General features: G+C 41.3%; 2 pseudogenes; both read right to left on the reverse strand.

The window, feature by feature from the left end:
- Nucleotides 1-7,340: 7,340 nt before the first annotated feature.
- Nucleotides 7,341-44,541, reverse strand: LOC133752554 (serine/threonine-protein phosphatase PP1-gamma catalytic subunit B-like; annotated as a pseudogene).
- A 2,027-nt stretch (nucleotides 44,542-46,568) lies between these two features.
- LOC133753343 (small ribosomal subunit protein eS12-like) lies at nucleotides 46,569-47,395 on the reverse strand (annotated as a pseudogene).
- Between the last annotated feature and the right edge of the window lie 24,694 nt (nucleotides 47,396-72,089).

Raw genomic sequence — 72,089 nt, forward strand, 5'->3', positions numbered from 1 at the left:
AAAGTTCTATGTATCTCAGGGAAGTTTCATGTGTTTTCTGTTGCCTTTTAATTGCTTTAAAAATTTAAATCTTAAAGGAGTTAGATTTATCTGATTAGATCTGGTCCACAGCTTTGGTTAAGATGCTGATGTTTAACGTACTTTGACCAAATGGTTTAAACCCCTGACAATTCTTTTACATCTAAAGCTCTAAAACTAAGTATTGTACCTTGATGCTTCCAGAAACTCTCAACAGATGAGGCTCTAAATTGGGAGATATAATAACTGCCTTATGCTTCGTGATATCCAGAACTAAACAACAAGAAGCCATCAAACTCCAGGTGTTACACCCCTGAGGAAATCTTCATTTTGCCAAGGACCCTTAGATCAACCCTCAGAGGAATGTTCTGCTGCTGTCCCTCAATGACTCCCCATTCCAGCATGAAGCAGCCAGAGTGGTGATTGCCCCATATCCCTAACATCAGTTAGAATCCATTCTTTTTTTTTTTCTTTTTTTTTTTTTTTTTTTGGACAGGCAGAATTAGACAGTGAGAGAGAGATTGAGACAGATAGAAAGGTCTTCCTTTTTCCGTTGGTTCACACCCCCCCCAAGTGGCCGCCACGGCCGGCGCGCTGTGCCGATCCAAAGCCAGGAGCCAGGTGCTTCCTCCTGGTCTCCCATGCGGGTGGCAGGGCCCAAGCACTTGGGCCATCCTCCACTGCACTCCTGGGCCACAGCAGAGAGCTGGACTGGAAGAGGAGCAACCGGGACAGAGTCTGGCGCCTAGAATCTATTCTTTAGGGTGGTGGAGAGGGAAGGATGTGAGGAGACAGATAAACTAATGGGCAGTTGGGTCAGGTCCCTGTGGGAATGAAAAAAAGGGAGAGTCCCTTTAAGAGTGCACAAGATGTGGGGTCAGTACCATGGCTCATTTGGTTAATCCTCCGCCTGTGGTGCTGGTACCTGGGTTCTAGTCCCGGTTGGGGCACCAGATTCTGTCCCGGTTGCTCCTCTTCCAGTCCAGCTCTCTGCTGTGGCCCAGGAGCGCAGTGTAGGATGGTTGCTATGGTAGCTATAGAATGTGTGAGCTTGATTTTTACCAACTACGCTAGAGCCCCAGTCAACAACAACCTCTAGCCACTTCCTAACTGGTCTCCAGTCTGATAGTTTCACCAGCTGTACCACTGCTACTGTCGTTTGCTCATTGCCAGTGAGTCCAAGCAGGCCTGCAGAGCTCTGTCTTTGCACATTCAGTATGCATTGGCTCTGTACCAGCAATGGTCCGACAGGATGGCTGTTATGTTGTGAATGAAACTTTTTAAATGACATTTCAGGTTTATAACATTGTCTTTTTTTAAAAAAAAAAATTGTTTATTTGAAAGGCAGAGGTGTAGAGAGAGAGAGAGGTCTTCCATCTGCTAGCTCACTCCTCATTTGGAAACAATGGGCAGAGCTGGGCCGATCCAAAGCCAGGAGCTTCTTCTGGGTCTCCTACGCAGGTGCGGGGGCCCAAGCACTTGGGTTGTCTTCCACTGCTTTCCCAGGCTATAGCAGAGACCTGGAGCAGCCTGGACTTGAGCCAGCACCCGTAGGGGATTGCCAGCACTGCAGGCGGCGGGCTTTACCTGCTGCACCACAGCACCAGCCCCTATAACGTTGTCTTAATATAAAATGTTGTACTAAAAAAAAAGATTTACATATTTATTTGAAAATCAAAGTGAAAGAGAGAGGGGAGAAAGGCAGAGAGAGAGGGGAAAAAGGGAAAGAGGGAGAGAGAGAGGGAGAGAGGGAGAGAGGGAGAGAGAAATATCTTCTGTCCTTTGGTTCACTCTCAGATGTAGCAACAGCCAGGGCTGGGCCAGACTGAAGCCAAGAGATTCATCCAGGTCTCCCACATGGGTGGCAGCGACATAAACACTTAGGCCATGTTCTGTTGCTTTTCCCAGGCCATTAGCAGGGAGCTGAAGTGGAAGTATAGTGGCCAGGACATGAACCAGCACACATATAGGATATAAGTGTTGCAAGCAACAGCCTTACCCACTACACCACAATGCTAGCTACCCCCCCATATAAATTTTAAAAATCAGAAAATAGCAGGCATTGTTGAGGAAATGGAGAAATTCGAGTACTCATACATTGTTGGTAAGAACATAAAATGGTGCGAACACTGTGGAAAACAGTTTGGCAGTTTCTCAAAAAGTTAAACATAGGGGCTGGCATTGTAGTGTGGTGGGATAAAGCCACCATCTGTGACACCAGTATCCCACATGGGCACCGGTTCATGTCCCAGCTAATCCACTTCCAATCCAGCTCCCTGGTAGTTGCCTGAGAAAAGCAGCAGAAGATGGGAGACACAAATGAAGCTCCTTGCTCTTAGTTTCAGCCTGGCTCAGCCCTGGCTAAGTCCTGGCTATTGTGGCCATCTGGGGAGTGAACCAGTAGATAGAAGATATCTCTCTTTCTGAAACTCTTTCAAATAAATAAGTAAATCTTTTTTTAAAAAGTTAAACAGATTTGCTATATGATCCAGCAATTCCACTTTTAGATATGTAATGAAAAGAATTGAAATCAAGGTTTAAATAGCTACTGATATACCTATGTTCACAGCAACATTATTTACAATAGCCAAAAGGTAAAAACAACTTCAGTGTCCATAGACAGTTGTATGGAAACAAAATGTTATACATACACACACATACACACAATGGAGTATCATGCAGTCATAAAAATGGATTAAAAACTGGTACGTATTACAACATGAACTTTGAAAAGATTATGCTTAATGAAATAAGCCAGACACAAGAGAATAAATATATGACTCCACTTACACAACAAATTTTGAACAAATGCATGGAGACAATGTATATAAGAGGTTACCAGGGGCTGAGAGTGAAAGGGAGGGAAGAATGGGGGTTACTGCTTAGCAGGTTTAGAATTTCTGTTTGAGGAAATTAAAAAATGGTAGGGTTGTACAATGTTGTGAATATAATTAATTCCACTGAGTTGTCCACTTAAAATGGTTAAAATAGAAGTTTATATCATATATGTTTTACCATAATTTTAAAAAAGCAGTTACTATATCTAAGTTAATGGTTGTATTTGAAGTGAGAAGCCATAACAGAAGCAGAAGCAACTTGTGGGCACCTAGACAGGGGACCTGAGAGGACAGTGCCAGCAAGTCCAATCTCTCTTTTGCATAGGAACAGTGGTGGAGCAGTGTGCTGTTTTGACTGTTGTCAGAACCTCATCAGATGCTGCTTTACTGAACTTCAGGGGAAAAATGATGATCCATGGGGCTGGTGCTGTGACATAGTGGGTACAGCCACTGCCTGCAGTGCCAGCGTCCCATTTGGGTGCCAGTGTGAGTCCAGATGCTCTACTTCTGATCCAGCTCTCTGCTATGGCCCTGGAAAGCAGCAGAGGATGGCCCAAGTGCTTAGACCCCTGTACCCACGTGGGGGACCTGAATGAAGCCACTGGCTCCTGGCTTCAAATTGACCCAGCTCTGGCCACTGTGGCCATTTGGGGAGTGAGCCAGCAGATGGGAGACATCTCTCTCTTTGCTTATGCCTCTCTGTTACTCTTTCAAATAAATAAAAAAATCTTTAAAAAAAAAAAAAAGAATGATGATCCATGATTATATGCAGAAGATCCCTGGACTCCCTGGAAAGTAAACAAGCTCAGTGGTTGTGTTAGGTGGACCAGCCAATGTGTTTGTGGGTGGAGCCAATGTTTTAGTTGCCAGGAGTCAGGATACATGGAGTCAAGGGACAGATTCCAAACGTGGAGTCCAGAAGATACCAAGATGCAAGTTGGTATAGATCCTAAAACATATACCACCAAGTCTGAAGGGCTAGAAAAAGTGTCAAAGCAAGATATAAAAGTACAAACTGGGGAAACATAGGAAAGCCAATACATGAAGTGAGTTAGGGTGGCCCTCAATCCCAGCCTGTCTGCCTCTGATTTTTATAGGATTCTCATGCCTGACATTATGTTTAAGTGCCTGAAAAGGACAGAAACTTTAAGATATTTTAACATTAAAAACCACCATTATTAGATTCTTTTAAGAATACTCCCATTTAAGGAGAGAAGTTGTCTGGGAAACTGACATGAGCTGTTAGCCTGAGAAAAGAAGAATAGGGGCATGTCAATCTTTTCTTCTCTGCAATTCATCTATATAAATAGAAGCATCCCTCATACATAATAAAAGAACTTAAATGATACTTCATTGTAGGCACAGAGACTTTAGAAATGGAAGGAAGAGCAATTGTCCATTATGTGACAATTGGATACTGGACATTGGAAATTGGGTATAACATGAAACAGAAGTGCTCCTAGGGTGTTGGTACCTGCTGTGGAAGGCCCTACCTCCAGATTAACCATGCTCATGTGCTCAGCATTGGTATTAGGCTAGGGAAGAGGATGCTCCAAAGGCTATGTTCCAGGTCAGCTTGGTGCTAAGAGTGATAGCAGGTAGTGAAATGAAGACTACTGGGTGGACCTGAGGCAAAAAATGAGACAAGCCTCTGGTAAAGGAAAATTATCCCACAACCAAGATGGCCACCCCTCTCCACCTGGGCAGTGCTCCTGCAATGCAGGCTTATAAATTCAGCTCAAGGCCATTAGATTGTGAGCCACAACAGATTTATCTACTGCTACCTCAGAGATTTGGGCCTAGAATGAATGAAACTCTTTTGAGTGTGAATGACAGGGAAAGTGGAGAAAGTATAAAAAACAAGGGAGTGAGGGACATTGATAAAATAAAGGGGGAAGATAAAAAAAATTAAACCTGCATCTTCTTTTCTAATGCCAAGGGCAGGTCTGGACTTGCTAAAATCCCAAGAGTCAGAGTTAAATATTTACCCAACAGTCAGGAGATACAATGATTATAATATGAAACCAACTGAATTATGAGAATTACTTGAGCAGTAGAAAACTAAAATACTTGTATATTAAAGTCATCCATCAGGCCCTCCTGTTGCTAGTAAATGATAATTGGCTGAATCAATTTTCTGGGGTTTATTAGCAAAGATTACCAGGCTCCTCTTCTGGCAGAGGAAAAGGAACAGACCCTGGGAAGTTATCTCTGCAGACAGGATTTGGAAGACAGGAGCTTCTTTCCTGTGTATTTCACAGAAAACCAGCAATAAATAATAATGCGGTGTGAGGGGACAGTAACAAATTAAAGTCACAATGGAAAATTCAAATGTGTTGTTGACCAAAATGTATAGGCATAGGGTTCTTAACATTTTCTGAGACATAGACCCCTTTGATAATTTGGGGAAACCTATGGGTTTCTTTTAATAATAGTATTTTTAAATTCTAAAAATCAAACAATGAACTACAAATGAAAGCAAATTTATTTCCATATAATTGCAAAATATTTATATGTGATAGAGTAATGTGTGTTTCCTTAACATAATTTTTTTAACTTTTATTTAATGAATATAAATTTCCAAAGTACAGCTTATGGATTACAATGGCTTCCCGCCCCCATAACTTCCCTCCCGCCCGCAACCCTCCCCTTTCCCGCTCCCTTTCCCCTTCCATTCACATCAAGATTCATTTTCAATTCTCTTTATATATATAAGATCAGTTTAGTATATATTAGGTAAAGATTTCAACAGTTTGCCCCCACATAGCAACACAAAGTGAAAAAAAATACTGTTGGAGTACTAGTTATAGCATTAAATAACAGTGTACAGCACATTAAAGACAGAGATCCTACATGATATTTTTTAAAAATTAATTAATTTTCTATGCAATTTTCAATTTAACACCAGGTTTTTTTTTCATTTCCAATTATCTTTATATACAGAAGATTGATTCAGTATATACTAAGTAAAGATTTCATCAGTTTGCACCCACACAGAAACACAAAGTGTAAAAATATTGTTTTAGTACTAGTTATAGCATTACTTCACATTGGACAACACATTAAGGACAGATCCCACATGAGACATAAGTACACAGTGACTCCTGTTGTTGATTTAACAATTTGACACTCTTGTTTATGGCATCAGTAATCTCTCTAGGCTCTAGTCATGAGTTGCCAAGGCTATGGAAGCCTTTAGGGTTCGCTGCCGACTTTGTTCTTATTCCAATAGGGTCATAGTCAAAGTGGAAGTTCTCTCCTCCCCTCGGAGAAAGGTACCTCCTTCTTTGATGGCCCCATTCTTTCCACTGGGATCTCACTAACAGAGATCTTTCATTTAGGTCTTCTTTTTTTTTTCTTTTCCATGGTATCTTGGCTTTCCATGCCTACAATACTCTCATGGGCTCTTCCACCAGATCCAAATGCCTTAAAGGCTGATTCTGAGGCCAGAGTGCTATTTAGGACATCTTTCATTCTATGAGTCTGCTGTGTATCCCGCTTCCCATTTTTTCCCTTTTTGATTCTATCAGTTAGTATTAGCAGACACTAGTCTTGTTTGTGTGATCCCTTTGACTCTTAGACCTATCAGTGTGATCAATTGTGAACTGAAATTGATATACTGTTTAATCATCAGAATTGCTCAAATTCATTCACCCATTTATTTATTCATCCAACAAATATTTATTGTTACCGTTGACACAATATAGGTTACATGAACAGTGAAACCATAGTCATGCAGAGGTTAGACCAGTAGTAGCCATAAAGAAGAGTCAATTCCAGTTCAGAATGAAAGAAAGGGAAGGGTAGTAAGAAGCCAGGAGGCAGAATAGAAGGCCCTGAGGGAGGACATTTTGATGGGGGTGAAGTTCTTCAAAGAGAGAGGGAGGAGAGGGTACAAGCTGACTGTGAGCAGTGATAAAGCAGAGAAGAAAAATGATTGAAGTGGAGAACCACCAATGGCAGCTTTTGCAGTCTCCTTCACAACTATGTCTATCCCAGCATGGAGGGATCTACTTGGCAGCTATTTTCCACACAAAAACATGTATTGAAGAATACACTATTTGGATAAACAAAACTAACCAACCAAATAAAAAGGTCACATCAAAGCTCTGCTTTTGAAATATGAGTTTTAAATTTCATTATCAATTTGTATATGTGTGTGTTAACTCTGTGTAATAGCTTCAAAAGGATCACAGCATAACTTACAACTAACACAAATCAAACATCAGAGAGAAGAAATTAATCTCTGTTTATATTTCATTTCCTCTAACATTTGCCTAACTGGGAAAACAGCAACTACATTTGAATAGCAATGGAGGAACAAAAATTCCCAGGATATAACCCTTTAAACAAATTTTCCTCCAAAGCCATTTTAATGCTGGCATGATGATCACTGCACTCACAGGACAGCTGTGGTGGGCACCTTCCAGTAGAAAGCTGCAGGACCCTGCTGGCAGCCAGATGTCCACATTTTAAACTCCTGACTCATTGAACTGAAGAAACAAAATGCAGACAAGTTTCATCAGGAAAACCTTTACCAAGAAGACTGACAAGTAAGCGGAATCCTGCTTCAAAGTGTAATTCTCCTCCATTAGCTACTAGTTGTTTTTTAGAACTTCTCGTGAATCTATTGACCAAAACACAGTAACTTGAACTTGTCATTCAACTGACAAGTATTCGATCCCTTTCTGTGGTCCTAGTTAGATCCACAATGTCTGAACACTGGGCACTGCAGGCCCTGTCCACAAAGGCACACAATTCAGAGAGCAAAATAATATCTCTAAAAATGTTAATTTCTTAGAAATGATTTTTATACCTATGGTCAACAGCAAGAAGTCATATTTGTGGGGCCAGTGCTGTGGCGTAGCAGATAAAGCCGTCACCTGCAGTGCCAACATTCCATATGGGCGCTGGTTCAAGTCTCAGCTACTCCATTTCCAATCCAGCTCTCTACTATGGCCTGGGAAAGCAATAGCAGATGGCTCAAGTCCTTGGGCCCCTGCACCCTCATGAGAGACCTGGAAGAAGCTCCTTGCTCCTGGCTTTGGATCAGCACAGTGCAGGCTGTTGAGGTTATCTGGGGAGTAAACCAGCAAATTGAAGACCGACCTCTCTCTCTCTCTCTCTCTCTCTCTCTCTCTCTCTGCCTCTGTGTAACTCTGCCTTTCAAATAAATAAACAATTTTTTTAAAAAAAGAGTCATATTTCTAGCACCAGCATTCAAATAGTTTACTAGTTTTGACACAATATAGATTGCGATCAAATTAGCCTAACCAAATTAAGAACTAGTTAAGAATACAGGCACTAGAAACAAACGTGCATCTTAATTTAAGATATCCACCCCCCACTAACTAGCTGTGGATCCTTGGATGAGTTACTTAGTTCCTGTGGTATTTAGCTAGTTACCTTCTATTTTCTGATCATGAAACTATCTCCTTTTTTTTCTTGGTAAGTCCACTCAAAATGGAAACAACCTAAATCTATGACCTGATACTGGCCGGCGCCGTGGCTTAACAGGCTAATCCTCTGCCTTGCAGTGCCGGCATACCGGGTTCTAGTCCCGGTCGGGGCACCGGATTCTATCCCGGTTGCCCCTCTTCCAGGCCAGCTCTCTGCTATGGCCCGGGAAGGCAGTGGAGGATGGCCCAAGTGCTTGGGCCCTGCACCCGCATGGGAGACCAGGAAAAAGCACCTGGCTCCTGGCTTCAGATCAGCGCAATGCGCCGGCTGCAGCGGCCATTGGAGGGTGAACCAGCGGCAAAAAGGAAGACCTTTCTCTCTGTCTCTCTCTCTCACTATCCACTCTGCCTGTCAAAAAAATTTAAAAATTAAAAAAAAAAATCTATGACCTGATACCATCAAATTATTAGAGAACATGGAGGAAACCCTACAAGACATTGGCATAAGCAAACAGTTCTTAGAAAAGACTCCAGAAGCACAGGCAATCAAAGCCAAAATTGACAAATGGGATTACACCAAGCTGAGAAGCTTCTGCACAGCAAAAAAAAAAAAAAAAAAAAAAAAAAAAAAAAAAAAAAAAAGAAAAAAGGAAAACACTCAGCAAAATGAACAGGCAACTGACAGAATGGGAGAGAATATTTGCAAATTGCACAACTGATAAAGGGTTAATATCCAGTATATATAAAGAGCTCAAGAAATTCAACAACAAAACAATCCAGTAAAGAAATAGGCAAAGGACTTAAACAGGAATTTTTCAAGAGGAGAAATTGAAATTGCCAACAGACACTTGAGAAAAAGCTCAGGATCACTTGCCATCAGGGAAATGCATATCAAAGCAACAACGAGGTTTCACCTCACTCCAGTTAGAATGGCTTGCATACAGAAATCAGCAAACAACAAATGCTGGCAAGGATGTGGGGAAAAGGTACCCTGATCCATTGCTGGTGGGAATGTAAACAGGTGCAACCACTGTGGAAGACAGTATGGAGATATCTCAGAAATCTGAATATAGACCTGCCATATGATCCATCCTTCCCACTCCTGGGAATTTACCCAAACCAAAGTAAATCAGTATGTGAAAGAGTTATCTGTATCCACATATTCATTGCAGCACAATTCACAATAGCTAAGATATGAATCAACCCAGATGTCTATCAACTATTGACTGGATAAAGAAATTATGGTGTATATATACACTATGGAGTACTACTTAACTGTAAAAAAAAATGAAATCCTTTCTTTTGCCACAAGACATTCACAACTGGAAACCATTATACTTAGTGAAATAAGCCAACCCCCAAAAGACAACTACTATGTTTTCCCTGATTTGATGCAACTAATAGAATACCTTAAATGTAATGTATTGGAGTGAAATAGACATTATTTTGAGAATGGATGACTGTCTATAGCCCTTGTCTCTTCCATTGAGGAACAATCTTTTGTTTAGTTTTGTTTTATTTTGTTCTGTTTTGTTTATCTTAATATTAATTGCTGAACTCCTTTACTTAGAGTAGGGTTAACTATATGATCACTAAGTATACTGATCAATGTAAAAGTTAAGAATGGGAATCTGAGGTGGGGTGAGAGTAGGAATGTGAGTGTGAGGGAGGGGAAGTACCACTATGTCTTAAATCTGTATAATATGAAATATATGAAACTTGTATACCTTAAATAAAAATTTTAAAAAATAATCCATATTTTTAAAAGATTTTATTTGATGGCCAATGTTGTTGCATAGTACCTGTGTTGCCAGCAACCTATATGGGCACCAGTTGTAGTCCCAGCTGCTCCACTTCCAATACAGTTCCCTGCTAATGCACCTAGGAAATAGTGGAGGATGGCCCAAGAACTTGGGCCCCTGCATCCAGATGGGAGACCCAGAAGAATCTCCTGGATCTTGGCTTCAGACCAGCCCAGCTCCAGCCATTGTGGCCACTTGGGAGTGAACCAACAGATGAAAGGCCTCCCTCTCCCTCTGCCTCTGCCTCTGCCTCTGCCTCTGCCTCTCCCTCTCCCTCTCCCTGCAGCCTCAGACTTCCCAGCCTTCTGAATTGTGAGGCAATGGATTATAAATCAGTGTGGTAAAATTTTAAAATCAGTGTGATTTTTAAAAAATCTTTTAAAAAATATTTGAAAGGCAGAGAGAGGAGGGAGAGAGAGTGAAGAAGGAAAGTATCTTCCATCTGTTGGTCCACTCCCCCAAATAGCTGCAACAGCCAAATCTGAGCCAGCCCAGATCCCAAAGCCAGGAACCAGGAACTCCATTTGGGGCTCACACATGAGTGCCATGGGCTCAAATACTTGAGCCATCTCCCTTCCAGGGAGCTAGATAGGAAGAATATCCAGGACTTGAAATCACACTCCAATATGCGATACCAGAGTTACAACTTAACACTGTACCACAATGCCAGCCCCCAAAATTTATACTTTTGTATGAACCTCACTATTTTTGAAATATTTTAAGGTAACATGTATTAGTCAAATAAAGCACACATATGGTTTAAAGATGCCCCATAAGCCACCATTATTCATCCTCAGAATTGTAAATACCTATAATACAAATCAGAATGAAATCAGTGGTATGATGTGAATAAAAGCAACATGCCATAGGAACACATAGAAAGGAACAATCCCAAAATACATATTGGCATATTAATAGATACTTTAAAAAAATCAAGTGACACATCTGTATAAGAACATTGTCAAGGCATATTTCCTGTATCCCAACCTTGTTTGGTCTCCTGAGTCACACAGCTTCTCCAGCTATGGACCATGACATGCTCTCTTGCCTATTTTTTGCTTCCTGTATCTAAGCAATAAAGATAGGAAATAAGGGAGGAATTATGATGAAAACAAAGAAAAATAAGCTAGAGAGAAGCATGATGTTCTTTCAGAAAAGCACTACAGGAAATGAGTTCAAGAAAATTTATTCTTATTTTATTCATTAATAGTTATTTTCTAGGTGCACCTGTTGAGTTTAGCCATTTCGATCATAATTTCCAATATTGTACTTTAAGGCCTTCATGGAGGTCCCTTGCTTCATCTCTTCAGTTTCCTAATTTACCAGATTTCAAACATGTGTTTGCCACTTATTCCTACCTAACCTCAATATGCTATTTTTCCTCTAGTGAAAACATTTCTATTAACTATTTAAATCTAAGCATTTCCTCAAAGTGTATCTGAACTATTCCTATGACTCAACTTGTCTCAACTTACTCCCACACTTTATCCAGTTCATTTCCCCAATCTGTAAGTCTTTTGTGAATACCTCTGTGTAGCTCCATAATTCATGGGCTCTTTTATGATTTATCTTAGCTTATTAGTTTCCTGGAATATAGCCATAGTCCACAAAACTAATATTCATAGCACTCTTGGGACTACCTAGAATCCTAGATAAGCATTTCTGATGACAAGTGTCTGAGTCTAATTTGTGCTGTTATAACAGAATACCACAGACTGGCTGATTTATAATCCATTGCCTCACAATTCAGAAGGCTGGGAAGTCTGAGGCTGCAAGGCCATCATCTGGCAAAGGGATTCTTGCTGTGTCATCTATGGTGGAAGGGCAGAGAGGAAGAGTGAGAGAAAGAGAGAGAGAGAGAGAGAGAGAGAGAGAATAATAAACCCACTCTCAGGATAACAGTAGTGATCAGTTCTTGAGTGAAGAGTCCTCATGGCCTAATGAACAGTCATTAGGCCCCACTTCACCACAACTTTGCATCAGTGATTAAATTTCCAACATGCTTTGGGAGTGGGGGGACCACATTAAAAACAAAGCAACAAGTTATATGAAAAGCATTTGAGGACATATGAGACATAAAGAGGCACAAGAAAGGATGTTTGTTGAAGCATTGCTTCTAACAGGAAAAGACTAGATAAATCCAAATGTTCATCATTTGGAGAATGGTTAAATGTACCAGAAAACAACTATACTGTGGTTACTATGAATGTTTCATAAGTAAACAGGCATGAAAAGACATATTGGATTTATTGGTGAGTGGAAAAAGTAAACAACTGAGTAACTCAGTATGACAGCACTCATGTAATTATTTTAAAACACAACAGCTGGCCAGCGCCATGGCTCAACAGGCTAATCCTCCACCTTGCAGCGCTGGCACAACGGGTTCTAGTCCTGGTTGGGGCACCAGATTCTGTCCCGGTTGCCTCTTTTCCAGGCTGGCTCTCCGCTGTGGCCCGGGAGTGCAGTGGAGGATGGCCCAAGTGCTTGGGCCCTGCACCCCATGGGAGACCAGGAGAAACACCTGGCTCTACTTCGAATCAGCGCGGTGCACCGGCAGCAGCGTGCCCACCATGGCGGCCATTGGAGGGTGAACCAACGGCAAAGGAAGACCTTTCTCTCTCTCTCTCTCCCTGTCCACTCTGCCTGTCAAAAAAAAAAAACACACACACAACAGCATAGATTGAGCAATTAGATTAAGATGGCTGAGTGGGGAGGGAGCTTACTGCTCTAGTCTAGAAGATAGTTTTAAAAAAGGGAAGGAATACAATATCATGGGAGAGTTAAGGAGAAAATGGCAGAGGAAATTCTACACAAATTATAGGGACACAATGGAACTACATGGAAACTGTGGACATGCAGCCAAGAGCCTCTGCACCAGCTTAGGATAGTGAGGTAAGACCAGACTGCAGCAGTCAAAACCACTGGCAATAAAGCTGCAGGAAAAGCCTGGATAGAATCCAGCTTGAAGCCCTGTGGGTGTTGGTGTACCTGCCAAACTAGAAAAGAAAAAAGGGAGGGCACATTTCTCTCCCTGATCACCCTGCAACCGTGCCTTATAACAAGCTGATAGAGAGTAGGCACCATTTTGGACAAATATAACAGCTGCACCAGCTCATGTCCACATCCAGCAACCAGCCGAGTGGAGACACCTGAACCTGGCAGGGAGAACTGATAGTGGGGGGCGGGTGCTGGGTGCTTGTTACTGTGGGAGGCTTGTGTGCGGGGACTGTGAAAACACTGGGGATGTGGGGCTGTGTAAACACTGAGGCTGCGTGGGGAGGCTCAGGGTGTGGCTGGACTTTGAGCAGTCACTATGAGAGGCTCCACATTCTCAGGACTCCCTTGGTCTCTGCTGAGGGATATTGCTGGGGAATCTGAGCTTACATTGAGGAATGCACAGATCCTTTGTGTGGTTTTTGTGACAGTGCAGAAGAACATTATATCCACTGGGGCTAGTGCCCAGGCACTGGTCTCCTTTGAAGGGAGGAGGTGAGCTGAGACTATGCCAAAGGAGCAGAACAAACTTTCCCTCTGATAAAAATGAGATTTACCACACCCAACCTGGGTGTCACCTTAATACTCCCTTTACCCTGGAGCACTGAACAGAGCTCCCTGGCCACACTTACCACTGGCCTCTAGGTATTCACTGAAAGCAGACACTGCACTAATCCAAACAGACATAGCCCAAAGATAAAAGCCACCACAGGCTCGGTTCCAACATGGTGGAGTAAGAAGGGCACTTACTGCTCTAGTCCAGGAGAAGATAGTTTTAAAAAAGTGGAGAGAGTGCAGTCTCAGGGAAGAGTTAGGGAGAAAATGGCAGATGAATCTCTACGGAAATTAGAGGGACACAGTGAACCTACATGGAGAGCGTAGACACCCACAACTCAGTACTCCAGCAGCCGAGAGCCTGTGTAACAGCATTGGAAAGTGAGGTGAGGACAGCAGCAGCCCAAGCCACTGGCACTAAAGCTTCAGGAAGAGCCTAGAGGGAACCCAGCTTGGACCCTTGTGGGGGATGGTGTACCTGCCAAACTAGAGGAGAAAAATAAAAAAGGAGGGACATGTTTCTCTCTCTCCAATCACTTTACAATGACGTCCTGAAATGGTGCCATTTTGGACATATAGAACAGCTGTGCCAGCTTGAATCCATGCCCAGCAACCAGCTGAGAAGAGACTCCTAACTGTAGTGGGGAGAACAGGGGGCTTGGTGCTCAGGCTGTGGGAGGCTTCTGTGCTGGGACTGTGAAAAAAACTGAGGCTGTGTAAGAGGATTCACAATGTGGCTGGGACTTTGGGCAGTCACTGTGGGAGACTCCACACACTCAGGGCTTCCCGGTTACCTGTTAAGGGACATTTTGGGTAATCTGAACTTACACTGAGGACTGTACAGATCCTTTGTTTGGTCTTTGGGGCAGAGCAGATGAATATTATACCCACTGAGGCTAGCAATCAGGCACTGGTCTCCTTTGAGGAAATGAGCTCAGCTGAGAAGAATAAACTTCCCTTCTGATTAAAAAGAGAGAGAGAGGAGATTTACCACACCAAACCTGCATGTGTCACCTTAGACACATCTGTCACCCTGGATAACTGAACAGAGCTCCCTGGAAACAGCCACTACAAGACTCTAGATATTCACACTCCGCTTATCTACAGAGGCATAGTACAAAGAAAAAAAGCCACAATAGCAAAAGAAGAAGAAGAAGAAGAAGAAGAAGAAGAAGAAGAAGAAGAAGAAGAAGAAACCAATGAGTATCTTCACAAATGCCAAACAACAAATACACCAATTCAAGAAACAAGAATAATGAAGACAACATGACGCCCTCAAAAGAACACAACACTTCAATATTAGATTGTGAAGATGATGAGATGCAAGAAATGTAAGAAATTGAATTTTAAAAATTGATCATAAGATTACATAAAAGTAATCAGAAGCAAATACATGAACTACTGAAATCCATACAGGACATGAAAGAAAATTTCTCCCATGAAATTGAGATCTTAAAGAGAAATCAAAATGAAATGAGGAATTAAATAGAGTAAAAAATGCAGTGGGATAGATGTGGCCTGCAGCTCATGAACTTTATCTCCCTGACTTTTCCCAATCACATTTATTTGCTTTCAGGTGGTGGGGAGAATTCAGGATCATTTGCAAGCTACCAAAAATCTGCCTGCATGCCGGCCCCTGTCTCATGTGCTGCTGCTGGACTCTTAAGGACTGTAAATATTCACTGGTTTTTCTCTCGTATAGTAAGAAGAAAACATAACCTATAGACCACCTTCTGGCAGAAGATGAAGGATACAGATCAGAAACGGGAGGTGTTGGAAGCCAGGAATCAAAAGTGAAGAAATTCTGCAAGCCCTTGGGCTCCTATCACTGTAACCATGCCAGAAATGATGGAGAATGAGACTCCTATGCAAAAACAGCACAGAGTCAACAAGATGGCAGAATACGAAGGAGCACACTGATAGTCTGGAAAGAGACAGTTTAATAAAAGTGGAGATACTGCAGGGTCAAGGAAGAGTAGGGGAAGAAACAGCAGAGGAAACTCTTCTGGAAATAGTGATTCACAGTGGACCTGCGTGGAGAGCGTGGGAGCCCAAGTTCGGGACACCAGTGGCAGACTCAACACACCAGCGCTGGAATGCAAGGTGAGCCGAACCTCAATAGCCCAAAACACCAGCGGGAAAGCAGAAAGAGGAGCCTAGAGGGTACGAGGCTTGAAACTCCATGGGTAAAAGTTCACCAGGCTAACTAGAAGAGAGAGGGGGAAAAAAAGGGACCGATACGGACACGAGTTTCTCTCTCTCCACTCACCCCTCAAAGGCGAGCAAGACAAAGAGCAGGCGCCATTTTGGACATACGTCATAAGCAGGGCGACCTCAGGTCTGTGCCGGCCCTGAGCCTAGCAGAAAAACCTGACTCTGGGGGGAGGGGTGAAATAACAGGAGATTAGCATCTAACTTGGCAACCCAGTGGGAGACTGCAGGAGAATTGGAGCCCACACCGAGGGCAGCAGAGATTCCCTGTGTGGTCCTTGGGAAAGAGCTTCCAATCTCTGGCTCCTGTGGGTATATCATTGGCCTGCTAAACACCTCCAATTCCGTTCAGCTATGTGGAATAACTTCCCTTTTCAATCAAAAAAGAAAGAAAGAAAGAGAGAGAGATTTACCATGCCTAACCTGGAAGTGTCACCTTTGGCACACCCTCAACCCTACCCTAAGGAACCAAACAGAGCTCTCAGTCCACACTCCTATCAAGCCTCTAAGGCTCCATCGAAAACAGTCCACTTAATCTAGAGTCATAGTATAACAAGAAAAAACACCACAGTGAAGAAATCAAAGAATAACTACAATATGCCAAACACAGAAACCAAGGTAACAAGAACAAGGAAGACACTATGATGCCCCCAAATGAAAAAGACACCACAATTCAAGATTATGAAGATGATGAGATAGAATAAATGCAAGAAGCAGATCTCAAAAAATTGATAAGAACATTAAGAAGTTCTCAAAAACAAATTCTTGAACTACAGAATTCCTTAATGGACAAGATAGAAAATCTCTCTCGCGAAAATGAAATATTAAAGAGGAATCAACATGAAATGAAACAACTAGTAGAACAAGAAACTGTAATAGTGACGAGAAATCATAATGGAATGAAGAATTCAAGAGATCAAATGACAAACGCATTACAGAGCCTTAAAAACAGAATGGGTGAAGCAGAAGAGAGAATATCGGACTTAGAACACAGAGAACAGCAAAGGAAACAGGCAAACCAAAGAAAAGAAGAGGAAATTAGGAATCTAAAAAATATTGTTGGGAATCTACAGGATACTATTAAAAAACCCAACATTCGGGTTCTAGGAGTTCCTGAAGGCATGGAGAGGGAGAAAGGATTAGAAGGCATTTTCAGTGAGATACTAGCAGAAAATTTCCCAGGTTTGGAGAAGGACAGAGGCATCTTAGTACAGGAAGCTTATAGAACCCCTAATAAACATGACCAAAAGAGATCCTCACCACGACATGTTGTAATCAAACTCACCACAGTGAAACATAAAGAAAAGATTCTAAAAGCTGCAAGAGAGAAACGTCAGATTACTCTCAGAGGATCTCCAATTAGACTCACAACAGACTTCTCATCAGAAACCCTACAAGCTAGAAGGGAATGGCGAGACATAGCCCAGATACTAAGAGAGAAAAACTGCCAGCCCAGAATACCATATCCTGCAAAGCTCTCATTTGTGAATGAAGGTGAAATTAAGACTTTTCATAGCAAACAGAAACTGAAAGAATTTGTTGCCACTCTTCCTGCCCTGCAAAAGATGCTTAAAGATGTGTTACACACAGAAACACAGAAACATGGTCACCAATATGAAAGAAGGTAAAGGAAGGAAACCTCACAGCAAAAGATCACAGGAAGCTCAATTTCTCTTTGACATAGAATTAAAATCTGATTCTCTGTTAAAGTAATATGTTAAAGTAATCTATTATGTTCTCTTGATGTCTGTTAAATTCTAATTGTTCAAAAACAGCTGAATTTTTACTAAGAGCTATGGGTTATTTAAATATGTGCTTATTTTCAAAGATTTGAATAATCACCTTGTAACAATGATCAAATTTGGTCTATGTTATGTCATGATTTTAAGGAATCTTATTTCAACCAGATATTTTGGATTTTGAGCCTTCTTGGCATTCTTGACAAGCATTCAAAAAATCAAAGTTTCAAACAATCTGGACTCTAAAATTTCCAGTAAATCTTGGAATTTGGTTTTTCCAGTTTGGGCCCAACTGAAAAATTGAAGGACCTATGTCTCTCATCTTATAGAGACACCAACTAATCAGGCTATTTGGATTATATTAGAAGGACTGTCAAGATGTGATGTGGTACCAAACTTTAAGTTTCTATAATGGAAATGCTATTAATACAAATGTTTGAGAATTAAAAAGTCTAATGATCTTGTGTTACTAGACATGATAGTTATCTTAATGAGAAAGCCCCAGAGGCCTAAAGGGTTAAATACTTGTAAAATCCTACAGGTGCAAATTTAATCTTTAGACCTTATAAGAGATGGCTGACATTTTTCTGTAATAGCATAGCCAAAATAAGAACTTAACTAATAATCTCATAGCTAGATTCACATCGCCATCAGCAAAGTATACAGTAAGTAGAAAAAAAAACCTCCCTTTCAGACCAAAGGGAAAGAAAGTTTTAAAGTGAGAATATAATTTTCCTCATGGGCATTGTCTACCTTAGAAAAACTACTACAGAACATGCCTGTGACTATAGACTTGTAGTTCAGGCCACCGAAGATTAGAGATGGGAAACGGGCACTCCCTTGACTTGCATCCTCTGGTCTGCTTTAACACAAACCAGGAGGAAAAGAAAGCTAGGCATCAGAAGCAATGGGTGGCAGGCCTATTAATGGCTGATCTGTGCAGTGATCTGCCCTCAAGGAGACCCAACAGGCCAGTCCACTGCAGTGGCTTTAAATGTGGTAAGCCTGGGCTTCAGCAGAAGTCAGCTTGTGAAGAGCCCTGGCAGCTCTGCCAAGAGTTGGATCACTGGAAATGGACCTGCCCTGGAATCGAAGGATGCCCAGGTCAGAGCCACAGACCTTATTGGCTCCAAGCTGAAAAGCCCTTCACTCAGCCCAACTTCCAAAGTGACCACTGCAGCTGAGGGTATGGTCAAGTAGGGTCAGCAACATTGCAGGCAGAACTGTAAATTTCTTGTTAGAGATGCCCCCTGCCTTTACCTGGCCAGCTCTCCTCCCAGGCCAGCCAAGTAATGAAAGTCAACAGAGTGCCTTCCCCTAGGAGGTTCACACCTCCCTTAGGATATACCCCATGTGAAGAGATCGATAGGTCTGGGCCTCTTAACTTACAAGGCCTAAAACCCAACAGATTATTATCAAGCCCCTTCTATCAGGTTCTTTTTGCCTCTCAATCAGAAAAATTACTTGTAGCTTAGACAGCACCTTTCTTAGCTCCTCTAATAATGACTCTGTCCTTTGTTCTAGACCCTGTCTAGTGCACTTGAGCCTCATTCCTTTGTAATCATAACCTCTACTCTACCACCAATGGCTCTACTCCCAACCTGTGTGTACTGATGGTCCTCTTCCCCACTTAATGCTGTATAATTGTTCAGACCTGGTAAATGCCACTCTTAGGATCATTGGTTACTATCCTCACCCTGTCTTTTATGACCTTGTCTAAATATGATCAGAGTCGGCGAACTTGGAAGGCTTCCATAGCCTTGGCAACTCATGACGACAGCCTAGGGTGGTTACTGGCGCCATAAACTAGAGTGTCAATTTGTTGGGTCAACAACAGGAGTCACTGTGCACTTGCTCCTGATGTGGGATCTCTGTCCTTGATGTATTGTACATTTTGATTTAATGCTATAACTAGTACTCAAACAGTATGTTTCACTTTGTGTTTATATGTGGGTGCAAACTGTTGAAGTATTTATACTAAATTGACCTTCTGTATATAAATAGAATTGAAAATGAATCTTGATGTGAATGGAAGGGGAGAGGGAGCGGGAGAGGGGAGGGTTGCGGGTGGGAGGGAAGTTATGGGAAGGGGAAGCCATTGTAATCCATAAGCTGTATACTGGAAATTTATATTCATTAAATAAAAGTTAAAAAAAAATCCTACAGGTGCTTAAAAAAATACTGTGAAGTAAGCAAGTGCCTCTTGTTGGTTGATCAGTTTATAATTTTAAACATGGCGACTTAAAGTCTTTTGTCATCCACAGTTATATATGATGTGCTGCTCATAAAACTAAAGCGTTGTTGGTTCTGTGTTTAGCTCTCCTCCTATAGGTTCCTATGGACTTTTTCCAGCCACTTCTACTTATTCAGTACTTTGGGATGGCTCTGTAAACAGATGAAGCCAATAATGTATTAACAGTACCAACTGAGAGAAAGTATGGTTAACTGAGGTTACTAAAAACAAAAAGCAATTCAAATCAATTGGCAATCTACAAAATGAGTGTTAAATTGTTAAATCAACATGAGGAGTCACTGTGTACTTACATCCCATGTGGGATCTTTCCTTAATAGGTTGTCCAAGGTGAAGTAATGATATAGCTAGTACTGAAACAGTATTTTTACACTTTGTGGTTATATGTGAGTGCAAACTGATGAAATCTTTACTTAGTATATACTAAAGTGATCTTCTGTATATAAAGTTAATTGAAAATGAAAAAAACCTTGGTTTTAAATTGGAAATTACATAGAAAAATAATCAATCTTTTTAAAAAAAAATATCTTGCAGGATCTCTGTCATTAATGTGATGTACACTGTTATTTGATGCTATAACTAGTACTCCAACAGTATTTTTTCGCTTTGTGTTGCTATGTGAGGGCAAACTGTTGAAATCTTTATATATACCAAACTGATTTTCTATATATAAAGATAATTGAAAATGAATCTTGATGGGAATGGAAGGGGAGAGCTAGTGGGAAAGGGGAGGGTTGCGGGTGGGGGGGGAAGTTGTTGGGGGGGGAAGCCTTTGTAATCCATAAGCTGTACTTTGGAAATTTATATTCATTAAATAAAAAAAGAGTTAAAGATTTTAAAAGCTATTATTAAAATTGCTATATTGGTCTATTATGTTATGTTATACGTGTGTACATATTGTATGTCCACATAGGAAAATTTTATTAAGAGTTTTATTTTAATTGGCTTATAGGTAAGATTGTCAATAATTTAAGCTGCTAAAATTAATCAAAGATACATTTTTAACTTGAGTGACCTGAATCTCTGTATCATATGTTTTATACTTGTTGGTAGAAAGAAACTAAAAACATTTTATATGTTTGTGCTTAAGTTTACTGGTTAAACAAACTACACCATGTTAGATATTTAAGAGGTGCTTCCAAATACATGATTCTTAAAATTTATAGAAGGCATTGGCCCTTCTGGTAAATGTTTTCTTAAGTTGTTATCGAATGGTTGAAACTGCTAAGTATTCATGTGATATTGCTACTGTCAGCACGCGATCTAGGACTTGCTCCCTCATTTCTCTATTCTAAGCCCAACTCATTCTTTCATTTCTCTATTCTCTTCAAGGTAGGTAACTAATTCTATTATGAAGGAATCTGTAGGAAGCACAATTTAATCTTTAGACCTTATAAAAGAGATGGCTAACATTTTTCTGTAATAGCATAGCCAAAATAAGAGCTTAAATTATAATCTCATAGCTAGATTTACTTTGCCATCAGCGAAGTAAGCAGTAAGTAGAAAACACCTCCCTTTCAACCAAAGGGAAAGAAAGTTTTAAAGTGAGAATATAATTTTCCTCATGGACATTGTTTACCTTAGAAAAAGTACTATAGAACATGCCTGTGACTATAGACTTGTAGTTCAGGCCACCGAAGATTAGAGATGGGACACAGGCACTCCCTTGACTTGCATCCTCTGGTCTGCTTTAACAAAAACCAGGAGGAAAAGAAAGCTAGGCATCAGAAGCAATGGGTGGCAGGCCTATTAATGGCTGATCTGTACAGTGATCTGCCCTCAAGGAGACCCAACAGGCCAGTCCACTGCAGTGGCTTTCAATGTGGTAAGCCTGGGCTTCAGCAGAAGTCAGCTTGTGAAGAGCCCTGGCAGCTCTGCCAAGAGTTGGATCACTGGAAATGGACCTGCCCTGGAGTCGAAGGATGCCCAGGTCAGAGCCACAGATCTTACTGGCTCTAAGCTGAAAAGCCCTTCACTCAGCCCAACTTCCAAAGTGACCACTGCAGCTGAGGGGATGGTCAAGTAGGGTCAGCAACATTGCAGGCAGAACTGTAAATTTCTTGTTAGAGATGCCCCCTGCCTTTACCTGGCCAGCTCTCCTCCCAGGCCAGGTAAGTAATGAAAGTCAACAGGGTGCCTTCCCCCAGGAGGTTCACACCTCCCTTAGGATGTACCCCATGTGAAGAGATAGGTAGGTCTGGGCCTCTTAACTTACAAGGCCTAAAGCCCAACAGATTTTTACCAGGTCCCTTCTGTCAGGTTCTATTTGCCTCTCAATCAGAAAACTTCATTGTAGCTTAGACAGCACCTTTCTTAGCTCCTCTAATAATGACTCTGTCCTTTGTTCTAGACCCTGTCTAGCGCACTTGGGCCTCATTCCTTTGTAATCATAACCTCTACTCTACCACCAATGGCTCTACTCCCAACCTGTGTGGTCCTCTTCCCCACTTAATGCTGTATAATTGTTCAAACCTGGTAAATGCCACTCTTAGGATCATTGGTTACCATCTTCACCCTGTCTTTTATGACCTTGTCTAAACATGATTAGAGTCGGCAAACTTGGAAGGCTTCCATAGCCCTGGAAACTCATGACAACAGCCTAGGATGGTTACTGGCGCCATAAACTAGAGTGTCAATTTGTTGGGTCAACAACAGGAGCCACTGTGCACTTGCTCCTCATGTGGGATCTCTGTCCTTAATGTGATGTACATTTTGATTTAATGCTATAACTGGTACTGAAACAGTATGTTTCACTTTGTGTTTCTATGTGGGTGCAAACTGTTGAAATCTTTACTTAATGTATACTACATTGATCTTCTGTATATAAAGAGAATTGAAAATGAATCTTGATGTGAATGGAAGGGAAGAGGGAGCGGGAGAGGGGAGGGTTGCGGGTGGGAGGGAAGTTATGGGAGGGGTAAGCCATTGTAATCCATAAGCTGTACATTGGAAATTTATATTCATTAAATAAAAGTTTAAAAAAATAAAATAGAAATAAAAATTTAAAAAATTTTAAATGCAGTGGAAAGTCTTAAAAACAAAATTGATGAAGCAGAAGAAAGAATATTGGACTTAGAAGACAAAGCATGAGAAATTATACATTCAAACCAAAAACAATAAGAGGAAATTAGAAAACTAAAAAACACTATTGGGAATCTATAGGAGTCTATCAAACAACCCAACATATGGATTGTAGGAGTTCCTGAAGGTATGGAAAGAGAGAAAGGATTAGAAGGCCTTTTTAGTGAAAAACAGAAAACTTCCCAATTTGGATAAAGAAAGGAACATCCAAGTAAAGGATGCACATAGAACTCCTAATAGACATGACCAGAAAAGATCTTTGCCATGACACATTGTAATCAAACTGACCACAGTAAAACATAAATAGAAGATTCTAAAATGTGCATGAGAGAAACACCCAATCCTTACAACAAGAATTACAAAACACTAAAGAAAGAAGTAAAAGAAGATACAAAAAATGGAAAAATCTTCCATATTCATGGATTGGAAGAATCAAGATCATCAAAATGTCCATTCTTCTGAAAGCAATTTACAGATTCAATGCAATACCAATCAAAATATCAAAGACATTCTTCTCAGATCTAGGAAAAGTGATGCCGAAATTCATATGGAAGCACAGGAGACCTTGAATACCTAAAACAAAACTGGAGGCATTACAATACCAGATTTCAAGATATACTATAAGACATTTATAATCAAAATAGCCTGGTACTGGTACAAAAATAGATGGGCAGACCAATGGAATAGAATAGAAATGCCAGAAATCAATCCAAGCATCTACAATCAACTCATATTCAACCAAGCAGCTAAAACCAATCCCTGCAGCAAGGGCAGTCTCTTCAACAAATGGTGCTGCGAAAACTGGATTTCCACATGCAGAAGTATGAAGCAAGACCCTTACGTTACACAAAAATCCACTGAAAATGGGTTAAAGATCTAAATATATGACCCAACACCATCAAATCATTAGAAAACATTGGAGAAACCCTGCAAGATATAGGCACAGGCAAAGACTTCTTGGAAAAGACCCCAGAGGCCAGGCAGCCAAAGCCAAAATTAACAAATGGGACTACATCAAAATGAGAAGATTCTATATGGCAAAAGAAACACTCAGGAAAGTGAAGAGACAACCAACAGAATGGGAGAAATTATTTACAAACTATGCAACTGAAAAAGGATTAATAACCAGAATATACAAGAGATCAAGAAACTCAACAACAAAACATACAAGCCACTTAATAGATGGGCCAAGGACTTAAACAGACTTTTTTTGAAAGAGGAAATCCAAGTGGCCAACAGACACATGAAAAAATGTTCAGGATCACTCTGCCCATAAGGTAAATGCAATAGAAACCACAATGAGGTTTCACCTCTCCCCAGTTAGAATGGCTTCCATACAGAAATCAACAAATGCTGGCAAGGATGTGGTGACAAAGGAACCGCAATTCACTGTTGGTGGGAATGTAAACTGGCAAAACCACTATGGAAGACAGTATGGAGATACCTCAAAAATCTGAATATAAGCCTACCATATGACCCATCCATCTCATTCCTGGGAATTTTCCCAAGGGAAATGAAGTCAGTAAACAAAAGAGTTCTCTGCACCCCCATGTTTATTGCAGCTCAATTCACAATAGCTAAGACATGGAATCAACCCAAATACCCATTAACTGAAGACTAGATAAATAAATTATAGGATATGTACACTATAGAATACTACACAGCAGTAAAAAATGAAATCTGGTCATTTACAATAAGATGGATGAATCTGGAAAACATCATACTTAGTGAAATAAGCCAGTCCCAAAGGGTCAAATACCATATGCTCCCCCTGACCTGCAATAACTAACAGAGCACCTACAAGGTAATCTGTAGAAGTGAAATTGACACTTTGTGAAGCAATGACTGAAGAACCCTTGTCTTGACTGTTGAGCAATGTTTATATATATATATATATATATATATATATATATACACACACACACATATGTATATATATTACTATTTGTTGACCTCTTAACAAAGAGAAATATCTGTATGAAGTCAACTGAAAATAGATCTTAGTAAAAAATAAGAGTAGGAATAAAAGAGGGAGGAGGAAGAGGGGTGGGAGGATAGGTGGGAGGGCAGGTATGGTGGGAAGCATCACCATGTTCTTAAAGTTGTAATTATGAAGTATATTAATTTTATAATTGTAAAGCCAAATAGTTCTGCATACATTCTTATGGACTTCTAAGAGTACTTTTTAAAAACTTGCCATTGGACCCCAAATCCCCTTAGGCTGGATGGTAAAAATACCATCTTAAGTGTTAAAATGACCATATGGATAGGACTGAGTGGTAATAATAATAGATAGAATTAAAAATGAGTGAATGTGGCCAGCGCCGTGGCTTAACAGGCTAATCCTCCGCCTTGCGGCGCCGGCACACCGGGTTCTAGTCCTGGTCGGGGCGCCGGATTCTATCCCGGTTGCCCCTCTTCCAGGCCAGCTCTCTGCTATGGCCCGGGAAGGCAGTGGAGGATGGCCCAAGCCCTTGGGCCCTGCACCCGCATGGGAGACCAGGAGAAGCACCTGGCTCCTGGCTTCGGATCAGTGTGAAGCGCCGGCCGCAGCGGCCATTGGAGGGTGAACCAATGGCAAAAAGGAAGACCTTTCTCTCTGTCTCTCTCTCACTATCCACTCTGCCTGTCAAAAAAAATTAGGGATCCAGTCCTGACATTAAATAGAAACTGAGAAAGTGTCTGCAGCACTCGGTGTCCCAGAAGGCAGGCTCTGTGCTGGAATGGAGTACATAGGATGCTTATTAAGGAGAACCCTTGGGATCCAGACCTGTGACGGCAGGAAAGGAAGAAAAAAAATGAGTGAATGTTCCAACATGAGAAGCAGTCTACACATCAGACTCCATAGAATGACAGTCACTTTAAGTAGCACTCTGACCTCAGAATCAGCCCTTAAGGTATCCTGGTCTGGCTGAAAAGTCCACAAGAGCATTTCAGACATGGAAAGCCAAAACATTGTGGGGAAAAAATGTCCTACATAAAGAACCTCAGTGGGTGAAACCCCAGTGGAAAGAAGTGGTCATCAAAGAAGGAGGTACTTTTCTCTGAAGGGAGGAGAGAACTTCCACTTTACTTATGGCCTTGTCTAAATACTGATGGAGTTTGTGGAATCAAAAGGCTTCTATACCCTAGGCAGCTCAAGTGCCTTGGGTGATTATTGATGTCATACATAAGAGTGTTAATTGTTAAATTAACAATAAGAGTCACTGCGCACTAACTTCCCATGCAGGAACTCTGTCCTCAGAGTTGTACTATAACTATGTCTAAGTGCTCACTCATTCTTGAGGGCTTCTTTAAAGTTAATTAAGTTTCTGAAAAAAATAAAAGAAGTGAAGTTAACTTCCAGGTACAATGACTTTTAACAGCCCTTGTCTTGACTGTTGAGGAACAGGTTTTTGTTGTTGTTGTTGTTGTTGTTTTGTAGAACTCTTTACTTAGTACAGAATTGGTTTTCTGTGTATAAAGTTAATTGAAAATGGATCTTAGTGGAGAATGGGATGACGAATGTGAGAGGGAGGAGGGGGAGGGGTGGGAGAGTGGGTGGGAGGGCAGGTATGGTGGGAAGAATCACTATATTCCTAAAGTTGTACTTATGAAATGCATGAAGTTTGTATTCCTTAAATAAAAGGCTTCTTTGTGGGAAAAATACAAAAAACACAACAGTATATATTTATATAGGTATACATGCATGTGCACTTACAAAAATGTATTTTTAAGTGTGGGGGAATAATTTCAAACTAATAACAATTATTACCTTGGGAAAGAGAGAGACTTTTAGCTAAAGAGTTAGGAACAAATGAAAATTTACAAATTGTTTGGATAGTCACTATTTCATTACATTATTTTGTTATTTTAGTATTGTATGGCTCTTCTAGTAAGATGTAGGCTCCATGAGAACAGGGCTGAATTTTTATCATGTTTTAAAATGTTGTAAAATACGCATAACAAAAAAATCACTGTAACCATTTTTAAGTATGTAGCCCAATGGCAGTAAGTGTATTCATATTGTTGTACAACCATCACCACCATTCGTCTCCAGAACGCTTTTCCTCCTTCATAACTGAAAGTATATACCCACTGAACTCTAACTATACAATCCCTTCTTCCCACCCTTTGCCCCTGGCAACCACCATTCTACTTTCTGTCTCTATGAATTTGAGTACTCTTAAGTACCACACATGAGTAGAATCATAGAGTATGTTATTTGTCCTTTTGTAACTGGCTTATTTCACTTAAGGTTCACTCATGTTTTAGCATATGCCAGGAATTTTCTTCCTTTTTAATACTAAATAACATTCCATTGTATCTTTTGTTTATCTATTCATCCATCAGTGGACATTTAGGTTATTTGTACCTTTTGGCTATTGTGAATAATGCTGCTATGATCATCAGTATACAAATATCTCTTTGAGTCCCTGCTTTCAATTCTTTTGAATATATACCCAAAAGTAGAATAGCTGGATCACCATGTATGGTGGCTCTATTCTTATTTTTTTTTATTTGACAGATAGAGCTAGACAGTGAGAGAGAGAGACAGAGAGAAAGATCTTCCTTCCATTGGTTCACTCCCCAAGTGGCTGTCACGGCCGGTGCTGTGCCGATCCAAAGCCAGAAGCCAGGTGCTTCCTCCTGGTCTCCCATGCGGGTGCCTGGGCCACCCTCCACTGCCCTCCCGGGCCACAGCAGAGAGCTAGACTGGAAAAGGAGTAGCCAGGACTAGAACCCAACGTCCATATGGGATGCCATGCTGTAGATGGAGGATAAAGTGAGCCACGGTGCCAGCCCTCTATTCTTATTATTAAAAAAAAAAACTATCATGCTATGTTTCATAGCAGCTACACCATTTTATACTCCCAACAATAGTACACAAAATTTCCAATTTCCCCTCCTCCTCACCACCACTTGTTATTTCTTATTTTGTTGTTGTTGAAATTATCATTCTAACAGGTATGAGGTGGCATCATATTATTTGCTTTGATTTGTGTTTCCCTAATGATTAGTAACATGGACCATCTTTTTATGTGTTTATTATATATTTGTTTGTATATTTCTTTGGAGAAGAAATAAATTTAAGTCCTTTGCCCAATTTTAACCAAGTTTTTTCCTATTGTTGTTAAGTTGTAGGATAATTGTTATTCTATATTTTATGTAATATTTTAACTTCTTATAATTTTCCAAAATGTAATAAAAATTAAAAGCTAAACAGAAACTTTATAAATAAAAATTTGTGCACAGGGATAGTTAGTTGGTAGTTAAGATGCCCATATTTGGAGCCAGCATTTGTCTCAGCCATTAAAATGCTGTCTGAGAAGGCTGTATCCCATATCAGAGTGCCTGGTTTGAGTACTATCACCACTTCTGATCCCAGAATAAAGCTCCAAGAATGGTTCATCTTTAAAAATGAGGAGTCCTCATAGAATGGCAGATGTCCTAAACAGCACTCTGGCCTCAGAATCAGCCCTTAAGGCATTCGGATCCAGCTGAAAAGCCCATGAGAGTATTTCAGCCATGGAAAGCCAAAACACTCTGGCAAAAAAAAATGAAATGACCTAAATGAAAGATCTCTGCAAGTGAGATTCCAATGGAAAGAACAGGTCATATCAAAGAAGGAGGTACCTTTCTCTGAAGGGAGGAGAGAACTTCCACTTTGACTATGACCTTGTCTAAATATGATCAGAGTTGGTGAACTCAAAAGGCCTCCATAGCCTTAGCAACTCATGACAAGAGCCTAGGGTGATTACTGATGCCATAAAAAAAGAGTGTCAATTTGTTAAGTCAACAACAGGAGTCACTGTGCACTTACTCCTCATGTAGGATCTCTGTCCTTAATGTGCTGTACATTGTGATTTAATGCTATAACTAGTACTGAAACAGTATTTTACATTTTGTGTTTCTGTGTGTGTGCAAACTGTTGAAAGCTTTACTTAATATATGCTAAATTGATCTTCTGTATATAAAGATAATTGAAAATGAATCTTGATGTGAACGGAAGGGGAGAGGGAGCAGGAGAGGGGAGGGTTGCGGGTGGGAGGGAAGTTATGGGGGAAAAAAGCTATTGTAATCCATAAGCTGCACTTTGGAAATTTATATTCATTAAATAAAAGTTTAAAAAAATAAAAAATGGGGAGTCCTTAAGTCTTAATTGCCCATTACACTAGTCACACATCAGGATCGAGTGTACCAGCACTAATGCCACTTCCTCCTCCAGTATGCTCAAACCATTGTCTCAGTAAGAGACACAATTTGTCTTAGATTGAGTTCACTAGAAGCAAGGCTGAGACAAAAGTTCTTGTGCAAATTATTTAATGATGAAGTGCTCTCAGAAAAGAGTAAGGCAAGCAAGATGGGGCCAGAGGAAAAAGCTAGACAACAATTTGATCTAGCTGGAGAGTAGTGTGTCAAATCTCAGCAAGATCATCTGGAGTATGATTTGTGTTACAGAATATTCCACCAACTTTGAGGAAAAGGTCTTTTTTAGCCCCATACCAGTCAGTCCCACAATCCTCAAATTTTGGCTTTTTCCATTCCTCCAGTGAACAGGTACTCAACTGAAAGGCCGTAGGTCCCACTGGGAAAGAAGTGGAGAAATGTTACTGTGTGTAATAATCTTTAAGGATCCTTCCTCTTTAAGGGGGGGACCTGGACTCCCATTCAGTCCATGGGTTTCACTAACTCATGTTCAGAAACTCAGTAAGAGATAATGACTTTGTTTTGGAGTAACTGACTCAGCTTCCTACTCATCCAAGTTTGATTATTTTTTATTCTGCAAATTAAATAGTATCCTTGTTGTCTGCCAGTCAATAAGGGTACTTCATAAAATTCATGGGAAATGGAGTTATAAGGATATATTTTTGATGAATTTTTGGAATACCCCTCACATTATGCCTCTAGGTATGCCTTGTTCTATTAGCCACTTCCATAACTCCTTCTTGATTAAGGATTCTTCTTGATTAAGGAACCTGTATCCCAGTAGAATACTCCTATATTGGTTCAGCACTCTCAAAATCTTTGTCCATGCCTACTTCCCAGCTCCTGTGATATATGATGACTAGGTGCTACAGTTTTATCAGAGTATTATCCCCTTTGCTGTCTTAGCAGTCATAACAAATCCCTAGTAATATTACATTGTGGCTTAACTCTAGATAGCCTATTGTCCAGGAAGAGGAAGTGTGGGTGCTTCTTGTCATGCAAGGAAGAGGATTCTTTTTATCTTCAAGTGAATGGGGCACGGCAGTCCTTAATAGAATCAGGTCACTTCCGCGGCCACAGAAGAAAAAGAGATATCTGGGAATTCAATGATTTCAAGTCAGATATCCCTAGCCCATGTGTCAGGGTCCTATTATTTCCCAACCAGAGCCCTGACCTTGGCAAAGCATATCTGCCTTAATCAGAATTTTAGCCAACTTTGGATTGACTATTACTATGATTAAGTCCTAGGCCTGGTCCTTAGCTTTCTCTGTCATCCTGCTGCAGAAAGAGGACCCTCTTTATATGCTACCAAGGAGTTTCTGTGGCTTTCATCCTTTTTTAAAAAAAATTGTATTTATTTACTCATGTGAAAGGCAGAGAAATTGAGAGAAAGAGAAAGACAGAGATCTTCCACCCACCAGATGACTCTCCTAATGTGCACAATAGGCAGGCCAAGGTCAGGCCGAACGTATGAGCTAGGAATTCAATCTGGGTCTCCTTCATGGGTCACAGGTACCCAACTATTTGATCCATCAACTGCTGCCTCCCAGGGTACACATTAACAGGAAGCTAGAATCAGGAGGGGAGCTGTGACTTGAACCCAGGCACTCCAATATTGGTTGCAAGCATCATCACAAGTGATAGCTTAACCACTCTGCCAAATGCCTGTTTTTCTTTTTTGAATTTTGACTCTTACCTTTAAATTGCCAACTAATTGGCTTCAGGTTTTTTGTTCTCTTTTTTGCAGTCAGTCAAACTTAAAAATAATTACCAAATGTCATTCTTTTAAAGATTACTATTCTGGGGGCCAGTGCTGTGGCATAGCATGTTAAGCTGCTGCCCCCAATGCTGGCATCCCATATGGGTACTGGTTCAAGATCCAACTGTTCCACTTCCAATTCAGCTCCCTGCTAATGAGCTCAGGAAAGCAGTAGAAGATGGCCCAATTCCTTAAGCCCCTGAAACCACATGGGAGACCCAGAAGAAGCCCCTGGCTCCTGGCTTCCGCCTAGCCCAGCCCTGGCCATTGCAGAGTGAACCAGCGGATGAAAGATCTCTCTATCTCTTCCTCTCTTTCTCTCTCTCTCTCTCTCTCTCTCTGTGTGTGTAACTCTGCCTTTCAAATAAATAAAGTAAATCTTTAAAAGAAAATATTATTCTCCCCATATTTTTCAAAAACCTGAAATATCCCAATAACCAGAGTGTTTCTTTCTACCAATGTACCAATGAAAGTTATAATTGGGAATATCAATGCTCCACCTACCACCATTAATGGAATCCTCAATATCAGCCAGGTATGGGTGATCTAAGTGCAAAATCCCATCATGGTACTCACTTCCTAAGACCATTGTGGCATTTACTGTCACAGAGTCTGGATTCCCTAGGAAACAGATTCTGAGATAGAGACTAGAATACGGGTTATTTATTAGGCAGTGCGCTTGGGATCAACACCTATGGAAAGGAGGTGAAGAGAACTAGGCAGAGGGAAAACTAGAGCTATCTTGCAGTCCAGTGAAAGCCTCAGACAACCTAATAGCAGGCCCTGGAACTAGAATGACTGCTTGTCCCAAATTAAGAGGGCCAGGCCTTTATACTCTTGCATTGATTAGTTATTGGGTGTGGAAGGAGGCATGACATTGAGTAAGGCAGTTTTCTTTAGTCCAGGCAATTTCTCTTTAAGAGATGATCCCTAATCTTCTAGACATATGCTCAGTAACTGGAGGAAAATCTGGATGGCATATCACAGCATTCACTACATTTACTGATGCCCATGCCATGTGAATGTAAACTGTTTCTGATCCATCTTCTAATAAGTATGGAAAATAATACATTCACTTGATCCAGAGCCACATACACACAGCTAGTTAATCTGCTCTAGTAAAGACACATCTGACACAGCAGTTACAGTTGTCACTAGTTAGTTAAGTTTACAGTACTGCATTGTCACCTGTCATGATTTACCTTTTTTTTTTAAACAGGCCACACTGGGTAATTCAATAGGCACTTGATAGGTACTATATTGTGTAAGTCTTTGAAAGCACTAAATTCTACAAGTCTCCTTGGATTGCAGTATGATTTTAAATCTGTTTATTTTCTTACTGTGTTGGGAAGTGGGAGGGTGAAGGATTTCCAAGTCTTCTACTTGGCCTTTCCTGCTACAATACCTTTTACCCTAGTTGTCAAGGAACCAATATGAGGGTTCCTCCAACTTCTCAAATTTTCCAATCCAATTATGTATTCTGAAACCAGGAAAATGACCAGCAGGTATGTCCATAGACCCAGAAGATCCACACTGGCCTATTTCTGTGTCAATACTTTATTACCTGTCCCCCATAAAAGAGTATTTTTAAAAATTCATTAAAAATGGAAAGAAAAGCTTATTTTATTTTTTTAAATCTGTGTATATGAAAGACCTTCAAAATGTTTATGGAAATGCATATTATGAAATATCTATGCATATATTTAAAATGCACCTAAATAAACTTATCTTGTCATTCCATTATTTGATGGACTTTTGAAGTACCCTCACATGTTACCACTCAAATAGAAGTAGCTGGGTTTCTCCACTAAAAAGTTAACTCTTTTTCCCTTTATAACTAGTAAATATATTGAACAAGATAAACTAAGACATATCTTTTTCTCAAACTTTTTTGCACTGATTTTTTACATCCATCTTGTCCACAATAATTATAGTGTTTGTATAAAGGTGAATCTGTATTTTTCTTACTTCTACATTTATTAATTGGAATTATTCTGCAAGACATGTCCATTATCCTCAATGTATAAGTGATTTCTTATTTATTTATTTGAAAGGCAGAGATACAGGGAGAGAGAAAGAGAGATAAAGATCTTCCATCTACTGGTTCACTCCCCAAATGACTACAACAGCCAGGACAAAGCCAAGTCAAAGCCAGAAGACAGGGCCTTCCTCTGGATCTCCCTCTTGGGTGCAGGGACCCAAACACTTGGGTCATCTTCCATTGCCCTCCCAGGCACACTAGTAGGGAGCTGGTTTGGAAGTGGAGCAGCCAGGACACCAACCGGTACCCATATGGGATGCCTTAAGTGATTTCTAGACTCACATAGAGCTGACATTTTAGAATTCATTGTATTTATGACAATTTTTAATAATTTTCTTTTTCTGTCCAATGGTATAGGTCTGTTCCCATTATCAAGCAGTCAAGCTATCCATATGCAACAATGCATTCACAGCTTCTGGGTTGACTTACCACACTTCCATGTATTCAACCAACGTATTAGTCAGCTTTTGTTACAATAATTAAATACCTGGGCCGGCGCCGCGGCTCAACAGGCTAATCCTCCGCCTTGCGGCGCCGGCACCCCGGGTTCTAGTCCCGGTCGGGGCACCGATCCTGTCCCGGTTGCCCCTCTTCCAGGCCAGCTCTCTGCTGTGGCCAGGGAGTGCAGTGGAGGATGGCCCAAGTCCTTGGGCCCTGCACCCCATGGGAGACCAGGAGAAGCACCTGGCTCCTGCCATCGGAACAGCGCGGTGCGCCGGCCGCAGCGCGCTACCGCGGCGGCCATTAGAGGGTGAACCAACGGCAAAGGAAGACCTTTCTCTCTGTCTCTCTCTCTCTCACTGTCCACTCTGCCTGTCAAAAACAAAAAAAAAAAAAACAGAAAAAAAAACAGAAAAAAAAAACAATAATTAAATACCTGAAGCTTGCTGGACTTCTAAACCCTCATCAGACATGCCCATTATACTATACTTACAATATTCTAACCATTATCTTGCTGCTTCCCAAAACTCTTGTAATATTTTCAAGTAGAACAATTCCGAAAGTTCTATCACATCTTCAGATACAGTTAACAGTAATCAGCCTGCTTCTCAGTACCAATTTTCTGTATTTGTCAGCTTCTAATTACAATAATATAATACCAACACAGGATACTTACAAAGAAAGGAAGTTATTTCAGTTCACCATTTTAAAGGTTCACAGTTCAAGATCAGGCAGATCCATTGGTCTGACATCTGATGAAAGAGGCAAATGATGAAACACTGGCAAATAATGAAATGCCCATTAAGAATCACATGGCAAAAAAAAGAATCACATGGAAATTTGGGAAACAGAAAGCAGCTAGGTTCAATTTAGCTTCTATAACCAACCCCTCATGAAAATCACCTTCTGAGAGTATGCCCTCAGTGATATAAGGATCTCTCACTAAGCCCACCTTAAACCCCATCACTGGATCAAGCCTTCCCCCTCTTAAGTACCATTAAGTTATGATTTTACAGTTTAAACATCTGCATGAGTTGAGGAGCTGAATCATGTTCAGCCAATAAGAAACAATGAGCCCAAATAGCTACAGTTTATTACTTACACAGGTAGCAAAAGCAAGATTAGCTTGGTGTCCTTAGTCCCATCTGATGACCTTGAAATGGAGAGGCCAGATGACAAATCACACAATCAGTGGGTCCCTCTGCTATGGAAGAGCCAACTCTAAGCTACAGCCAAGAAATTTATACTGCCGGCGCCGCGGCTCACTAGGCTAATCCTCCACCTTGCGGCGCTTGCACACCGGGTTCTAGTCCCGGTCGGGGCACCGATCCTGTCCCGGTTACCCCTCTTCCAGGCCAGCTCTCTGCTGTGGCCAGGGAGTGCAGTGGAGGATGGCCCAAGTGCTTGGGCCCTGCACCCCATGGGAGACCAGGAGAAGCACCTGGCTCCTGCCATCGGATCAACGCGGTGGGCCAGCCACAGCGCACCTACCGCGGCGGCCATTGGAGGGTGAACCAACGGCAAAAGGAAGACCTTTCTCTCTGTCTCTCTCTCTCTCACTGTCCACTCTGCCTGTCAAAAAAAAAAAAGAAATTTATACTGAAGCTATACTGAAGGTAACTGCATGTACACGGCAGTGGAAAAATCTGTTTTACCAGAACCAGGTGGGTAGATGAGAAACTGCCTCATGACAGCCTCCCATAAGATAGGAAGGTGGATGAGAAATGAACTTGAGACAGCTCCTCTCAATATTTCTTATCTGGTCATGTTTCAGAGAGGATCACAGGTCATTCCTCCTAAATGTGACTTAGACTGTGGTTGAACTTTTGCCATGTGGCCTAAGTGGAGGTATTCAAGGTAACCAGGGCAACTGTCGCAAAACCATTAGCCTAAACCCCCATAAAAATTAAATAAATATTTTAAATAAATTATTTAAATTTTATATAATTTATATATTTTAAGTTATATAAATTAAATAAAAATTCCTTAAGTCTAAACCTAGAATTGTACCTGGCACATGGTAAGTGCTCAGTAAATATCTGATACATGAATGAAGAAATAAACATTTATAATGTCTGCTCTCAGGGGGTGAGGAGGAGTTATCTGCTATCTCTCTCTCTCTCACTTCTTCAAAGTGAGATCCATATTCTCATTCCTAGTTCTTCTTTACCTCCAATGATTTACCTTATGAATGTCTATTCAGCTTACACTACAAAATCAGACTCAACAAACGACATTTCTAAGGTGTTCCTTTACTCCTCTTTCCTCTTCCTAACTGAATGCTTTTGATGCTTTCCAGTACCAATCTCTGAGGGTGGACTCTGTGGACCACTGACCTTTCTTGTAGAGTCGTTCTCAACCCTGAATACACATTAGAATTAGCTTTAAAATAAAGAAAGAAAACTTTTTCCCAGATTCCACACCCAGAGTCTTTAACTACTCTTTAGTGGGGCCTGGATGTGAGTAATTTTCCCTAACTCCCCAGGTGATGTTAATGTACAACCATGACTGAGAACACTTCATTAAGTAAAGGCTGGTGCTCCTACCAAGTGCTTTTTGGTGCACCTGCTCTTAAGGACCTAAATATACTTGAAGGGAAACAAAATACTTTATTCCACAAAACAAAGAAACCAATGAAATGCAAATAGCCCAAGGAAAATAATTAGACTGACCTAAAGACAGCAGTGTTTGGGGGCCTGCGCTGTGGTGTAGTGAGTTAAAGCCCCAGCCTACAGTGTCAGCATACCATATGGGTGCCGGTTCAAGCCCCAGCTGCTCCACGTTCAATCCAGCTCCCTGCTAATGTGCCTAGGAAAGCAGAGCAAGATGTCCCAAGTCCGTGGGCCCCTGCACCCACGTGGGAGACCCAGAAGAAGCTCCTGGCTTCGGATGGGCCCAGCGCCGCCCATTGCGGCCATTTGAGGAGTGAACCAGCAGAAGGAAGATCGATCTCTCTCTACCTCTCTCTAACCCTGCCTTTCAAATAAATAAATCTTTTTAAAAAAAGTGATAGTAGTGTTTGAGCACCAGGCTCTAAAGTCAGATGATCTGGATCAAAGTACAAACTCTTCCACTTATCAGACAAGTGATCTTGGACAACTAACTTCTCTTATGTGTGAAAATATCCTTCAGTATACTTGGTATGTAATAGTCCCTCAATATATATTTATTGACTGAATTTGAATCTCTCAACTTCATCTCTAAATTGAAAGTAAAAATGAGGCCGGTACCGTGGCTTAACAGGCTAATCCTCCGCCTTGCGGCGCCGGCACACCAGGTTCTAGTCCTGGTCGGGGCGCCGGATTCTATCCCGGTTGTCCCTCTTCCAGGCCAGCTCTCTGCTATGGCCCAGGAAGGGAGTGGAGGATGGCCCAAGTCCTTGGGCCCTGCACCCGCATGGGAGACCAGGAGGAGCACCTGGCTCCTGGCTTCGGATCAGCGCGATGCGCCGGCCGCAGCGGCCATTGGAGGGTGAACCAATGGCAAAAACGAAGACCTTTCTCCCTGTTTCTCTCTCACTATCCACTCTGCCTGTCAAAAAAAAAAGTAAAAATGCCTGCTTCTTGTGAGAATAAAAATAGACAATAGACATGAAGGCACTTTCTAAATGTTTAGGTGTTATACAGAAGAAAATTATATTTTTAAATTTTATTTTCATTTTGAGAGCGATGCAGATGGAGAAAGATCTCCCATCTGTTAGTGAAGATGGGTGGAACAGTTTGTCTTCATGCAAGAAAGAATTCAGATGTTAGACAGAAAGGAGTGGTAAGCAAGGTGTAATGGAACAGGGCATCCATCAGAACTGATAGACACTTCTCCAGACTGAGTTCCCACTCATTCAGACTGGAGAAAGCAAAGTTACGTGGTTTAACGGAGAGAATACACCTGACAGACCAGGCAGATGGCTCAGGGAAAAGCTGAGAGCTGAGCATGCAGTCTGTCTTCCCGTCCTCCCACTTCTACAAGGACAAAGATTTGCTGAGTGTGAATTAGGCGAAATTCCTCCCAAGGTTTCACTACTCAGTGTTAGAATCGGTAGCCCACAAGGTGCTTTCCTTGGAGGAAGATTGTGAAGTTTTTATTGCCCAATGTTCTCAGGCTGAGTAACCAATTTGGTGCTGAGCAGAGAGGATTCTCCTGGGGAGTTTTCCTTGGGTTGAAGGCTGAGATCACCTGCAGTTATCAGGGTATGAGCAGGACTTTGTAGTGTAAAATACTGGGCTGCTTTCAAGATATGCTTCTGAACTTCCATGGAAGCTTTGTTTTCCTTGGACCCCTCTCACATGCACAGGCTAATTTTTAACTTCCTATCTAACACATCCACTAGTTTACATCCCAAATGCCCAACAGCTGGGGCTGGGCCAGGTCTAAGCCTGGCAGGAACTCCATTCAGGTCTCCTACATGGGTGGCAGGGATCCAAGTACTCAAGCCATCAACTACTATCTCCAAGGTGCACATCAGTAGGAAGCTGGATGTGGGAAAGACTCATAACACTTCCCTTCCCCCATGAGAAAGAACATTCTATGCCTAGGGAGTGGCCTCTGAGATAAGCCTCCCTACAACCCAGGGTAAACATCTCAGGTAGTATCTTTTGGGGAGGGAAATGAAAGTTGACTACAGCTGAGGCTTGTGTCTTTGATTGACAGCCATGTAGAAATGCACAAAAACACTTGGCTGCTTTCACCTCGAATCAGTTGTGCTTAATTAGTGCTTGCTATTTAACATAGTGCAGTCTGACCAGGCAGTGCAGATTATTGACTGACAGGCCACCATTGGTCACGTCTATAAGTAAAATAAACCCATGTCTCCGAGTTGTTTCTTTGGAATTGGCAAACTGCACAGGTCCTCTTGGATTTTGGGCTCCCACAGTATGACACTAGATTGGAAGAAGAGTAGCTGGGACTCTGATATCAGGCAGGCTGACATAGGATGTGGATGTCACAAGTGGAAACTTAATGCTGTTCCAGATGCCTGTCCCAATATTTTTATTTTGTGGAAATGTTAACATGTATATCACTTTTTTTGAGAAACAGAGATCTCTATCCACAGGTTCACTCCTCAAATGCCCACAACAAGGGCTGGGCCAGGCCAAAGCCAGGAGCTAGGAATTCAACCCAGATCTCCCACATTGGTGGCAGGGTCCCAAGCATTTGAAGTATCAGCAAGTTCTGCTTCCCAGGAAGCTGGAATCAGAAGAGGAGCCAGGACATGAACCAGGAAAATTCAATATGGGATGTGAGTATCTTAACCACTAACAAAAAGCTCACCCTTCTATCACTTCTTTTTAACTTTTCCAAGAACTTCCATGACTGTGATCTTGGATTCTCACAATAGTCCTGAAAGTAAGTTGAGCAGTAAACGGACTGATATGAAAACTGAGACAAGATGCTGTGTGTTATCTCTACAAGTTTGCTCAGCAAAACTAAGACCGGATTCCAGGACTGTTAACTCAGAGGCAGTAATTCTCTTCACTAACTACCTATTATAAAAGTTCTATTAGTAGATTCCCTGATCTGATCAGAGTTCTGCACTATTGAACATGTTGAGACAGTTTCTTCTTACTTGACATTTTCAAACCAAGGATTATAAGCAATGAAATCTAATCAATATTCTACAAATCTATATTCAGCCCTTAGATACATGGTTTGTTTCAGTTCTTGGTTTCCCTCTATTTCTGTTTTCTCTTATAAAATATGTCAGTAACCATGCTGTGGGTACATTAAACAAAATAAGAAGAAATCTTCCCCCATTTCATCATCATTGCCCTGACATTGTTATGGTGTGTCACCTTTCAAACTGTAACACTAAAAAAAATGCAACAAAAATGGGGCCTTCGCTATGGCGTTGTTGTACCTGAGCGAGTATGAACAAAGGAGCTCCACACATTGATAAAATTTGATGGTCCTTTATTTGCCGGCGGTGGAGAGTGGGCTCATGCCCTAAAGAACTCTCGACCCTGAAGCCTAAAGCAACAGGGTTTATAAAGGCAAAAACCACAAAATCAGGAGGGGAATTTATGGTTGCTAGGAACAGGGGGGAATACATGGTTACCGGGTCAAGCCGACCTAAAACCTATGCGAAACTAGTATCAATTATAATCTTGACAATACAAGTTACAATCTTATAATCCTGACATTAATCCAGGTATTGGTTTTAATTATATGTAGGACATAGACAAATTACATTTTTATCATTAACCCAGGTGCAACCTTTCTACTTTCAAGCTTGAACAATTATGCCAGGGGGTTCCTATGCTCTGCCAAGTGTGATGTAGTGGACTGCTATTGTTCTACTGTTTTAGATCATAGTTTCAGACCAGAGTCTCACATTGGGGGGGGGGGGGAGTGCTTTCCCAGAATGGAGTCTTAAGTGCTCCAAAATGGAGTCCCTACTGTCAAGGTGCTACTTCAGCATAGTGGGTAAAGCTGCTGCTTGCCATGCTGGCATCGCATATGGACACCGGTTCAAGTCCCAGATGCTCCACTTCTGATCCAGCTCTCTGCTATGGCCTGGGAAAGCAGTACAAGATGGCCCAAGTCCTTGGGCCCCTGCACCCACGTGAGAGACCCAGAAAAAGCTCCTGACTCCTGGCTTCAGATCAGCACAGCTCCGGCCATTGTGGCCATTTGGGGAGTGAACCAGCGGATAGAAGACCTCTCTCTGTCTCTCTGCCTCTTCTCTCTTTGTAACTCTGACTTTCAAGTAAATAAATAAGTCTCTTTTTTAAAGCAACAAAAATAGCAACACTACAAACTAACAACCACAAGATGGCAGAGTATGCTATTTCATTTTTTTTCTTGTGTATATCACTTTTTTATTTACTCATTCATTCAAGAATTACTGAGTATCTACTATACGTCTAGGTATTTTCTAGAAGTCAAAAGGATTACAAAAGAGGTATATACAAGCGTGTGATATGATTCTTACCCTTAATAAGCTTGGGAAATGAGGAATGTGTGGGGAAGAAAAGACACACCTGAGAACGTTTAAATGAAAAGATATGTTAATGTGGGATTATCAGTCAAAAGAGTGATGCCAACTGCAGCCTAAATTTACAGTGAGCCAGGAAAATCTGTATGGAGGAAGTAAGAACCAAAGGAGATAAATTAATTTTTTTCAGAAAGAATAAATTTCATGAAATGTAACCAGTGTGGGCCATGCCACTGAAGTAGAAATGAGTGAAACCAGTGGTGCCACGGCTCACTTGGCTAATCCTCGCCTGCGGTGCCGGCACCCCAGGTTCTAGTCCCCGTTGGGGCACCGGATTCTACCCTGGTTGCTCCTCTTCCAGTCCAGCTCTCTGCTGTGGCCCAGCAAGGCAGTGGAGGATGGCCCAAGTGCTTGGACCCTGCACCCGCTTGGGAGACCAGGAGGAAGCACCTGGCTCCTGGCTTTGGATCGGTGCAGCATGCTGGCCGTAGCAGCTATTTGGGGGGGGGGGGGGGTGAGCCAACGGAAAAGGAAGACCTTTCTCTGTCTCTCTCTCTCTCTCACTGTCTAACTCTGTCAAAAAAAAAAGAAATGAGTGAAACCTATGCCCACTGATAGAACTAACTTCAAATAACAAATGGATAATGGATAAACAAGATTGAAATAAATTGGGTTTTGATTCATTTTGTTAGAATGATACCCACCATAAAACATAAAGTTAAATCTGCCATTATGTCATTTTGTAAGAGAATATTACTAACTTAGTTTCTCTTTCCTCATTTGCAAGATGTGCAGTATTGCTTGGGTAAATTGACCTCTTATAGCCCTTTCAGATGCATGGAGTGGGGCATGGGAGGGGGAGGAGGGAGGAGGAGGGAAGGCTGAAAGAGGCTAGGAAGAGGAAAGAGGATGGGAGGAGGGAAGAGGAAGGGGGAAGAAGAAAGGAAAGAGAAATTGATCCTATGTTCCCTAGCAATTGTTATATGGCCTTTGATATGGTTCAGTCACAAACAAGAACAGTAACCATGTAGCATGATTAGAGCTTGTCCTCTACTGTTAGCTAGATTAAGTTCAACTTGGATTAGTTTATTCAACAGTAAGCAAATTAATGTTTATAAGCTTCACTCAACCATTTAATAATTATGATGTAACACTTCACTGTATTAGGGTTCTCCAGAGAAACAGAAATAATGGGAGATATAAATAAAGAGAAACAAAGAGACAGAGATTAAAAGAATTGGCTCAAACAATTATGGAGGCTAAGAAGTCACATGATCTGCTGTCTGCAAGCTAGACAACCAGAAAAACGAGTGGTATAATTCATTCTGAGTCCAAAGTCCTGAGAATCAAGAGAGCTGATGTCCAAAAGCTAGAGAAAAAGAAACTCTCAGATCAAACAAGTGATTTTACTCTTCCTCCAAATTTGGGCCCTCAACGTATTGGATGATGCCCACCCACAAGGTTGAGGGTAAACATCTTTATATAATCTATCGATTCAAATGGTAATCTCTTTACAGAAACATCCACAGACACACCCAGAAATAATGTTTTTAAATCTATCTGAGCATCCCCTAGGCCCAAAAAGTTGGCACATAAAATTGACCACCATGGAATGGGCATTGTGATGCAGTGAGTTAAGCCATATTGTAGTGGCTGGGATTGAGTCCTGCCTCTGCTTCCCATCCAAATTCCTGCTAATGTGCACCCTGGGAGGCAGTAGATGATGATTCAAGTACTGCCATCAATGTTGGAAATAATGGGGTTCCTGGCTTCACCCTGGCCCAGCCCTAGCTGTTGTGGGCCCTTGAGGAGCAAGCCAGAGATGCAAGGTTTATCTGTGTGTGTGTGTGTGTGTGTGAGAGAGAGAGAGAGAGAGAGAGAAATAAAAATAAACCTAAAAATATGAAATAAGCACAAAAAAATTTACCACCACACTTAAATCCTATGCTATTCACTGAGATGAGAGAGGTAAACATGACAGACAAAATCCCTTTCCTGGAAATTACAGTTTCATAGAGGAGACAATCTAAAAATAATAAAAGTAACTAGATATAACTGTAATACATGCAAAAGCAGAGAGGATTATGAGAGCAAAGAACATAAAAGCCTGGCTGAGTCTGGTGATCACAGGTTTCCCCAAGAAAGAATGACCCATGCAAAGAAGAAAAAAATATTTCAGGTTAAAGTAATAAGGATTCAAGGGGCCCCTGGAAAGGAAAGGAAAACAGCAAAGAAAAAAACACATGGTGTAACTCTCCAGGAGCCCTGTGGGAGGGGGAGAAGGAGAAGGGGAATACATATACAGTGTAATCTTCAGATGTTGTTGTGTTTGAGAATGGACCTGAGAACCTTGCATACTTCTGTGCAAAACAGGTTACTCCAATGTCAGTTCTCTGGTTCACGTAGCATACCTCATTAACATACACATTGAGCAGTAAAGAAGAACTTCCTGCTTTAGAATTATATAAAAGTCTAAACCAGTTTGGGAGCAATGAACCTGGCTGACAAGAGAGGTAAGAATCTGAAAAGAACAATCTGCCATATCTCTCCAAGAGACAAGATATAGACCTAAGCAACTAAAATGGACTCATCATGCCACTGCTCCTGAAACACTGACTCCAAAACGGCTGCAACATATTTTAGGGCTCACCTGGGATTGCTGGAGGGATGATTGAAACCAGGCAAAGACAGTTACTAATCCTTGCCTGCTGATTGGTTGTTATTTGGGTCAACTGATTGGTTAATTTTGGGTACTCTTCAGAAGGGCTAGAGAGAGACCTAGTTTTTTTTAATTTATTTATATGAAGATAACATATTTCATATATTTCATATGTACAGTTTTTTTTAATTTAAACTTTTATTTAATGAATATAAATTTCCAAAGTACAGCTTATGGGTTACAATGGCTTCCCCCTCCCAAAACTTCCCTCCCACCCGCAACCCTCCCCTTTCCCGCTCCCTCTCCCCTTCCAATCACATCATGATTCATTTTCAATTCTCTTTATATACAGAAGATCAGATTAGTATATATTAGGTAACGATTTCAACAGTTTGCCGCCATATAGCAACACATAGTGAAAAAAAAAATACTGGTGGAGTACTAGTTATAGCATTAAATAAGAGTGTACAGCACATTAAAGACAGAGATCCTACATAATATTTTTTTTAAAAAATTAATTTTCTATGCCATTTCCAATTTAACACCAGGGTTTTTTTTTTTTTCATTTCCAATTATCTTTATATACAGAAGATCGATTCAGTATATAATTAGTAAAGATCACATCAGTTTGTACCCACGCAGAAACACAAAGTGTAAAAATACTGTTTCAGTACTAGTTATAGCATCACTGCACATTAGATAACACATTAAGGACAGATCCCACATGGGATGTAAGTACACAGTGACTCCTGTTGCTGACTTAACAATTTGACACTCCTGTTCATGGCGTCAGTAATCTCCCTAGGCTCTAGTCATGAGTTGCCAGGGCTATGGAAGCCTTTAGAGTTCGCTGACTTTGATCTTATTCCGATAGGGTCATAGTCAAAGTGGAAGTTCTCTCCTCCCTTCAGAGAAAGGTACCTCCTTCTTTGATGGCCCCGTTCGCCTAAGACATCTTTATCGGGGTCAGACCACAAAAGATCACAAAGAAGACCTTGATCTGGCACATCAGTTGGTCGCATAATTCGCCGAATCTGCTCCATAGATTGAAGATCTGGTGATAAACCTCCATGACAGCAGAAGATTTTCTCATCCACGATGGCTGCTATCGGTAAACAGTTAAAACAGTCTGTGAAAGTTTTCCATAGTTTAATGTTGTATCTTCTTTAACATTCATCATAAAATCCGTAAATCCTATTGATGCTGGCACATTCATGGTTCCCTCTGAGAAGAAAAAAATTCTCGGGATATTTGATTTTGTAGGCCAGTAAGAGGCAGATCGTCTCCAGCGACTGCTTTCCCCTGTCCACATAGTCCCCAAGAAACAGGTAGTTGCTTTCTGGCGGGAAACCACCGTACTCAAAAAGTCGCAGCAAATCATAGTATTGTCCATGGATGTCACCACATATTTTGAGTGGTGCTTCAAGTTCTAGTAGGATAGGCTGACTGAGAAAGATCTCTCGAGACTTTAAGCACAGTCCTCTGACTTCATTCTCCTGTAGCTGAACATTCTTACCAGGCTTAGACCCTCTCACTTCCAGCAGCCGTTGGATGATGCTGTCGATGTTGAGTTTGTCTACATCCGCCATCGCCTTCCCACAGCCGACCCTCCCCCAGCGGCACCGCCGCCAGCTCGTGCCCGGGACTCGCACCTCCTCTCCACACCAGGAGCACACAGGCGGTGCTGGCGGCGGTGGCAGCAGCCGCGGCGGGAACCACCCCCCTCCCAGCCGCCCCGCTCCCTGCTTCCTCCTCCTCGCCCCACTGGAACCACGAGAAGAACAAAATCACAGATTGTTGGATTTAAGATGTCCATCCAAAGAAAGCATAGAAATGACAGGTCAGGCCAGAAAAGATATTTATTTTTAGAAAGGATACCATAGTAAAGTACGATCTTAGACCAGCTGTGCAGTGGGCAGGGAGGGTCTGAAGTAAAGCTGCATGCTACTTGGGCAGCAGGCAGGGTCCCTCTTAAGATACTGGCTGGGAGGGGGTGGGCCACATAACTGAGGGCCCAATGTGCAGAAAAACCTCATCAGTAACTATTGATGATGATAAGGGGGAGCAGGAAGTATAGGAAGACAAGAAGTTCCATCTGTACCTACTGACAATGATAAACAAGAACAGAAGGGGCAAAGCTACTCATCTACAATGTATCATTCTGGGGGGTTAGAATGTCCTTGGCAGGGCACCTTATCATATTTGTGCCCTGCAGTCTGACAGATCCTGAAATAGACCATGTTGTTAGCAAATAAGCCCACCACCTTTTTTTTTCAGATCCCCATATTTATATGGAGGTCAATTATTATTATTATTATCTAATTATGGTTTACTACCAGGCATAGTTATGAACACAGATTCTGAAGTCAGACTACACCTAAATCCTAGTTCTGCTGCTATCTTTGTGACTTCCATTAAGTTTGCCACTCTGTTACAGAGTTTGTTCTCAGACTCCTGAGAACTTAATGAAATCAGGGATGGAAGGAATTTACTGAATACCAGGAATACAATATGCCTTCAATAATACTATTATTGAGGCCAGCACTGTGGCATAGTAAGGCTAAGCCTCCACCTGCAGAACTGGCATCCCATATGAGCGCTGGTTCATGTCCCAGCTGCTCCTCTTCCAATCTAGCTCTCTGCATATGGCCTGGGAGAGCAGTGTAAGATGGCTCAATTCCTTGGACCCCTGCACCCACATAGGAGACCTAGAGGAAGATCCTGGCTCCTGGCTTTGGATTGGCCCAGCTCCGGCTGTTGCAGCCATTTGGAGAGTGAACCAGCAGGTGGAAGACCTTTCTCTCTGTCTCTCCCTCTCTCTGTCTTATAACTCTACCTCTCAAATAAATAAATAAAGCTTTTTTTAAAAAATGTTATTATTACATTTTATAGGTTTTTTATTAAATTGAAGAAGCATCTATTAAAATGCACAACAAAACCAGAATATCAAAGGGCCTATTACAGCATACTGTCTTGGCCTGCTGCGGTTGGGAGGGAATAACTCCTTCATGATATGTGATGATGATTGAATCTTCCTGTAATCTTGACAAATGGAGGAAAATTTCAGAAAGGCAAGAAATGCTAGAAGTGATTAAATAATAAAATATGTGAGCACTCAAAAATTATTCTTCTTGAATGGCTTTTGTCTCATAACACCTTATAAAGTAGAACCTTATTGTCCCCACTTTATAATTGAGGAAACTGACTTAATTAACTTTCCTTGATCACTTTGATAGTATGAGGGTACTTAAAAAAGTTCATGGAAAATGAAATGAAAAGATAAGTATTTTGACACAAAAATTTTTAAATCTTAAGACAGGGGTTTGTGGTACAACAGATTAAGCTGCCACTTGGAATGCCCGCATCCCATATCAGACAGCCAGTTTGAGTCCCTGCAACTCTGCTTCTGATACAGATCCCTGCTAATGTGCTTGGGAAAGCAGCAGAAGATGGCTCAAGTCCTGAGTCCCTGCCACCTACATGGGAGACCTGAACGGAATTCCAGTCTCCTGGCTTTGGCCTGGCCCATCCCTGTCTATTGTGGGCATTTGAGAAGTGAATCAGTGAATGACACATCTCTCTGTCTTTACCTCCCTGTTGCTCTTTCAAATAAATAAACACATCTTTAAAAAATTTTTTTGTGAGCCAAATTTTTATTTGTTCATTTCTTACATTTGAAGTATTCTTCGATGATATCCTTGGCCTGTGATAGTCCCTAACCACTACACAGCTGCAACCAACCATTTTATGGGGTTTCCCTTCTTGGTCAGTGTCGGGGCCAGTGGCCCTGGCCCGACATGAGATGCAGCAGGCTGAGGCTGTCCCTTATCTAATCCTGTTTCCAAGACTTTTCATCTCATATTCCTGCAGGCAGGATGTGACTTCTGATGAAGGTTTATGATGTTCTTTGCTCTATCTGCAGAGCTTGTACCCTGATCATTGCTACTTTGTAAACTTGCTCTATTCCTGTGCTATGCATGATTGCACACAATGAATGTTATCTGTATGGGGTCTGGGATATATATCCTTGTCTTTCTGTGTGCTCGGGGCTGGAGACTGAAGGGTTTCCCTAGGGAGACTGCCTCCAGTCCCTCATCGCCGGGCCCCCTACTTTGGCTTGGAACGCGATGAGGCAATAAACGTGGTGATGAATTGACTGAGTGCTGCGTGTCTCCATGTGGTTTGTCGGGTGGCCTCCGACAGGTCAGTTTTGCAGAGGCTCACTCATTCCTCAGGTTTCTTGTTGTCACCAACCTTGATTAGGTTGATTTATTGTTCAGCACAAAGGGACTCCACCAACTTGACATACATAGGCTCATCATGGTTGGATGCAAGCAGACAAAGATGGGCTTGCCGCTTCTTTAAGGCTTTGGCAGCTTCACGGAGTCTGCATGCTAGGTTATCATGAATGAGGGCCATCTTCAGCACCTCTTGTAAAGCAGTATTAACGTTCATTACACCTCCAGCAGAATTTCTTTCCTTGGCCATAGCAGTGGGTTATGGGTGAAGCTGAATCTTGAACACACTTGGGCCTTTGCCTCTGCATGACTCTTAAAAAGCAGGAAAAGAGTTAAATCTTTTAAAAAAATTGAAATCCATGTATTGTTTTCTCATGATACACATTTTAATGAAATTTTTGAATACTCCTCGATTACTGCAGATTATACACCTGCTCCTAACTACTGCCTGATTCTAAGCATACAATCATGTGTCATTCCTGAACCTACTTCCTGCATTACATGTCTTTATTTATTAAATTCCACTATGTGAAATTCAATCCCTTGGGTCATGAAAGCTTTCCCTGCCTAAAGATCCCTTTTAAATGTGTATCTATCCAGGAGCCTGCACTGTGGCATAGTGGGTAAAACTGCTGCCTGCAGTGCCAGTATCCCATATGGGCGCTGGTTCATTTCCCCTGATGCCGCACTTCTGATTCAGCTCCCTGCTAATGTGCCAGTAAAGCAGCAGAGGATGGCCCAAGTACTTAGGCTCCTGTGCCTACGTGGGAGACCCGGAAGAAGTTCCTGGCTTCTGGCTTGACTGTAACCAGATAGACTTCTGTCTATCTCCCTGTCTCTTTCTGTCTCTCTGCCTTTCAGTTAAAATAATTAGAGGCTGGCACTGTGTTACAGAGGGTAAAGGCGCCACCTGTGAAACAAGTATCCCTTATAGGCACTGATTCGAGTTCCAGCCGCTCCACTTCTGATCCAGATCCCTGCTAATATGCCTGGGAAATCAGCAAAGATGGCCCACAAGTTCTTGGGCCCCTGAACCCACAAAGGAGACCTGAATAAATCTACTGGCTCCTGGCATCAGCCTGGCTCAGCCCCAGCTGTTGCAGCCATTCTGGGGAGTGAACTAGTGGATGGAAGATATTTCTGTGTTCTTCCACCTCTCCAGTAACTGTGCCTTTAAAATAAATAAATATTTTTTTAAAAAACTAAAGTAAATAAAAAAGATTAAAAATACAAATATTTTCAAGGCCCTAATGTGAACCTAGTATTGTGCCATATCCTATAAATGATAGCAAGGAACAAGAGAATTACCTCAGTAGGTCTACCCAGGCAATTTAGCCAGTCAATCCAAACCAGTTTGCTCTTCAGTGCAGCCATGATGGAAGTGTTTTGATTGTACCCAAAGAACTGGCAGCCTCAGGCCACAAAAAGGAAAACCAAAAGGGAAAAAGAAAAAAGTGAAAGAAATCAAAGATGGTCTCCCCTTGTTATGTGAATGAACACACAGTAATTTTCAGAAACTGATTACTTTGGTCACAACCCAGAAAGGTTTGGTTCTTGCTTGTAAACTTGGGATTTTATTCAAGTGTGCGAGTTGGTCACTCAACTTGAACCTGATAGGACTGCCCATCAGACTTGCAGGAATTCAGAGGAAGCTACAACTTAAAGTCTTACTACTGTATATACCTGATTCCAGCTGTATTCAAAAAGCATTAAGACACTTCTCACTTTCACAGCTTTTGGAAGATGAACTTTCTAAAATGCAAAGCAGGCTTAACTTTTTTTTTAAGTGTTAGCATTATAGTGAGCTTCTCAAAAGCTGATTTTTATGATTTTTTTCTGTGAAAATAAATTCTTATTTGTTGGAAAAAAAAGAAAAATAATGTGTATAGGATTCAGTACTATCCTAAGCTTCATGCATCAACTAGGAGATCTTTTTTTTTATTAAACTTTTATTTAATGAATATAAATTTCCAAAGTATAGCTTATGGATTACAATGGCTTCCCCCCCTCCCATAACTTTCCTCCCGCCCGCAACCCTCCCCTTTCCCGCTCCCTTTCCCCTTCCATTCATGTAAAGATTCATTTTCAATTCTCTTTATATACAGAAGATCAGTTTAGTATATATTAGGTAAAGATTTCAACATTTTGCCCATATAGCAACATAAAGTGAAAAAACTACCATTGGAGTACTAATTATAGCATTAAATAGCAATGTACAGCACATTAAAGACAGAGATCCTACATAATTTTTTTTCAAATTAATTAATTTTCTATGCCATTTCCATTTTAACACCAGGTTGTTTTTTTTCATTTCCAATTCTCTTTATATACAGAAGATCAATTCAGTATATAATTAGTAAAGACCTCATCAGTTTGTGCCCACACAGAAACGCAAAGTATAAAAATACTGTTTCAGTACTAGTTATAGCATCACTTCGCTTTAGACGACACATTAGGGACAGATCCCACATGGGGTGTAAGTACACAGTGACTCCTGTTGCTGATTTAACAATTTGACACTCCTGTTCATGGCGTCAGTAATCTCCCTAGGCTCTAGTCATGAGTTGCCAGGGCTATGGAAGCCTTTAGAGTTCGCTGACTTTGATCTTATTCCGATAGGGTCATAGTCAAAGTGGAAGTTCTCTCCTCCCTTCGGAGAAGGGTACCTCCTTCTTTGATGGCCCCGTTCTTTCCACTGGGATCTCACTCACAGAGATCATTCATTTAGGTCTTTTTTTTTTCCATGATATCTTGGCTTTCCATGCCTGCTATACTCTCATGGGCTCTTCCGCCAGATCCGAATGCCTTGAGGGCTGATTCTGAGGCCAGAGCAACTAGGAGATCTTACAATTTATTCACCATATATAAAGGGAAACTACTGTACATGGAGGCAGAGGCCATGACTGAATTGTCTAGGGCAGGGTACAGCACCTAACAAAGAGTATGCATTTGGAAAATGTTGGCATATTTAGGGATGGATGAGACCCAGGAACAGTTTTTTTTTTTAAAGATTTTATTTATTTACTTGAGAGGTAGAGTTACAGACAGTGAGAGGGAGAGACAAAGAGGTCTTCTGTCCATTGGTTCACTCCCCAAATGGCCTCAACAGCAGGAGCTGCGCCGATCTGAAGCCAGAAGCCAGGTGCTTCCTCCCAGTCTCCCACGCGGTGCAAGGGCCCAAGCACTTGGGCCATCTTCTATTGCTTTCCCAGGCCGTAGCAGTGAGCTGGGTTGGAAGAGGAGCAGCCGGGACTAGACCCAGCACCCATATGGGATGCAGGCGCTGCAGGCGGAGGATTAACCTACTGTGCCACAGCGCCAGCCCCAGAGACAGGTGTTTTAGCAAAGGCTTCATAGATTATTATGGTCAGGCATGGGTAGCTGAATACATTTGTATGTAAAGAGAAAGAAGAAAAACTAATGATAGGAGAGAGCAGACTCTTCAACTTTGAGAGAGTTCTATGTTCACATTAACCACTAGATTGCATGGTAAGGAATTACTAATTTCTAGTGCTGTGTTTGAGATGTATTATTTTTAAATCACTATAACTGACTATGATAATGTAAAGAAAGCTTTCATCTGCTCTGTGGGCTTTTACTTATCTGAAAGACTGCCCTACACATTTTTCAAGCTTCAGACACCTTCCAGAGTTTGATAGAAAAAGCGGTTGGTGAAATGAATTACCTGGAGATGCTTGTTTGTTTAGATGGCATAATTATATTTGGCAGAGCTTTGGAGTACTGGAGGAGAGGAGAGGAACAAAAGAAACTTGTATTGTTGAAACACCTGGAAAATACTGCCTGAAAATGTTCCTTGATGAATGCCAGTTCTGTCAGACCTCAATAAAATATGTTGGACATATAAATCACAGCAGATGCTGGGCACAGATTCTGGAAATATCACTGAATGACCAGGATGCAACGCTTGAAGAGCTTTGGAGGGTTCAGCATATACTACACACCAATATATTGGCAGTGTAGTCAGGTCATAACTAGACCACACATTAGAAAGGATTGTGCAAAGGGCTGAGTAATTTTAGAAGATGGGAGAAAGCAGATACAAAATGCCAGGGCTGGGCAGTAAGGATGACTGCATGGGACACAACTATGTGGCATGTAAAAATAGAGCCGCCCTTGCTGGGGGCCTCAAAAGCAAACAACTGAGTTTTCACATGGGCAAACTTCTCTCATGTGTTCTTCTTCTTACTGGAGCTTTTTGGAGATTATCAAGCTGCTTGGCTTATGGTTCTGTACCACTATACCTTAAAGGCCCTTTTAAAATTGGAAGCTATGGGGTGGGCAGGTGGTTAGTCTAGTGGCTAAGATGATGGTTAGGATGCCCACATCCCTATCAGAGTGCCTGGGTTGGAGTTCTAGCTCCACTCCCCACCCCAAGTGCTGAAACCATATATGATATCAACTAAATACATAGTTGAAAAGGTTGTTATAGTGCCAAAATCTGGATTGGTAATAGCAAGAAGGAATACAGGGGATTGCTTCAGTATTAGTGCAGGATTATGGGCCCTCAGTGACAACTGTGAGTATGACCCTGAAAAAGAAGTCAGAAAGTTCCATGTTTAGTCACATTCAGGATTCCTGTCTATCAGGAACACCAAAATTGAGTAGCCATAATTAGTATTAGAGGGCAGGCATATGGCACAATGGTTAAAATGCTACATGGGATGCCTGCATTCCATGTTGGAGAGCTGGGATATGAATCTGGGTTTCTTATCCCAGATTCCTGTTAATATGTTCCATGTGAGGCAGCAGGTGATGGCGCAAGTACTTGGGTTCCTGGTATCCAAATGGGAGACCCAGATAGAGTTCCTGACTCCTGCCTTCAGTCTAGTTCAGTCCCGGTTTTTGTGGCATTTGGGGAATGAACCAGGGAATGGAAGATCAATCTCTCTCTCTCTCTTTCCCTCTTTCTCTGTAACTCTTTCAAATAAATAAGTTTTTGTCTAAAAAAAGTATAAATTAATATATTATCTCTTTTTGTACTCAGTCTTGTAGATAAAATCTGAATCAGTAACAAAATAGTGCTACTAAGGTCATGGTTACAGATTCTTTGATCATACTATTTTTCAGTTTTACACAGAAAAATATTTTGAACAGACAAAAACTAAAACCATAACCCACTTTACTGCTGAGAAGAGAGTTGAGAAGAATAGAAGTCTAACAGAAATTAATTGTGATTGTGAATATATTTTACATATGCCTAGTTGCTACCACACTGGACAACACAGATTTCTCTGTGTGTGCGTGTGTGTTTCAATTCATATATATATACATATATATATATATAACATGCTTAAATGTACACACATGAACATATATATATATATATATATATGTTGTTGTTGTTTTTTATTTTTTTTATTTAGTGAATATAAATTTCCAAAGTACAGCTTATGGATTATAAAGGCTTCCCCCCACACACAACTTCCCCCCCACCCGCAACCCTCCCCTTTCCCACTCGCTCTCCCCTTCCATTCCCATCAAGATTCATTTTCAATTCTCTTTATATATAGAAAATCAGTTTAGTATATATATATAGATTTCAACAGTTTGCCCTCCCATAGCAACACAAAGTGAAAAAACACTGTTGGAGTACTAGTTATAGCATTAAATAACAGTGTACATCACATTAATGACCGAGATTCTGCAAGATATTTTTTTTAAAAAAAGATTGATTATTTTTTCTATGTAATTTCCAATTTAAAACCAAGGGTTTTTTTTTTCATTTTCAATTATCTTTATATACAGAAGATCGCTTCAGTATATACTAAGTAAAGATTTCATCAGTTTGCACCCACACATAACCACAAAGTGTAAAAATAATGTTTCAGTACTAGCTATATCATTACTTGACCTTGGACAACCTATTAAGGACAGATCCCACATGGGATGTAAGTACACAATGACTCCTGATGTTGATTTAACAATTTAACACTCTTGTTTATGGCGTCAGTAATCTCCCTAGGCTCTAGCCATGAGTTGCCGAGGGTTCGCCGACTTCGATCCTATTCCGACAAGGCCATAGTGAAAGTGGAAGTTCTCTCCTCCCTTCAGAGAAAGGTACCTCCTACTTTGATGGCCCCGTTCTTTCCACTGGGATCACACTCGCTGAGATCCTTCATTTAGGTCTTCTTCTTCTTCATCTTTTTTTTTCCCCCAGCGTGTCTTGGCTTTCCATGCCTAAAATACTCTCATAGGCTCTTCAGCCAGATCCAATTGCCTTAAGGGCTGATTCTGAGGCCAGAGTGCTATTTAGGACATCTGCCATTCTATGAGTCTGCTGTGTCTCCCCCTTCCCATGTTGGATCCTTCTTTCCCTCTTTTTAATCAGTTAGTATTAGCAGACATTAATCTTGTTTGTGTGATTCCTTTGACTCTTAGGCCTATCAGTGTGATCAATTGTGAACTGAAATTGATCACCTGGGCTGGTGAGATGGCATTGGTACATGCCGCCTTGATGGGATTGTATTGGAATCCCCTGGCACTTTTCTAACTCCATCATTTGGGGCAAATCCAATTGAGCATGTTCCCTATTATACATCTCCTCCCTCTCCTTTTCTCATTCTTATATTTAACCGGGATCACTTTTCAGTTAAGATTTAGACACCTAAGAATAATTGTGTGTTAATTACAGAGTTTACAAAAAAAATACTAAAATGGATAAAGTGTTACATTGTACATCAACAGTCAGCACCATAGCTGATCAAATCACTATTTCTCATAGTGTCCATTACACTTCCACAGGTTACCCTTTGGTACTCAGTTGTCGCCGATCAGGGAAAACAAATGATATTTGTCTCTTTGGGACTGGCTTAATTCACTTAGCATGATGTTTTCCAGATTGCTCCATCTTGTTGCAAATGACTGGGTTTCATTGTTTTTGACTGCTGTATAGTATTCCATAGAGTACATGTCCCATAGTTTCTTTATCCAGTCTACTGTTGATGGGCATTTGGGTTGGTTCCAGGTCTTAGCTATTGTGAATTGAGCTGCAATAAACATTAATGTGCAGATGGCTTTTTTGTTTGCCAATTTAATTTCTTTTGGGTAAATTCCAAGGAGTGGGATGGCTGGGTTGTATGGTAGGGTTATATTCAGGTTTCTGAGGAATCTCCAGATTGACTTCCATAGTGGATTAACCAGTTTACATTCCCACCAACAGTGCGTTAGTGTCCCTTTTTCCCCACATCCTCTCCAGCATCTATTGTTGGTTGATTTCTGAATGTGGGCCATTCTCACTGGAGTGAGGTGAAACCTCATTGTGGTTTTGATTTGCATTTCCCTGATTGCTAGTGATCTTGAACATTTTTTCATGTGTGTGTTGGGCATTTGGATTTCCTCTTTTGAAAAATGTCTGTTGAGGTCTTTGGCCCATATGGCTAGTTGCTACCACACTGGACAACACAGATTTCTCTGTGTGTGTGCGTGTGTGTGTGTGTGTGTATATATATATATGCTTATATGTACACACATGAACATATATATATGTTGTAATATTTTAAGATATGTCAATATTATTTTAATGTAGTGGCGTGTCTTAAACTTAAAATTGACTGCTTTAGAAATGTTCCCACAGTCATTCCTACACTGATACAGCCAACAGTAACTTAGCAATATTCAAAAGTGGCAGCAAACCAAATAAATATACTGTACTAAGCTCAAATAAATATATATGCAATTCAGTTTCTTTTCAATTGGACCACCAAAATGCTTGTTTCCATTCCAACGCTATTCAACCTGAGAAGAAACATGGTAGAAGGGAAGAAGGAATGGAAAGAGATAGCAGCCTTAACCAAATGAATTATAATTTATTTTCACAAATTTTGCAAAAAAAAAAAATCTGCAGCCATGTAAATTCACAGGGCTTTCTTAGAGACTTGAAAGTTTCTCATGCAATGGAAAAGTCTAGAACTTGGGCTTTTCAATTTCAAAGGATCATAGGTTTGTGGAAAGAGTACATGAGACAGTTGAAATCAAACAGCCTAGTACAGGGCCTACATCTAAGAAAATATTGCCGGGGCCAGCGCTGTGGGGTAGCGGGTAAAGCCATCGCCTGCAGTGCCAGCATGTCATATGGGCGCCAGTTCGAGTCCCAGATGCTCTATTTCTGATCCAGCTCTCTGCTATGGCCTGGGAAAGCAGCAGAAGATGGCCCAAGTCCTTGGGCCCCTTAACCTGCATGGGAGATCCAGAAGAAGCTCCTGGCTCCTGGCTTCGGATTGGCGCAGCTCTGGCCATTGCAGCCAACTGGGGAGTGAACCATTGGATGGAAGACCTTTCTCTATCTCTGCCTTTCCTCTCTCTGTGTAACTCTGACCTTCAAATAAATAAATAAAAATCTTTTGAAAAAGAAAATATTGCCTTCTTCCTTCCTTCCCTTGGTGAAAATAATGTCTGTATTATTCTGTATGACACAAATGAAAACCAGGCTCCTGAAGTCTCCACATAGAATTATATATAAGAAAACAGTCCAGGGGCAGGCGTTGTGAAGTGGTTGGTAAAGTCACTGCCTGTGATGCCAGCATCCCATATGCAGCCAGAGTTATGGAGAGAGAAGGAGAGAGAAGGAGAGAGAGAGAGAGAGAGAGAGAGAGAGAGAGAGAGAGAGAGAGAGAATCTTCCACCCACTGGTTCACTCCCTAGATGGCCGAAACAGCCAGCCCTGGGACAGGAGGAAGCCAGGAGCTTCTTCCAGGTCTCCCATGTGGGCAGCAGGAGTCCATACACTTATGCCATTTTCCAGTGCTTTCCCAAGTGCATTAGTAGGGAGCTGGATTGGAAGTGGAGCAGCCAGGACATTAACTGGAGCCAATATGGGATGCCAGCATCACAGGTGGCAGTTTTGACCTGCTACACCACAATGCAGGCCACAGCAAAAGAGTAATTTGAAAGCTCTGCTTCCTTTCTCTCTCTCTCTCTCTCTCTCTCTCTCTCTCTCTCTCTCACTGTCTATAACTCTACCTATCAAATAAAAAAAATAAACTGTATCTTAAAAAAAAGAAAGGAAGAAAGTAAAAGAAAGGAAGAAAGAAAAAGAAAGAAAGAAAGAAAAGAAAAGAAAAGAAAAGAAAAGAAAAGAAAAGAAAAGAAAAGAAAAGAAAAGAAAGAGCGAGCTCTGCTTAAGTTCAACTCTCCTTAGTCTCCAATTTGGCTTCACAAAAGTATAGCTCTGAAAAAGACAAAACTCTACTTAGGAAACAAAAAAAAAAGCAGGATACTTGAAAAGAGAGTGTTTTCTCTAGGTTGGAAGAAGTTAGGCAATACCCAATTTTAATAGATCTTGAATCTTCACATGTATATTCAAAGTTAATAAATAGTTTCTTCGTATACACATATTTTAAGATTTATTTATTTATATATTTGAAAGTCAGAGTTACACAGAGAGAGAAGGAGAGACAGAGAGAGAGAGGTCTTGCATCTGCTGATTCACTCCCCAGATGGCCACAATAGCTGAAGCTGTGCTGATCTGAAATCAGGAGCCATGAGCTTCTTCCTGGTCTCCCACATGGTTGTAGGGGTCCAAGCACTTAGGCCATCCTCTACTGCTTTCCCAGGCCATAGCAGAGAGCTGGATTGGAAGTGGAGCAACTGGGACTCGAACCGGCACCCATATGGGATACCGGCATTGCAGGTACCCGCTTTACCCCACAGCGCTGGCCCCCATATAAAGATTTGTAGTGTTCGGGCTGGCATTGTGGTGCAGCTGCTGGCAACACTGGCATCCCATATTGTAGTGCCAGTTTGAGTCCTGGTTGCTGTACTTCTGATCCAGCTCCTTGCTAATGAACCTGGGAAAGAGGCGGAAAATGTCCCAAGTACTTGGGCCACTGCTACCCACGTGGGAATGGAGTTCCAGGCTCCTGGCTTCAGCCTGGCCATTGTGGCCGTTGAGCAGTGAACCAGCACATGAAAAATCTCTCTCTCCCACTCTTTCTCTCTGTAACTCTGCCTTTCAAATAAACAAATACATCTTTAAAAAAAAACTATGAAAAAGATATAACAAATTTTTAAAAAGAAATTTTTTAAATTTATTTTTAAAATTTTATTTAAGGTATACAAATTTCATGTACTTCTGATATACAGATTCAGGAACATAATGATACTTCACAACCTACCCGCCTTCCCGCCTATGTTCACACCCTTCCTCCTCACTCTCCTATTTCCACTCTTAATTATTATAATGATCTATTTCAGTTAACTTTATACTCAAGATTTTTTTCTTTTCAACTTTTTTTTCTTTTCAACTTTTATTTAATAAATATAAATTTCCAAAGTACAGCTTTTGAATTATAAAAACTTTTCGCCCCATAACCTCCCTCCCACCCTCAACCATCCCATCTCCCACTCCCTCTCCCATCCCATTCTTCATCAAGATTCATTTTCAATTATCTTTATATACAGAAGATCAACTTATTATATACTAAGTAAAGATTTTAACAGGCTGCACCCACAAAGACACACAAAGTATAGAGCACTGTATGAGTAGTAGTTTCACCATTAATTATCATAGTACAACACACTAAGAGCAGATGTCCTACATGGGGAGCAGGTGCACAGTGACTCCTGCAGTTGATTTAACAATTGACATTCTTATTTATGATCTCAGTAATCACCCAAGGCTCTTGTCATGAGCTGCCAAGGCCATGAAAGCCTCCTGAGTTCACCAACTCCGATCTTATTTAGGCAAGGCCATAATAAAAGTGAAAGTTATCTCCTTCCTTCAGAGAAAGGTACTGCCATCTTTGATGGCCCATTCTAAAAAAGAAATTGTAGTGTTTGCCACTGATGAAATTAGAAATAAGCTGCACCTGGAAGGTTGACCTCTCAGAGGAAACCTAGTAGAGCTAACATAAGGTAGGAAAGCCTCCCACCATGGAACTCTAGACTGTTATGTGGCAAAAGACTTTCCAAAAGAGGATAGTAAAGACAGAAATCCTAAAGGGAAAGATGGACTACTTTAATTATATACAAATTAAAAAAAAAACTGTGTGATTAAAATAAACATCAAATGTCAAAACACTAGAGAAAAACTTTTTAATTCATATCACTAAGGATTGGTAGCCCCAAAACAGAAATCAATTAAAATTTTAAAAGCATGAGGAATCCAATAGGATAACCCTCAGAAAACATGAACAGGCCATTCACAGAGGAAGAAATAAATATAAGAGAAAACTTTAAAAAATTGGCAAGGATTTAGGGAAACCAAGCCTTCTTACTCTGCTGTTGGGAATGTAAATTCATTCAACTTTTGCACAGGGAAATTTGACAATATGAAAATAACACTAATGTTTATAAGGAATTTGCTATATGCCAAGCACTCTGTGAAGTGCTTTTCACTGATTGACTCATTCAATCCTCACTCAACCTTATTGATATTCAATGTGCCTCTTTTGTGAAAATAGAAAACTCAAGACTTCCTCAGATATCCAACAATAAGATTTTTGTTAAATGTAACATCTATATAATAGAATTGAAATGATATATATTTACTAACATGGTAAGCTCTATAAAATGTAATAATTCAGGGCTGGCACGTAGCTCACTTGATTAATCCTTCACCTGCAGCACCGGCGTCCCATATGGATACCAGGTTCTAGTCCTGGTTACTCCTCGTCCAGTCCAGCTCTCTGCTGTGGCCCAGAAAGGCAATGGAGGATGGCCCGAGTGCTTAGGCCCCTGCACCTGCACGGGAGACCAGGAGGAAGCACCTGGCTCCTGGCTTCGGATCAGCGTAGCTCCGGCTGTGGCGGCCATTTGGGGAGTGAACCAACGGAAGGAAGACCTTTCTCTCTCTCTCTCTCTCTCTCTCTCTCTCTCTCTCTCTCTCTGTCTATAACTCTACCTGTCAAATAAATATTAAAAAAGTAAAAATTCTTTTTTAAAGTCCTATATAAGCCGGCGCCATGGCTCACTAGGCAAATCCTCTGCCTCCGGTGCAGGCACCCCGGGTTCTAGTCCCAGTAGGGGCGCTGATTCTGTCCGGTTGCCCCTCTTCCAGTCCAGCTCTCTGCTGTGGCCCGGGAAGGCAGTGGAGGATGGCCCAGGTCCTTGGGCCCTGCACCCACATGGGAGACCAGGAGGAAGCACCTGGCTCCTGGCTTCGGAGGCGCAGTGTGTCGGCCGTGGCGGCCATTTGGGGGGGTGAACAAATGGAAGGAAGACCTTTCTCTCTGTCTCTCCCTCTCATTAACTCTGCCTGTCAAAAAAAAGTTCTATATAAGAGAATGTACAATCTACCATTCTAATAACAAAAAAAATCATATGACTGTGTATACATATATATGTGGGTATAGAAAATTCCTGGAATATATACAAAAATAACAGCAGTTGTTTCTAGATGGCAGGATGGTTGATATTCTTGATGTTCTACTTCATACTTTTCTATTACACCTTCTCAATTTTGGTTATTGCTACCCCTGTTGCCCAGGAGTAGGGTTAGCACCACGGGCATACAGCCCACTCAGTCACACTGAACTCCAGGCTTACAGGAGCTCAAATTTGGTTAATGCTTGACTGTAACTGATGTGAAATCCTTAATAATTCATAAACATAGGATTCCATATTTGCATTTTGCATGGAGTCCTGAAAATTAAATAGTTGGTTCCATCACAAACAACTTGCCTCTTCAGCTCTCACCCTGAAAGGTGATGCTCTGCAACCACCACTACTGTGAGGAATTGATACTCTCATTTTGCTTCTTTAAATGCAAGCAAAAAAAAAAACTCTCAACAAGGAGGCTTTTTTAATGTTTTATTTATTTATTTAAAAGTCAGAGTTACAGAGAGAGAGGAAGAGACAGAGAGAAACTTCATCCATCCCTGGTTCACTCCCCAGATGGCCGCAACAGCCAGGGCTAAGCCAGGCCAAAGCCAGGACCCAGGAGCCTCTTCTGGGTCTCCCACATGGCAGGGAGCCGAATCAAAAGTGGAGCCATCTGCCAGTTCTAGTCCCAGATGCTCCTCTTCCAATCCAGCTCTCTGCTATGGCCTGGGAAAGCAGTGGAAGATGGCCCAAGTCCTTGGGCCTCTGCACCCATGTGGGAGACCCACAGGAGGCTCCTGGCTCCTGGCTTCAGATCTGTACAGCTCCGGCTGTTGCGGCCGATTGGGGAGAGAACCAGTGAATGGATGACCTCTCTCTCCATCTCTACCTCTCTCTGTAACTCTGTCTTTCAAATAAAATAAGTCTTTAAAAAAAAAGTGGAGCCATCAAAAAATGAACCGGCACCTATAGGGGATGCCAGCATCACAGGTGGTAGCTTTACCCAATGCCAGCCCTAACAAGGAGGTTTTGGGCTATTTTTTAACCCTTTCCATGGAAGGGACAAGAAAACCTCTGACAGCAGACTACTTTTCTTCCCATTAGGGTTTAGTCCCATATTCTTTCCCAACCCCTGACAAGATAAATTGTTAGTGTTCATACTAGAATATCAGCCCATTCCATCTTACGGATTATATGTGTATTCCAAAAATTCATGTGTTGGAATCATTGAGAATATAAAGTGCTCCTAAAAAGCCTGCATAGCACTGAAGAGAAACACCTATTGAGACTTGTCTGAGAAGTGGTCAGAGCTATTACTCTTATCAGCAAGGTCAATTTGACTTGAGTGATGTTTAGGTAGGATCTCTTCTATCTTAGCCATCTGAAGCAACTTGAGAAATCCTTTGTTCTTTATTTTAAAATAATATTAATTATTTAAAAGGCAGAGTGATAGAGAGGGAGAGACAAAGAGACAGAGATCTTCCATCCGTTGGTCCATTCCCCAAATGGCTAGGCCAAAGCCAGGAACCAAGAACTCTATCCAGGTCTCCCACGTGGGTGACAGAGGTCCAAGCACTCAGACCATCATTTGCTGCTCTCCCAGGTGCATCAGCAGGGATCTGGATCAGATGCAGAGCAGTCAGGACTTAAATTGGCACTCTAATGGAATGCTGTGTCACAAGCAACTGCTTAATCCTCTGTGCCACATCGTAGTCCTCAATCCTTTGTCTTTTATACATTCATTATCTATCCCCAGAAATTTTCTCCTGAAAATTAATCAGTATCCTTCTCAAGAGTCTCTTTTCAGAGACCATGCTCGCTATTTCCCTGGTCCAGTTGCTGAAGGTGTTTATAGCCAATAATATTCCAAAGAAAGTAGTCTCCAATTAGTGAGAAATCCATCCTCACTTACTTAAATCCCTCCTTTTCAGGCTAAGTCAATATATGCCCACTGTGTAATACATAAATTCAAACTAGAATTTGACTACTTTGGGACACTTCCCAAAACTCATTAAAAGTCACTGGGCCTGTGTCTCCTAGGCTTGGGTCACTCATATGCCTCCCTTAATAAATGTATTAACCTATTTGCACATTCTGTTTATTTTCATCAACACTTAAATTCCCAATATGGCAATGTTAGGAAGTGACACCCAAACTGAAGGCTTATGTCATAAGGGCTCTATCCCAGTGACTGGATTAAGGCTGTTCTCCCAGTAACTTTTTTGTTATAAAAGTAAGATCTTCCACACCTGCTTACTTGCCTTTCTGTTTTTCTGCCATGAGATAACACAGCATGAAAGCCCTTGCTTGATGCTGTTGCTATGCCCCTCACAGCCTCCAGAATCATGAGCCAAATAAATTTATTTTCTTTATGAATTACCCAGTTTGTTGTATTCTAACAGCAGCAGAAAATGAACTCAGTCATCTTCCAAATTTCTAATCCTCTAGCAGCTAAAAAATATTCATTCTTGGGGCCAGCACTGTGGCCTAGAAAGTTAAACCTCCACCTTCAGTGTTGGCATCCAATATGGGTGCAGCTCAAATCCCAGCTGCTTCTCTTCCCATCCAGCTTTCTGCTTGTGGCCTTGGAAAGCAGTGGAAGATGGCCTAAGTGCTTCGGCCCCTGCACCCATGTAGGAGACCCAGTTGAAGCTCCTGACTCCTGGATCCTGGCTTCAGACTGGCCCAACCCCGGCCATTGCGGCCATCCGGGGAATGAACCAGTGGATGGAATCTCTCTCTCTCTCTCTCTCTATCTCTGCCTCTCAAATAAATAAATAAATCTTTTTTAAAAATTCATTCTCCAGGGCTTCCACAATCAATCCAACCACTACCCAAGTGTCATTTGCGTGTATGCAAACTTAATAGGTAAATTGTCTTTAGATCATTTAGTAATGAGCCTTATACCCAGGGTCTTGCAATCTAAGATCTCCATGCTATCCCTGGGTAGCTGAACAATTAAAGCAACAACTCAAGCCAATCTTCATAGCTACCAGTTCATGAACCTGTGTGATGCCCATGAGATTATCTTACAAGTTTATACCCATCAACTTAGATTTTTATTGTCAGGCAGCATTTAATGTAATGATCAGTTTGGAAATTTCACTGTGCTTTCCTTCATTCTGATTTTTTGGCAAAAAAAAATTAATTAGCTCGACCTTTTCCTATTACTAAGAAATAATATTTTTTTTAAAATAGCAAAACAGTGGCCAGTGCTGCAGCGCAGTGGGTTAACGCCCTGGCCTGAAGCAACGGGCAGCCCATATGGGTGCCAGATTGAGTCCCAGCTGCTCCACTTCTGATCCAGCTCTCTGCTTTAACCTGGGATAGCAGTGGAAGATGGCCTAAGTTCTTGGGCCCTTGCACCCATGTGGGAGACCCAGAAGAAGCTCCTGGCTCCTGGCTTCAGATCAGCGCAGCTGCGGCACTTGTGGCCAATTGGGGAGTGAACCATCGGATGGAAGACTCTCTCTCTCTCTCACTCTCTGCCTCTCTTCTCTCTGTATAAGTCTTTCAAATGAATAAAAATAGATATTTTTAAAAATGGCAAAATAATATAATTAACTTCCTTTATCCTTATCTTTGCTTCTCATTTCTAAGGCAACACTTATTTGTAGGAAAGGGAGTCACATGCATACTGACTCAATCCCTTAAAATATGGGGTTTATGGTCGAGAGCAGCAAGATGGCGGAATAGGAAGGGAGAACACTGATAGTCCGGGAAAAGACAGTTTAATAAAAGCAGAGATACTGCAGGTTCAAGGAAGAGTAGGGGAAGAAACAGCAGAGGAAACTCTTCTGGAACTAGTGATTCACAGTGGACCTATGTGGAGAGCGTGGGAGGCCAAGCTCGGGACACCAACAGCAGAATCAACACACCAGCACTGGAACGCGAGGTGAGCCAAAACTCAATAGCCCGAGACACCAGCAGGGAAGCAGAAAGAGGAAACTAGAGGGAACGAGGCTTGAAACCCCATGGGGAAAATTTCATCAGGCTAACTAGAAGAGAGAGAGGATGAAAAAAAAGGGACCGATATGGACACGAGTTTCTCTCTCCGCTCACCTCTCAAAGGTGAGCAAGACAAAGAGCAGGCGCCATTTTGGACATACGTCATAAGCGGGGTGACCTCAGGTCTGCACCGACTTTGAGCCTAGCAGAAAAACCTGACTCTGGGGGGTGGGGTGAAATAACAGGAGATTAGGACCTAGTGAATGTGTAGTGCTAATGAACTGAGACTGTGAAAAAAGAGATGGTGGGGGAGAGGACTCATGGAATTCACGTGAGTACTCTCCAGAGAGGCTACAATTCAGTAACCTTGGCAACCCAGTGGGAGACTGCAGGAGAATTTGAGGCCACACTGAGGGCAGCACAGATTCCCTGTGTGGTCCTTGGGAAAGAGCTTCCAATCTCTGGCTCCTGTGGATATATCATTCGCCTGCTAACTACCTCCAATTCCACTCAGCTGTGTGGAATTACTTCCCTTTTGAATCAAAAGAAGAAAGAAACAGAGAGAGATTTACCACGCCTAACCTGGGAGTGTCACCTTTGGCACACCCTTAACCCTGAGGAACCAAACAGAGCTCTCAGGCCACACCCATCTCAAGCCTCTAAGGCTCCATCAAAAACAGTCCACTTAATACAGTCAAAGTATAACAAGAAAAAACACCACAGCGAGGGAAGAAGAATTCAAAGAATGTCTCCACAATGTCAAGCAACAAATGCAGAAACTGAGGAAACAAGAACAAGGAAGACATTATGACACCCCCAAATGAACAAGACACCCCAAGCCAAAATTATGATGATGATGAGATGGAAAAAATGCAAGATACAGATTTCAAAAAATTTATGATAAGAACAATTAGAAGTCTTCAAAAACAAATGCTTGAGCTACAGAATTCCTTACTTGACAGGATAGAAAACCTCATTCAAGAAAATGAAATCTTAAGGAGGAATCAAAATGAAACACAGAAAAAAGTAGAACAGGAAAGCGTGATAGTGAAGACAAATCAAAATGAAATGAAGAACTCAATAGATCAAATGACAAACACATTAGAGAGCCTTAAAAACAGAGTCAGTGAAACAGAAGACAGAATATTGAACTTAGAAGACAGAGCACAGGAAAAGCATACAGTCAAACCAAAGAAAAGAAGAGGAAATTAGAAATCTAAAAAATACTGTTGGGAATCTACAGGATACTATTAAAAAAAAAAAACCAACATTCGGGTTCTAGGAGTTCCTGAAGGCATGGAGAGGGAGAAAGGATTAGAAGGCCTTTTTAGGGAGATACTTGCAGAGAACTTCCGGGTTTGGAGAAGGACAGAGACATCCTAGTACAGGAAGCTCATAGAACCCCTAGTAAACATGACCAAAAGAGATCCTCACCACGACACATTGTAATCAAACTCACCACAGTGAAACATAAAGAAAAGATTCGAAAATGTGCAAGAGAGAAACGTCAGATTACTCTCAGGGGATCTCCAATTAGACTCACAGCAGACTTCTCATCAGAAACCCTACAAGCTAGGAGAGAATGGCGAGATATAGCCCAGGTACTAAGAGAGAAAAACTGCCAGCCCAGAATATTATATCCTGCAAAGCTCTCATTTGTGAATGAAGGTGAAATAAAGACCTTTCATAGCAAACAGAAAAAGAAAGAACTTGTCACCAATCATCTAGTCCTGCAAAAGATGCTTAAAGATGTGTTACACACAGAAACACGGTCATCAATATGAAAGAAGATAAAGGAAGGAAACCTCACAGCAAAAGATCACAGGAAGTTCAAAGCATATTAGAAAATATCTTTGGCAAATGGCAGGGCAAAGTTACTTCTTATCAATAGTCACATTGAATGTTAATGGCCTGAACTGTCCAGTTAAAAGACACCGATTGGCTGACTGGGTTAAGGAACAAAACCCATCTATTTGCTGCTTACAAGAAGCACATCTTTCCAAAAAGGGTGCATACAGACTGAAAGTGAAAGGCTGGGAAAAGATATTCCATGCCAACAGAAATGAAAAGAAGAGCAGGCGTAGCCATCTTAATATCGGAAAGCATAAACTTTACCACAAAAACTGTTAGGAGAGACAAAGAGGGGCACTATATAATGATGAATGGATCAATTCAACAGGAAGATATACTGATTATCAATGTATATGCACCTAATTACAGTGCACCAGTTTATTTAAAAGATTTGTTAAGGGACTTGAGGGAGACTTAGACTCCAATACAATAGTACTGGGGGACTTCAATACTCTACTCTCAGAAATAGATAGATCAACAGGACAGAAGATCAACCAGGAGACAATAGATTTAAACGACACTATAGGGAGCAGCAAGATGGCAGAATAGGAAGGGATCACACTGATAGTCCGGGAAGAGACAGTTTAATACAAGTGGAGATACTGCAGGTTCAAGGAAGAATAGGGGAAGAAACAGCAGAGGAAACACTTCCGGAACTAGTGATTCACAGTGGACCTGCGTGGAGAGCGTGGGAGGCCAAGCTCGGGACACCAGCGGCAGAATCAACACATCAGCGCTGGAACGCGAGGTGAGCCAAACCTCAATAGCCCGAGACACAAGCGGGAGAGCGGAAAGAGGAGACTAGAGGGAATGAAACCCCGTGGGGAAAATTTCACCAGGCTAACTAGAAGAGAGGATGAAAAAAAAGGGACCGATACGGACACGAGTTTCTCTCTCTCCACTCACCTCTCAAAAGCGAGCAAGACAAAGAGCAGGCACCATTTTGGAAATACGTCATAAGCAGGGTGACCTCAGGTCCGCAACGGCCCTGAGCCTAGCAGAAAAGCCTGACTCTGGGGGGGGGGGGTGAAATAACAGGAGATTAGTATCTAACTTGGCAACCCAGTGGGAGACTGCAGGAGAATTGGAGCCCACACTGAGGGCAGCACAGATTCCCTGTGTGGTCCTTGGGAAAGAGCTCCAGTCTCTGGCTCCTGTGCGTATATCATTCGCCTGCTAACTACCTCCAATTATGTTCAGCTGTGTGGAATTACTTCCCTTTTGAATGAAAAAAAAAATGAAAGAAAGATTTACCACGCCTAACCTGGGAGTGTCACCTTTGGCACACCCTCAAACCTGAAGAACCAAACAGAGCTCTCAGGCCACACTCATCTCAAGTCTCTAAGGCTCCATCAAAAGCAGACAGTGCACTTAACCTAGAGCCATAGTATAACAAGAAAAAACACCACAGTGAAGAAACCAACTATCTCCAACATGCCAAACAACAAACACAAAAACTGAGGTAACAAGAACAAGGAAGACACTATGATGCCCCCAAATGAAAAAGACACCCCAATTCAAGATTATGAAGATGATGAGACAGAAGAAATGCAAGAAGCAGATCTCAAAAAATTGATAAGAACGTTAAGAAGTTCTCAAAAACAAATTCTTGAACTACAGAAATCCTTAATGGACAAGATAGAAAATCTCTCTCGTGAAAATGAAATACTAAGGAGGAATCAAAATGAAATGAAACAACTAGTAGAACAAGAAACTGTGATAGTGATGAGAAATCATAATGAAATGAAGAATTCAATAGATCAAATGACAAACACATTAGAGAGCCTTAAAAACAGAATGGGCGAACATGAGAGTATTGTAGGCATGGAAAGCCAAGATACCATGGGAAAAAAAAAAACCTAAATGAAAGATCTCTGTGAGTGAGATCCCAGTGGAAAGAACGGGGCCATCAAAGAAGGAGGTACCTTTCTCTGAAGGGAGGAGAGAACTTCCACTTTGACTATGACCCTATCAGAATAAGATCAAAGTCAGCGAACTCTAAAGGCTTCCATAGCCCTGGCAACTCATGACTAGAGCCTAGGGAGATTACGGACGCCATGAACAGGAGTGTCAAATTGTTAAGTCAGCAACAGGAGTCACTGTGTACTTACACCCCATGTGGGATCTGTCCTTAATGTGTTGTCTAATGTGAAGTGATGCTATAACTAGTACTGAAACAGTATTTTTACACTTTGTGTTTCTGTGTGGGTACAAACTGATGAGATCTTTACTAATTATATACTGAATCAATCTTCTGTATATAAAGATAATTGGAAATGAAAAAAAAACCTGGTGTTAAATTGGAAATGGCATAGAAAATTAATTAATTTAAAAAAAATTATGTAGGATCTCTGTCTTTAATGTGCTGTACATTGCTATTTAATGCTATAATTAGTACTCCAATGGTATTTTTTTCACTTTGTGTTGCTATATGGGGGCAAACTGTTGAAATCTTTACCTAATATATACTAAACTGATCTTATGTATATAAAGAGAATTTAAATAGAATCTTGATGTGAATGGAAGGGGAGAGGGAGCGGGAAAGGGGAGGGTTGCGGGTGGGAGGGAAGTTATGGGAGGGGAGAAGCCATTGTAACCCATAAGCTGTACTTTGGAAGTTTATATTCATTAAATAAAAGTTTAATAAATGAAAAAAAACAGAATGGGCGAAGCAGAAGAGAGAAAATCGGACTTAGAACACAAGTACAGGAAAGGAAACAGGCAAACCAAAGAAAAGAAGAAGAAATTAGAAATCTAAAAAATATTGTTGGGAATCTACAGGATACTAATAAAAAAGTAACATTCGGGTACTAGGAGTTCCTGAAGGCATGGAGAGGGAGAAAGGATTAGAAGGCCTTTTTAGTGAGATACTAGCAGAAAAGATCCCAGGTTTAGAGAAGGACAGAGGCATCTTAGTACAGCAAGCTTATAGAACCCCTAATAAACATGACCAAAAGAGATCCTCACCACGACATGTTGTAATCAAACTCACCACAGTGAAACATAAAGAAAAGGTTCTAAAATGTGTGAGAGAGAAACGTCAGATTACTTTCAGGGGATCTCCAATTAGACTCACAGCAGACTTCTCATCAGAAACCCTACAAGCTAGAAGGGAATGGCGAGACATAGCCCAGGTACTAAGAGAGAAAAACTGCCAGCCCAGAATATTATATCCTGCAAAGCTCTCATTTGTAAATGAAGGTGAAATTAAGACCTTTCATAGCAAACATAAATTGAAAGAATTTGTTGCCACTCGCCCTGCCCTGCAAAAGATGCTTAAAGATGTGTTACACACAGAAACACAGAAACATGGTCATCAATATGAAAGAAGGTAAAGGAAGGAAACCTCACAGCAAAAGATCACAGGAAGCTCAATTTCTCTTTGACATAGAATTAAAATCTGATTCTCTGTTAAAGCAATGTGTTAAAGTAATCTACTATGTTCTCTTGATGTCTGTTACATTCTAATTGTTCAAAAACAGCTGAATTTTTATTCAGAGCTATGGGTTATTTAAATATGTGCTTATTTTCAAAGATTTGAATAATCACCTTGTAACAATGATCAAATTTGGTCTATGTTATGTCATGATTTTAAGGAATCTTATTTCAACCAGATATTTTGGATTTTGAGCCTTCTTGGTGTTCTTGACAGGCATTCAAAAAAATCAAAGTTTCAAACAATCTGGACTCTAAAATTTCCAGTAAATCTGGACTTTGTTTTTCCAGTTTGGGCCCAACTGAAAAAATCGAAGGACCTATGTCTCTCATCTTATAGAGACACCAACTAATCAGGCTATTTGGATTATATTAGAAGTACTGTCAAGATGTGATGTGGTGGCCGGCGCCGTGGCTCAACAGGCTAATCCTCCGCCTTGCGGCGCCGGCACACCCGGTTCTAGTCCCGGTCGGGGCACCGTTCCTGTCCCAGTTGCCCCTCTTCCAGGCCAGCTCTCTGCTGTGGCCAGGGAGTGCAGTGGAGGATGGCCCAAGTGCTTGGGCTCTGCACCCCATGGGAGACCAGGATAAGCACCTGGCTCCTGCCATCGGAACAGCGCGGTGCGCCGGCCGCAGCGCGTTACAGCGGCGGCCATTGGAGGGTGGACCAACGGCAAAGGAAGACCTTTCTCTCTGTCTCTCTCTCTCTCACTGTCCACTCTGCCTGTCAAAAAAAAAAAAGATGTGATGTGGTACCAAACTTTAACTTTCTATAATGGAAAATGCTATTAATACAAATGTTTGAGAATTAAAAAGTCTAATGATCTTGTGTTACTAGACATGATAGTTATGTTAATGAGAAAGCCCCAGAGGCTTAAAGGGTTAAATACTTGTAAAATGCTGCAGGTGATTTCAAAAATACTGTGAAGTAAGCCAGTGCCTCTTGTTGGTTGATCAGTTTATAATTTTAAACATGGCAACTTAAAGTCTTTTGTCATCCACAGTTATATATGATTTGCTGCTCATAAAACTAAAGCGTTGTTGGTTCTGTGTTTAGCTCTCCTCCTATAGGTTCCTATGGACTTTTTCCAGCCACTTCTATTGTATTCAGTACTTTGGGATGGCTCTGTAAACAGATGAAGCCAATAATGTATTAACAGTACCAACTGAGAGAAAGTATGGTTAACTGAGGTTACTAAAAACAAAAAAGCAATTCAAATCAATTGGCAATCTACAAAAAGAGTTAAAGATCTTAAAAGCTATTATTAAAATTGCTATATTGGTCTCTTATGTTATGTTATATGTGTGTGCATATTGTATGTCCACATGGGAAAATTTTATTAAGAATTTTATTTTAATTGGCTTATAGATAAGATTGTCCATAAATTTAAGCTGCTAAATTTAATCAAAGATACATTTTAATTTGTGTGACCTGAATCTCTGTATCATGTGTTTTATACTTGTTGGTAGAAAGAAACTAAAATCGTCCGGCGCCGTGGCTCACTAGGCTAATCCTCCACCTTGCGGCACCGGCACACCAGGTTCTAGTCCCGGTCGGGGCACCGATCCTGTCCCGGTTGCCCCTCTTCCAGGCCAGCTCTCTGCTGTGGCCAGGGAGTGCAGTGGAGGATGGCCCAAGTGCATGGGCTCTGCACCCCATGGGAGACCAGGATAAGCACCTGGCTCCTGCCATTGGAACAGCGCGGTGCGCCGGCTGCAGCGCGCCAGCCATGACGGCCATTGCAGGGTGAACCAATGGCAAAAGGAAGGCCTTTCTCTCTGTCTCTCTCTCACTGTCCACTCTGCCTGTCAAAAATAAGAAAAAAGAAACTAAAATCATTTTATATGTTTGTGCTTAAGTTTACTGGCTAAACAAACTACACCATGTTCGATATTTAAGAGGTGTTTTCAAATACATGATTCTTAAAATTTATAGAAGGCATTGGACCTTCTGGTAAATGTTTTCTTAAGTTGTTATCTAATGGTCGAAACTGTTTTCTAAGTATTCATGTGATATTGCTATTGTCAGCAAGCGATCTAGGACTTGCTCCCTCATTTCTCTAGTCTAAGCCCAACTTGTTCTTTCATTTCTCTATTCTCTTCAAGGTAGGAAACTAATTCTATTATGAAGGAATCTGTAGGACACACAATTTAATCTTTAGACCTTATAAAAGAGATGGCTAACACTTTTCTGTAATAGCATAGCCAAAATAAGAGCTTAAATTATAATCTCATAGCTAGATTCACTTCGCCATCAGCGAAGTATACAGTAAGTAGAAAACACCTCCCTTTCAGGCCAAAGGGAAAGAAAGTTTTAAAGGGAGAATATAATTTTCCTCATGGGCATTTTCTACCTTAGTAAAATTACTACAGAACATGCCTGTGACTATAGACTTGTAGTTCAGGCCACCGAAGATTAGAGATGGGACTTGGGCACTCCCTTGACTTGCATCCTCTGGTCTGCTTTAACACAAACCAGGAGGAAAAGAAAGCTAGGCATCAGAAGCAATGGGTGGCAGGCCTATTAATGGCTGATCTGTACAGTGATCTGCCCTCAAGGAGATCCAACAAGCAAGTCTACTGCAGTGGCTTTCAATGTGGTAAGCCTGGGCTTCAGCAGAAGTCAACTTTGGCAAAGTAGCAGGATATAACGTCAATGCACAAAAATCTACAGTCTTTGTTTACACAGACAATGCCACTGCTGAGGAAGAACTTCTAAGATCAATCACATTCACAATAGCTACAAAATCAACCAAATACCTTGGAATAAACTTAACCAAGGACGTTAAAGATCTCTACAATGAAAATTACAAAATCTTAAAGAAAGAAATAGAAGAGGATACCAAAAAATGGAAAAATGTTCCATGCTCATGGGTTGGAAGAATCAATATCATCAAAATGTCCATTTTTTCAAAAGCAATTTACAGATTCAATGCAATACCAATCAAAATACCCAAGGCATTCTTCTCAGATCTGGAAAAAATGATGCTGAAATTCATATGGAGAAACAGGAGACCTCGAATAGCTAAAGCAATCTTGTACAACAAAAAGAAAGCCGGAGGCATCACAATACCAGATTTCAGGACATACTACAGGGCAGTTGTAATCAAAACACCATGCTATTGGTACAGAAACAGATGGATAGACCAATGGAACAGAATAGAAACACCAGAAATCAATCCAAACATCTACAGCCAACTTATATTTGATCAAGGATCCAAAACCAATCCCTGGAGTAAGGACAGTCTATTCAATAAATGGTGCTGGGAAAATTGGATTTCCAAGTGCAGAATCATGAAGCAAGACCCCTACCTTTCACCTTACACAAAAATTCACTCAACATGGATTAAAGACTTAAATCTACGAACCGACACCATCAAATTATCAGAGAGCATTGGAGAAACCCTGCAAGATATAGGTACCGGCAAAGA

The sequence above is a fragment of the Lepus europaeus genome, chromosome X, assembly GCF_033115175.1.
Source record: "Lepus europaeus isolate LE1 chromosome X, mLepTim1.pri, whole genome shotgun sequence".
NCBI lineage: Eukaryota > Metazoa > Chordata > Mammalia > Lagomorpha > Leporidae > Lepus > Lepus europaeus.